The sequence below is a fragment of the Battus philenor genome, unplaced genomic scaffold (assembly GCF_028537555.1).
Source record: "Battus philenor isolate CCGP_79_NKW_IND1 unplaced genomic scaffold, ilBatPhil1.0.hap1 SCAF_23, whole genome shotgun sequence".
Taxonomy (NCBI): Eukaryota; Metazoa; Arthropoda; class Insecta; order Lepidoptera; family Papilionidae; genus Battus; species Battus philenor.
In genome coordinates, this window is record NW_027181686.1 from 7,463,822 (window position 1) to 7,535,910 (window position 72,089).

Consider the following 72,089-nt stretch of genomic DNA (forward strand, 5'->3'; position numbering starts at 1 on the left):
TATATACATTAGAATATGAATAAATTAAGAAAACTAATGGTGTATACAAGTTATTTTTTAACAGGAATAAAATAAAGCTTATTATATCTTTCTCTAGGCTTCATAAAATTATTACTCTTTCAGGGGCAACTGTGTTACTATACATTAATATGATGTATCTAAATTATACTGTAATAAATTTAAATTTACATAACAAAAACTTCAAAAATCCTCATACAGTGTGAAGGGTTTTAAAATGATAATAGGGTAGGATGATAAGCTCTCATTTCTGTATTATAAATATTATCAAAGTGACACGAAAAAATCCTGCCTTTCTTTATGCACTTTCTTTTCTCACGTTTGGAAAAGAATGCGTAAAAGGAAGTTCAATCTGATTCTGGTTTCTATCAAATTGCGCAATTCTGGCCTTTTTATCATGATACACGAATAGTTAATTTAATTGATCCTATTTGGATAGCAAAATAAATAAATTAATAATGATATATTGAGGTTGATGCAAAAGCTATAGTGAATAAATCAGCATATAACCTGGTGAAGAATTTAGATCTATTAAGAATGAACATCAGTTAACTTCGAACGAGCCTATTCTACGATGGTGAACGCCAATGTATAAAAATGAATAGTGGAAGACCCCCAAACCTGTTATGCAGCTCATTGGATAAGGACTAGGCATCGTTATGATGAATTCGTGGAGTGTTTAGAAATTACGTCTCACCCAAATAAAACATACAAATATAGTTTTTTTTTATTTAGTGTGAGTGACAAATTATATTGTTATCTTCCGGTAACTTATCGCCAATCGTATCTCAAATGTATAATTTGTACTATAAATTACGTAAACACAACTACATGAATTAGTACTGGAAGTTGTTTAATATATGTTTTATGTTTAAGTGTCACCGCGTTCATTAACATAATACATTTGATTTACGTCTAGAGAAGTAACAAAGCAAAAGCTACAACTGGGTCGACCGTAAATTTAACCGAGTCTGATTCTCTTAATCCAAGTTCAGCGGTGCTTAACTACTGGTAAGTCTAATCTAAGGCTGGGCAGACTACGTGACGAAGTCAAACTTGCCGACTACTTGTAACTGTTACGTAATTAATCACAAACCTACCTAGCCTGTCGTTTGAAAAAGTCAATATTAGCAACAGAATAAATATAACGGAATGCAAACAGTGGCCTCTATTATGGTGTCCCTGGTAAAACATTTCCTTATAAATATAAAATAAAGAATCCGTACAAGTGTCGGAATTATCTTTTGTAATTTACTCCTTGAAATTTAAGTATGACAAAAGTATACTTAAATTTCATTGAGATTATTATATGGTTATCGTCATGTTAGCTATAGAATATCAATAGCTGAACATCGGCCTTCTCCATAGATTTAAAACGACCTTTACAACGGATTCTGTCCACCCTGAGGGCGGAATTACTTCGTTACCCTTATATATACATGTATACGCTAATAATTAATTGTATATTTATACGTATTGATATGTCGTATAGAGCAGTGGTAACCCAGCTATTGAGGAATCATGTTGATCATAGGTCACGGGTTCGATTTCTGGGATATAGTCCTATTTAATTCACGAGTTGTGCTTTAAATATATAAAATTGCCACTACCCATAACGAAATTTCCAGAGGAAAGCAGCAGCGTCTTCTACGTACCATAATACTACACAGCGACCGCCAAACCGCCTGCGAAGGTTGGCGATTATGGTAAATTCCACTATAGATAACTTTGGGGCAGGCCTCGCAGCGGGCGTCCATGGGCTTTACCAATGACGGCAGTAATGAATAAAAATGACAAGTCTGCTTAGATTGGCACTAGGAGAACGAGTATATATATTTTAGTTTGTCGTTCGTTAGATTATTTCAGTTGGAGTTTCTATCTAATGTTATTTGGTATTAAACTTTAACGCAAAATTGTTTTGCTTTGCCGGTGTGCTTAACCCTTAATTAGGCGCATGGGGTCAGGGCCACTTGAAATTCAAAAAATTATGGCTTACATTCTTCAGAGCGTACTAACGCTCTTTCTAGCTTCCTCGATCCCCCCGGAGTACGCAAATTAGTCACATCCAGAACATTAACGCATGTGCATGCATCGCTGTCCTTTAGAGAGCTGACCCCATGCGCCCAGTTACGTTCCATTTTTTGGCGAAGGCAAGTTTTTACTTTTGTGTTTTTTTGTGTTTATATTAGTATATTGTTTACTATTTATCTTTGTATTTGTGTATTTTGATCCGGTATGATTTCTTTATGTATTTTTGAGTTTTTTCTATGCTTTTTCTTTTTTTTTAATTGAAATGCCTAACGACAAACAAGTATTGCAATGGCTGGATGAAGTGCTTGATGAAGAGCAAGATGTCGCTGGTTCGGATTCAGAAGACGAAACTTTAAACGATGCTGTCATTGATAGTGCTCATAATTCAGAAAGCGAAATTGAGAAGTCTGAACATATCCAAGACATCGGAATTATTTTTTATCTCGACATACTCAGAGCAATGGCCCGAAAGTGAAAAGTAAGTGTAACGTACCACCATCGAACGCAGTAAGCACCCGAGCAAAAAATATTATTTTACATTTACCTGGAGCATAAACATATCTGGCATTTGTCATACACAAAGCGAATATTGAGAAAACTTTGACATATTCAAGACGGATTTTCTTGAAGAAAATAGCTGCGGCACTTGTGAAAGATCACCAAAAACGTTGCATACAACTACGTGCTGTACCAGCGACAACAAAAAAACGGCTCCATGAAGTTTATAATGTGAACAAGGCGGTTTATCAATCGACAAAGCGCGGGCGCTGTTCATCATGTCCTAGAGAGGACGACAAAAAAGTGCCAACAAAATGTTTCAAGTGTTGTAAATTTATTTGTCAGCAACACTCAAGCATTTACTGCGTCGGATGCAGAACAGAAGATTCCGCTGATGAGGCTGAATAAACTTTATTTCTTGAGTTGATCTCGGCTATGCCAAAAAAAAACTAAAAATCTGAATAATATGACATAAACTGTATTAATTTTCAATTCATTGTTGAAAAAGAAAATTTTAATAGCATTATAATCTGTTCTTACATAATTCCTCTGGAAATGTTTGGAAGAAGTCTGTGTCCGACAGCGGATGTCCCACGACTGAAATGGTCATATTATTATTCTGTATTATCACCGTGTAGATACTATTAATTTAAATAGAACTAATAAAGTTATATAATTATTTGTTATCTTTTTTTTTTTTTGAGCATCGGTACAAATAACCGAGTTCGTCGTAAACTAATAATGGATAACATTTTAACGTAATCTGTTGTGTTTTAATTTTATTTTAAATCAATAATTTTTCTCTATAATTTCATGTCGTTGCATCTTTTCAATAATTAAGCCAATATCACAAAATCTGTTGATATTTTTGAAAATTAATTTATATTGATCAAAAATTATATTTAAATATAAGATTGCGCGTCGATAAAAATTGAATAAAGAACGTAATGTTTATGGTTACGAATACATAGACATCTGTCATAATTAATAATATGTTCGTAACAATAAAAAAAATGTAACAAATTTTAATTTACGTTCTGAAATGCGCAAAAATTATGAATAAGATACGTCAAAAAAGGAGAAGATAAGAGATTCACGTCCTACTCAAAGCTGAATTCTATTGTCAACAACACAATGTCCGTCAGTCAGTCCATTTGTCAGTGGTTTCTAATTCGTAAATGGAATATAAAGACCGTTGAAAATCTAATCTTTATTTTTTCCAGTGAACAATTTTAATATCTGGCCATAACTTATTTTTCCAAACTCGCCTATTAAAGTCTGAATTTAATATTAGAAACAACATATAACATAATATTTTTTAATCTGTTTAAAAGTCTACTGGTAAGGATATACTTTTCTTACACAAAAAGGTTTTAAGCGACTTAGGCCTAAGTTTTGTGGGTAAATGTTGAGTTAATTGTCTATACAGATTTACCGTACATTCAGTTTCTAATTAACATGTAAGATACATTTTCTTCACTAAGACTGTTATTTCCTTCGCCAGTAACAAGATTTAAAAAGCTTCAGTACATTATGACTAGTTTTTTAGTATTTCAATTCTTTAATTGCAATAGAAATGACAGACGTATATGTTAAAAATACAGAAAATAATACATAATAAACAATTTTGGAAATATATCTCACTGGCGTTGCATATATTTTTTTAAGTAAGAATGATTTTAACTCCAAAATCGTAAAACGTCGGTTGTTAATAATTTTGGTTCAAATAAACTATTGTTATTTACTACTAAAATTATTGTTAAACGAAATAGTATTACTTACAACATGTTAACAAGACAATTACCTGTAACAAAAAGAAGAATTAATTAAAATTTGCAACATCGATATGATTGCAACATCATCATTATCCTTTTAGCAGTATGTCCACTGCCGGAGATAGGCCTCTCTTATTGACTTCGGAAAAGAATAGTTGGAAGCGGCCTCCATCCAGCGTCCTTTGATGACTTTAACTAGATCGTCTGTCCCCATTGTAAGTGAACGCCCCACGTTGTACTTGACACTGCGCCGCCCAAGCAGCCATACCATATATAATATATACAATACATACCAGAAAAGAACCCGATCATTAAAAAAGCGCAGGCCACGTTAAACATTACCGAACCAAGATGCAATGATCCCGAAAGGGATCAAAAGACACCTCCCAAAAAAACCAGGTAGGGCACCTTAACAAGTCACCCACAAAGAGAGACGACACGCCCACGCAAGAGGACCCTCTGAAAAGAAGCCATCAAAAATGCGGCGGGAACGACGGGGCAACGCACCGTAGCCTTCTACGTAGCACAACGACGCGTCAGGAGGCGTAGTAAGTTGTTGTTGTTGGCTCGAGCCTTGAGTTAGATGAAGTTGTAACAGCCTTACAAGGCTAGCAAAAAATTTATAAATTCTTAATACAGATTTTACGGTGCATGCTATCCACTTCAGGAATCTGTAAGAACCCCTCAGCCATCGAATAACGTGCTATGCGCCCTAGCCATTGCCAATTTATCTTGCCAATCCGATAAAAAAGTAATATAATTATCATTTAACTTCTTTTCAAATCATAAATGTTATATTTAAAATTTTTAGATTCTTGTTATCCGCCCAAATAGAAAACGTGCGGATATTACTATTGTATGGGACCGGTATTCAACTTTACGTTTCCCCTACCAATTTCCGCAAAGCTTTCTGCTTCCCTGCTTTCGCCGTTAATAACTCTCATAGATTTCGTTCGAACTTACAAATATTATCTATGCTATATTTTAATACTTCATTACAAAAAAACACCGGAAAACTTTGCTTACAATAATACTTTGAAACGTATTTGTGAAACCTTTAACAAATGTTTTTCAAAACTTGTCCCATTTTTGCTATCTACTACCAGATACAAAAACGAAGTATTTATTATTGATATTTTTACTTATAATTTTACTTGCCTCGGCAAATTTAACTATACCCAAATTCCTGTGAAACCTAATGAAACACTATTAATGGAATATAAGAAGATTCTCATAAACTGTATTGTAAATGTAGTCACCGATATCATATTAATAATACCGATAGAGCTGGCATCACACAATTTTATAGAACACAAATATTATAGAAGCTATTTCTCCAATATTTACATGTTTGTTACATGATATTTGCTCCTTTTGATTGTCAATCTACGGTATGAATAAATATAGATGCTTTTACCCTTTAATTGGAAGTCTCTATGCTAGTTATTTAGTTTCAAATTTAAATAAAAGCCCCTTGAAGTTTAAACGTTGCCTGCCCAATACATAAGTTATATTGAAAATGTTCAACTATGGACGCGAGACTTTGTTACGAAGCGCTTAAAATTGTTTCTCTCATACCAGAATACGTCGACTATCTTTAAGTTATAAATGACATTTTTATGCTTTCATGCTGACAGTGTATGCAACTCGATAGAAGATATTTCAATGACACACTCTCAAACAAATAAGATCCGCGTTTCTTTTCTATGGTACAATGCTTTTATTAAAACAATATGTCAAATTTTAATTTTTTTCTTTAAAATTTAAAACCTAAATCTGACACCAGACACCTTATAGCATTACTGTATATTTTTACATTATAAATTTAGCGTTGATAACAAATAAAAAATATACACCTACAAGCATTAATATTCAAGTTGAATATTTTTGTAGACTCTCGAAGTGCCTTTGAAGGTAAGATGCTTAAACTCTTTTGCAGATTTATTCGTAAAGTAAATAGTGTATTTTTTATCTATAATAACACATTATTAAAAGTGTAAAGTCTTCTGAAACCTTACATAATCTTTTGAGTAATTAATTTAATACGATTATCAATAATGTATAGCTTTTTTTATTATTATTTACAGATCTCTTAAATATTTTTTGTTTATTTATAAGCGTTTACATAGTCTTACACAATTAGGCCAAGGCTGTGTACTACAATAGGCAAACATATTTGAATTTACATAATATTATATGAATCTTATGAAATGGTATGTTATGTTTTGCAGAAGGCATGCTGTTCGTCTAATCTGGTAAGTCCAACTTCGACCACTCGCCGAATCCAACTCGGACGGGCAACGTTCGGGAAACTCCGAAATATCTTTTCGTCCTAAATACGTCCTAAATAAGACGAAGGCGATTAACCAGTGTGTGTTGCCTAACTTACGGTTTCGAAGCGTGGTTGCTTACGGTGGGCCTTATAAGAAGCTTCAAGAGCTATGATATATATTGAAGTTTCGCTGCGATATCAGATTAGAAATGCGAAAATCCAAGGAAGGATCAAGGTTACCGACACCACATATCAATGTTAAGCCCTCAGTCATAATAATACAAATATAAATACATCTCATTTCTTTATAGAAACTAGATGAAACTAGTCGAATATTATTGTCGATACATCTAAAAATATATCTTTAAACTAAGCTTCTATAATGTATGTAAAACATAATTCGAACATGAACTCAATCTAACAGACATAAAAATATCTATTTTCATCTCTATGCTCATGAAATTACAACTCTTTTTAGACTAACATATATTTGGCATGTTCTTTTGGACTTTATTTTTACCGCAACGCCTTATTAAAAAGTTTTATTAACTCTATTCTCGTATAGCAATATATTGTCTACCCTAGAAAACTATTATCAGGATTACATTTAATTGTGCTCTTAGTAAAGAATCATTCAATTTATAAAACGAATGAATAAAAAACTTAATTTTGTTATTAACACATTTTATTTTAACATTTAGAAAAAAAAATTACTATGGACATGCCGAATCCAAAACCGTTTTTATGAAAAATCTCTCGAGATCGGCCTTTAAATATTCTAATATAGAAGCTACCTACGTACAGCACTGGCAATCCTATTTAATCAATACATTGAATATAAAAGTTTTAACATTTTATCCCGGTAATCTAGCCCGTCACCTTCGATCGCAAGCTTCAGTACTCTATCGCAGGGCTACCACAGCTCAATAGTTTGTTTCGAATTGTAATTTTCATTTGTTAGCTGCATTGTTCAATTGATGAACAAGATGATCACTCTGGTACATTTTAAATTAGTTTTTTTTTTGTTTGATAATGACAGGCAGGCTATAACTTAAGGCGATATAAAGTCTATAATGACAGCTAGTTCAAAATGAATATTTTAATTTTTACACCACATTCGAAGATACGTAGTTTAATACTTTAATTATTATTTATTATCTTTTTCAAAAAATAAGCATTCTACAGTAAAAATCCAACGGTGAATTCTTATATAGTCTAGATGAATGTCTTTGAATAACCTCGAGATGATTTTACGATTGCATCAGGATTTTCGTTCGTCTGTTTATGAATTTTAACGTGGATTGAATGCGGTTCATTTTTCTCGTAAATGTGAGGACAATTTCTATTGTGAAGTGATCCCTACGCTGTGCCTTGGAAAGAAAACTTTGACGACTATAGTGAAGTATTTAAACAATATCGGCTATTCCTAGCGATCCAGAGTACTTCAACTAGTACGGAGTACTTTTGTGAAACGTTTTATGTTAATATTCTTATTTAAATGTTATGATTTAAACTAATGCTCGGAGTTTAGCTGCGAAATCAAATCAGAAATGAAGAGATAGGCAGAAGAACCAATGTCGGAAGTAGCAGTGGACGGGGCACATCGCCCATGCAACCGATTGCAGTTGGGACCCAAAGGTACACAAGTGGCGACCACGAGCTAGTCAACGCGTCGAGGGAAGCAGCTTAGAAGAAAGTCGCTAGATGCGGCAAAGCGAGACCTTTCAATTTGGTGATATTTGAGAGGGGGGGGGGGGGATATGCATTGCAATAAGCGTGTATCGGATGAAAGAGAAGAAGTTTTAAACACTATTCAGGGTCACATACTATAGCAAAATTCGAGACGTTTCGCTTTTGTCTTTATGCCTCTTGGTTCATTGGTGAAAATAAGCGCTTTAGTACATCTTTAGCCGTACTGCAGTAATTAACTGAGTATGGATTCTTATTGTTGGAGCTTTATAAAATACTTTTCGAGTGTAAGGTTTTCTTTTAAATTTTTAAGCTTGTTCTTTTTCTTTTTCTTCCCCGGCAGTATTTTATAACTAACAATATAAAATATAGAAAAATTCTGTAACATCAATAAATTTATTAGTGTAGTATAGAATCTATACATTAACCGTAAAATCGTTGTTGAAAATTAGACAAAGTTTTTAATTGATGTGATACAACGAGGACGAGGTGGCAATCTTTCAGGAAGGCCTTTACCTGGAAAAGTGTGTCTATCGGCTGACAGAATAGTGATGAAACAACGCTAAGCTAGCTGAAAAATGATCTTTGGATTTTCTGTCATAAAGATATTGCAAGACTTACTTTACAATTGACTTTTTATAACAGGAAAGATATTTAGTATCAACATAGTTATGAAAATAAACAAGTCATAAGTAACCTCAATGCAACTTGAAACAACAAAAAAAAAAACATTTCACTGCAACGGTACTGCGTGCGAGAGTTCGTCGAAAGTTCTCATACAGCTCTGTTTCAGCGTGTTAGTTTCCAGCAATAAGTTACAGTTGGAATGTTTGACAAACGTGCCCAAAGTTCCGTTTAATACGTTTGTAAAGTTATTTCCTTCACATGGTATATGTATATACATATGTGTATATATACATTTATATATATATATATATATATATATATAAATATATATATACTCATACGTACTCTCACGGATCGTACACGTATTATATTATATTTAATAATCGAATTATTATAAATATATCACAATTAATTTATGAAACGAATATCAGAATCATCAAAACGATTTAATACTTTTAACCTGCATTTTGCTTCGACCATTTTATAAATTTGTTGGCTAAGAAGAATCTTCAAATATCGTAAATTAGTCGACTACTTTTCCGGACTAAATATTTGAATTTATTCTATAACAAAATAATTTGTTTCCTGTAATAAGTGGTTGTGTGTTTAAATTTGCTGCATAGATAAACATAAACAAAGAAACTTCGAGAACAAAACCAACCCAACAGCCAAGCGTCCGTAGCTAATGTAAAACAAATATTTTAAATTTTAATTCGTATAGATTGCACCACAATTTTTATTTGGCATCACTTAAAATTTTGTTATATATACTACATTTAAAGGTATATTGATTGAAATACGGTTAGCATCTTTTCGTCCAAAAAGTAGCTAGCAATTAAAGATATTGTTTGTGATACCATTTTTGCAAATGTTCACTATTTATTGGAACAATATCCAATAATTACAAAGAAATAAAAATAAATTTGCACTTTTACCATCATATTTTGTTAGTTCTTGCATACTCAGTTGACATTTTTTCCACCGGCTCTAAGCGTTTAGCTTTAGAAGTGCGAACAGCCAAGAAGTAAAACAACTTACAGGTGTCATTGTTTCCAGTCAATTATAATTTCGGTGTCAAGACAAAAGTGAATAATTTTTTTCTAGGCAGGCTTGTACCATCGCAGACCTCGTCATTGCTTAACATGAGGCGAAACAGAGGCCAAATGCTTCGCTCATAAATGACAAAAAAATATCATTTGTATATTCTATTTTCTTGCTTCCCGTTCAAAAAATTGTGCTCTGCTATTTTAACACACTTTCCACAATTTTCTTGTATACTTCGATGGTTTGTTTTAATTTTGAAACGGTTTTGATATAAGTGTGTGTGTATGTGTGTGTGTGTATGTAACAAACTATCAATTATTGCTTTTAACGTAGACTATCCACAGCAGTTTTGAAATTTTTTGATTGTACCTTGTTTCTCGAACCGGTAACGATTCATTCTCTTATTATGAATATAGTCAAATGTCATTTTCACCACTCGTAAGACTGCATGTCTGTCTCATTTTCATTAGAGTTAATACATTATTTGCTTGCCCGCTCATTAAATGCTAAAATTTACTTGGATATCGCTTGAAACGATTGTTTATATTGCACGAATCTGTTAATCCGATTTATCTAATCCATAGATTTAAATAAAATTGTTGTGGCCGCGGCGTAGTCATGTCTGGTAAAAAGTTTCTTTTTCAATAACGTTTGGTGCTGAATGGGATTATTACTAAATATGGCTTTGTTTTGTCACATCAGTGTCATTTACGAGTCATTTTAGCATTTTCTTGATAAGAATATTAATTTTGCTCGGTATTTTCAAGAAATGAGTGCGTTTTTTGTCACCATTAATATTTATGCATTTCATTGTTACGGTTAAGCTATTCATTTTTCGTAACCTTGTGTTTACGTAACTATTTAATATCCTAAGTACACCAACAAATGGCTTACAATACTTGCCATCTGTTTTACTTAACTTAGAAGACAATAACAACCTAAATATATATGTTTAGTTTATTTTCCTGATACAGCAGTGTAGTAATAATATGAAGGTACTTTTTAGTCATCACTTTTTTTTTGTAAAAAAGTCTAACTTTTAAGTTCAAAAGTTCAATTGCTTGTGTTAGCCATATCAAAAATTACTTATAAAATTGTTTTATTTGAAAGAAGCAAAATATTTCTTGTGAAAAAAATTATATTCCTTGAATATAACCAACAATTTTAGCTTAATTTTGACTTGTAATAGAGGCAGCGTTACACAACTTCTGCTCGCGTGTTACAAAGAACGTGTACTAATTAGTTGAATATGGAGGTTAGCCTCATTAATTTTTGAATAAAATTGTTCTTTGATATTCGACGCTATTTTCTTGATGGTAATATGCGGTAATTTTCTCATCAATCAAAAATCATTTAAATTTTATTTTAAATCTGTATGGAAGGCTTATATTCAGCAGTGACCATCACAGAGCTAAAATGATGATGATGTGAAAAGCACAATTTGCTATATTTACTATTTAAAAATATTATTATGTAAATATATTCATTCGCGTTCGCAAAACTCATTATCTGGAATAGTGAAATTTTACGACTGATCGTCAGACTGATCGTGATGGCTGTTATTTCCTGGTTATTTTTTTAAACGTACAATATAAATAAGTTGATTAACATAAACTTTAAATTTGAAATAACAGCACGGTAATGTCCATGGCCGGTAAATAAAGACCGTGTTAAGACCAATACATAGATAATCCCATTAAATAACCCTTTAGATGTACTGTAATAGTATTTCAAGCTTCAGAAACCCTAATGTCTAATAAGTTCATATTGGACTCACTACGACGTCGTTTTATTTTAATAGAAGCATTCTTTATGCCATGTATATTTTTCTATTGTAGTAGTAAAACCATAAAAGTTTTGCAGTTCAAAAATAAATACAAGGTTTTCTTTACGACACTTTATTTCGACACTTGATTGTAACAAATTCGCGGTAAGATTTGCAGTCGTAAGTCATCGGTTCGATTTCCGGGATATAAACCTATTTAATTTACTATTTGTGCATTGATTATACAGGATTGCCAAGGCTTACAAACAAGTTTCCAGAGGGTAAGCAGAAGCAATCTCTGCGTATTATAATACCACACGACGGTCGCTATCCCGCCTGCCAAGCGTGATGATTAAGGTATATTCCATCACAGATAATTTTGGTTGAGGCATATGCTTTACAGTAGGCTTAAAAACTAAGAGGCTAAAACAACGACGATCTCCTTTTTAATCACCTATAATTTGTATCGAATTATATTCCAACACAACCTAGTTGTTGGTACAGACACAATTTTATCCGGTAAACTCCATTCCTGTGCTCCTTTTCCTGGACAATTTTTATGAGTAATTTTGTATTGTCATTTAACGATCTATTTTTGTAATAAACTTTGTGCGTGCGTCCGTTTCCATTGTTCAGATTAGCTTGAGGTTTAATAGCACGATAAAAATTCCCTTTCAGTATGCCTTCAGAGCCGTAAGTGAACAATACAATCAAGTTAAGCTACACAAAGGAATAAAACTAAAGTCAAGGAGAGCCTACTTGACCCGATTTCACACGAGAACGATAATTAATAGGAAATTATTGATTTTACTTCGGACAATTCTAGACATTATTTTTCATCAAAGGAGAATGCCATTTAAGAAACTTAAAATTATGCTTTTCGTATAACGACATACCTGTGCATTATACCACGTAAGGTAAAAGTTTGAATACGCTTATGACTTTAAAGACTACAAATCTAAAACGTCTAAATTGAGAGACTTCATAAACTAAATAAATATGCGATAAACTTTGTACATAAGTATTTGCGTATGCGTGCGTGTATATTGTCTAATAATTTCTATTCACCTAAAGATATGCTAATCTTTTTTAGCATAAAGAAACATTGATTGTTATATAGCTCATTTATCAATTGTATTTCAATCATTCTGAGTGTGATCACATAGAATTTTTAATTTTTCTCTACGGCAATGCGAATAGCCAATAACTTCTAGTAGTACAAAGTCTATAGATATAGAAAGAAAACAATAATTAATTTTAATACGAAAAGTCCGGATTTTTAAAACGCTTTTGTTTACTAAGTCATTACTTTTTTGTACTTTTTTTCTAGACCCATTATTATATACATATATAGTACACATATACATTACATAGTATGTACCATACATTAATTGACAAGAAATAAGTTATATTATTACCTCTGTAAAGCTTTTCCACCTTTAATCGATGACCCTGTATAATCATTTCCGAGCTTTTATTTCTTATTCCATACGAAGTCGTTAATAAGCTCTAAAAATAACATAAAATGAAAACGGCACAATCATTTATTTGTTACAATATCGAGCGCTAAAATTTATGGTCTATACGCTGTCTTTATCAAGAGCTCGCCATAAATCTTCATCAGACGTTCTTGGTTCACTTATTAAACGCGCTTAAATAAAAACTTTTTAAGTGCATCTTTCGACGCGGTGATATAAAAGTTAGTAAACACTTTTCCCTTAATACGCTTTTACTTCACTTATTACTTGTTCTCTTCGGTAATTGTAATTTTTTTCTTTCGTTCTCATCTCTCGTCACTTCTGATTTAAACGTAAGGAATCCCGAGCATTGCTCTCTCCATGGGTCGTTGAGCAACTGACAGCGTGCCAATTAGGCGCAAAGCGAGTTATCACGTTTCTATGCAGTTTCTTTAAACTGCTACAAATTATTACGACTTTCTATAGATCAACAACAGAGTAGTGATTATACCGATACAATCATAATCTCTGTGCCATAAACACGGTGCAGAAGAGGGTTAAAATTGTTAGAAGTGACAATTTTTAATGTGATTTTTCTTTATCCTATCCCAAAAAAGGGTTTAATCATGAAACTCGTTATTTAGATTAATTATGATATAATAGAGAAGAACCTATATACATCTCTAATCATAAACAATTTGATCAAGAGCTATCTTAAGATATACAATGTAAAAATGATAAAGGTATAATACCCAGTTTTGTTTTATACGATGAAAGATATTGTCGACGTGTCAAATCCAATGCCGGGTACTAATAATCTTATCCTAGTATAATTCAAACTTTTTTTAATGTGTATTAAATACATTTCAACAAAAAAGAAACCAGAATTCTTCAAATCGTGACAACCACATTTTTTACTAAACGTTTAATTCAAAACACAAACTTTTGGCGTAACCGTGCAGATGACAAGATGATATGAAACAGAAACTGTTTCAATTTTAGATGAAATTTACCAAAACTCGACATTCTTTTACATTCCGTTATTTTTCCCGTTATTTTCATAGACGCCCCCTGCAAGGCATAAGTCACCCCCAAAGATCGCCAATATGACTAGCGCTCCTAGCATTCAACGACTCTCCGCCACCTCAACTGGTTAACAGTTTAAAATTTTAATTTGTTATTACAGACAAAAAATCCATCAACGACATCAATTCAATTCGTTTTTAAAATTATCAGGTGAAACACTGAACTATAATAAATATCACAATTGAAATAAACATAGATGTAAAAGAAATTGTAATTGCAAGCGGTCCTTTACTTTGATATAAAATCTTCAAAGAGGCTTATATTCGTCCTACACACGATTAGGCATTATACAAGCATTACTTGTGTGTACGTCTAACGGAACTACTTGAAATATTATATAAGCTACACAGGGCGTGCGCCATAATCCACAATATGGGCTCACTGGAATGAATGTCGCGTATCTTTACGTATTTTTATCTTATAATTTTTCGGTTTTTCCAAGATGTATTATTTTTAGGTGTTTTCCATGTTTATGGTCCGTATAAAATGAATTACTATTATTAACATTTCAACCGTAAGATGTCCACTGCTGGAATGACTCACTCATAGATTAATTATAGGCTGACTTGATTGCTGACTGCCTTGCCAGGGTATTTCCTACGTTACGCTGCCGGTCCGTAGTATTCTCCCCAGAATCTTTAGGTCCCAGCGGTCATCTATTCTGCGTGCTATTTGACCTGCTCGCTGCCTCTTGAACTTGCTAATCCGCTAGGCTATATCGGTCACTTTTGTTGGTCTACAGACCTCCTTATTCTTGATACGGTATTATGAAATTATTTGTTATCGGTAATTTTATTAATGATTTGTAGTTTCTCAAATCATCGTTTTCGTCGTCGTTTCATCCCATAGACACCTATTACAAGACAAGACTTCCCTAGAGATATCTATGGGGGAGATATACCATAATCGCCACACCAGGCAGACGACTTGGCGATCGAAGATCGGAGTATTAGTGGCAAGACATATGATTTATATGTATTGTAATGATAGTATTGTAATGATAAAAATGTTGCACTAAGTGTGATTTATGTGACATTGTATCCAGGGAATTGAACCCGTGATTTACAATCGCATGTCTCAGTCCTCTATCTCTTGACCATCACTGTTTTCCCTAGTACTCTTATAAAATTATTTTTTTTTACAGAATATTTTGTAGTTTATTTTTATTTATATGTTTTCAACGTTGCGAGTGCTTCATTAATTTAGTTGCAATACGAAATACGACTATAATCATTGTCGAAGAATATACATCTTAGAGGATCGATGTCTGGAAACAAAATACTTGGCAATATATTTAAGTATAATTTAAATATCAATATTCTTTGTGAACTTCATAGGAAACTAATTATATTTTTATACTAATACATATATGCAACACTTTTTAATACTGCTTCATAAGTATTCCCTAGTCTAAAATGTGGTTACACGAAATATATATATTTTTTTACACTCATTTATTCTTTAAATGTAGACTAACAAATGTATTTACGTGCGAGTATATAAAAATTCTTTTTATGTTAATTTAAATTGTAAACAACTGTCCTGTTTTATTTTACTCTTTCATATTTATTTATTTTTTGGTTTTAATACTGTTAGGAAAGTTTTTGTACACGTTTTTGAAAAGCGATGATTAAGTCCAACCTTTCTGTACAAAATAATGTTAAATAAATAAATATTCTATTAATTTATCAAGCTTAATATTTTAGAATGCTTATTTTCTATATAGATCAAGGCTTCGTAGAAAACCGGGCAGCTAAATATAAACCAATTCAGATGTTACATTAAATTCTCTACAAAGGTGCAAATACCAAAGGCTGTTTGATCTCCCGAAGCGACTGCGGAAGGTTCAGATTTTCCGGGTCTTGCGCAGGGATCTTAACTTTAATTGACTTTTTGCGTAAGTTGACTTACATAGATTGTTATCATAAGGTTAATCTTGTTTAAGATTACATTAAAATCTCCATTTATTTGTTCTTTTTTATAAAACCCAATTCTTATGATTACTTTATTTCCATTATGGTTTTGTTTAATTAAAAAATGTATTACGAGTATATTCACGCAGTAACAGGAAAAACATTTTTGCAGATGACAAGACCGTGCAAAGTAACCAAAGAATGTCATGCATTCCTTTTAAAGTTTTAATCAAAACTTGCCAAGACTATTCAGATAAAAAGGTGAACTGTGTAAATTGCGGTTCATATAAACGTTAGAGTTTTTTCAATAGAAATATTGCGGCGCTCTTTGCCGGCTTTTATCCTTTGCTGTCATTTTCCTATCCGACAAAGTAAGATTGAACATACTCTCTACGATAAAATAATTAAAACGAAGTTGAAGTGTGGTATAGTGCAGTTTTCGATTTACTAACATAGATTCAATTTTCTTTATATTAATCAGAATAACGAAGTATAAATAAGACTCAAGGTTGAATGTGTCATTATCGTAACTTGTTACACTTTGTGCTTCTTCTCAGTCACGCACTCTTATCAGAGTGGTTGTGGTGATGTCGTAGTCGGTTTTGGTGCCCCTGCTGCTCTCGCTTTGCGTCGCCAAGTAGCTTTGTGTTTGGCGGAATAAGAGTATTCAAATTAAGTTTTTAGTGGCAATTTCAATGGAATGTGCCTTTTTACCTTCCACTTTACCTTGCATGGTGCAAGGTGCAAACGTTCTATTGAATCCTCATTACCGACCATTGCCTCTCTTTTAAGTTTTTTGAGGGTCGAAGCTTTATTATTTATATTTTCTTATTCCCCTAATTTGGGTGGTCAGGGACATTGCAGGATACACATTTGTTCTTGGACAATTGGCAATTTCATTGCAGAACTAGGAGGTTACACAACCTAGCTCATATGCTATATCTAACCTTTGAAAGTAAAACCATTTAATTGTTTTAAGCACTTAGCACTTACCAAAGTATTATATATATTTTACAGCTTACTTTATATTAATTACTTGTTTTACTTTATGACTTTCTTAGCTAAGTATTTAAAGAATTTTGAATGTCTATGTATAGTCTCTTTAATGCTAATTAACTTGTGTATATTTAAATTATTTATCTCTGTGTTTAATTTTGTTTTTACATAATTTTTGTTAAACTGCACAGGGGACAGTATGTTTATTATACTTTGGCTCACCTCCGGGGCACAGGACTGCTCATACATTCCATGAACACTTGAGTACTATGTCGAACTACTAATTTTTCCACTACGGGTTAGGCAGCATCGCGTTCGGAAAGAATATATAAGTGGTCGCAGCGATTCAGTACGAATTTGTCGTTTAACAAGAGAAACTGAACACTTATCAGTGCTGTTTTGATTTTAACGTTATTTTCAGTGACCTTTCAAGGATCGAATGGTTGTACTTTAATTAAATCAATTAATCATACAACTCGCTTGAAACATTTATAACCACATAAAATACAGCCTTTTTAATAAAAAAAAATTGAAGATGACCTAATAGTTTCAAATAAAAAGATCCAGTTGGTGCCGTTGACTTTATACAATATCGCGTGGACTGAAACCTGCCAAGAAAGTTTTTGAATTGATGTGTATTTGCGCAATTTCAACGTAGAATACTTGATTATACCCTACGCTAGCAAAATGGAGTTTTTGACAATCAAAACTTATCAAATATCTATTGTATCTGGTATAGTATTATCAGTTACGTAATTAAAATTCGTTATGTTGCAATTGTTCATTTTTAAAAATTTTATATTTTGTTATGTGGAAGTAATAGCTTAGTAGTTAGGAATTCGCGTGCACAGGTTAATCCTCGGGGACTACAACTTTGTGTGAAACGTATAGAATTATCATTGCTTAGAAAGGAAAGGAAATCAGCATGAAAGCCAACATATTTAAGAACCAGAGTACAGAATATTTGTGACGCCCACAACTGGCAAATTCCATTATAATCCACCACATTTTATGAGATGTCATTTCTCAGCATTGCAATAATTACGGTGATTCCTCGAGGGTGCTTGTTTCAGTATCGTCAGAAGAAGGTCCTGGTACGTTCCTCGATAGTTTGGACTCGCGTAGCAGGTTGATCCCGCGTCATACATTGCAAATGTATTGGCGTTTACTTCCACCGAATTTTCTCCCTACCTAACCAAATTTCGAATGGTCACTTCAAAGCTGCTCTACAAGTCCGATCTAGAAATGAGCTAACGTTCACTCTTAATTGGCCTCAGTCGTTTATCGGGTTATTGAAAAATTTCGCTGTATAAATTCATTTCATTCATTCATCAAATTTTTCGCTGTATAATATACCTTGACTACCTCCGCCGCATACGATTACACTATGAATTTATTCATATTTATTTCGTCGACTGGGTTATACACGTGGACTACTGCCATGTATTTATACATATTTTGTTTTCCATGCAACAAAAATTTCTAGTATTGCCTGTTTCAGTGTCGTCGATAGAATAGAGTTGTTGTCGTATTGTGTGAGCAGAAATGAGAAGCCAATAATTGAAAGCCAATAATTTGAATATTTTATTTGCAATCAGAATAAGAAATATAAAGAACGGAGGATGGTAAAGAAATCTATTTATCTGAAAATATCTTGGAAGGAATCTCGATTAAAAATAAATGAAAATACTAAACCTTGTGCCCTCGTTATTATAATTGTGCCTGTGGTCTGCTTCAGTCACCGGTAAAAGTTCAAAAGAAGTTAGCAAACAAATACTTCGGATTATAAACAACAAAAGGCTTAGAGTTACATCAATGCTTCCGTCAAAAGAAGTGAAATAATAGACAAAGGTTGTTCAACTTATTTTGTTGCTGCATAAATTGAAGTCCTACGTTTTGTTCACCTTTTTATTCCTATGCTTGGCATTTCTATCTTTCTTTGTTCACAATTCCGTTTTGAATTATTTATTCGAATCCACCAAGTTATTGAGTGGTAATTATTATTAACTGCAAAAAAATCGCAAATTCGTAAACTTGTTTTATAAATGTTGATTGATTGACATGTAAACTGTGGTGAAACAGTAGCAAGTTTCTTTCTATAAAATAATTTTAATGAGATTCATCTTAAAGCATTAAGACAAGGCTAACAAACAAAAAACAAAAATAACTGGTAGTAAATATCAGAAATATGGGCACCACTACTTTTATACATTACTTCACAACGTTTCATAGTTTCACCGTGCGGGGTTCAGTTCTCAGAGCTGACTGGCATAGTAAATGAAAGGAGGCCTTCTTGCAATGTGGTGGTAAATACATTACATTACATACATTTACAATTCATCAAATATACCACTAATATGAATATGAATTAATAAACATGACAGTATAACGCTAGTTGCTTAGAGAATTCCATACTAAGGTTAATTGCGCCCAGTTACTAAATGAAACGTTTTTCTAAATTATCTAAGATTTTAGTTTTTTTAGTAAAACAGATATTTTGATGATCGGAGCCAATGATCCCTAGGAAGCCCTCTATAATCGACTATCTGCTGGTCAAATCAAATCAAGGAGTAAGAATAGTATGGAAAGAGATTTTCTTCAATTCGTTTAAGGCATTTCAAGACAGACACGAACTTCGTATAAGAAGAAATACCTGAGTAGAAAGTATTAACTTTGAAATTGTTGGAAATCATTTACGTTGTTAACTTATATGTTGTCTTGCACAATAACGTTATTGATAACAATTTAGCCTCCAACAGGCATGACTTGCACAATGAGAATAGATACTTCCTGATGTGTTAATACATCTTAATATAAAGCAACAAATTCTTTTTTTTTTTTTCAATTTCTGAGCCTCTACATCTTTTTCTTTCCACTTTTCCTCTCGTCTAACTTTATTTAATTTATATTCATTAGACCTCAGAAGTTTACCCAAAACTTTCCCTGTAAGTTAGCAAAACAGAAACTTTTAAGTACCTCGTTAGGTTTTAACTGACAGACGACTTTTTGGTCAAAGTTTTTACATGAGACTGTAAATGCAATTTATATGTAGTGCTTACATATATAACTAATTAACTATTAAAAGTTATAAGCAATTTATGATTTTAAATATTTATCAAAGATAAATATTTTTATTGGTATGGTATTTGTGATGCGGTGGATGTAATTATGTGAGCAGCCGTAGCCCCGCTGTAGAAAGGTGAAATTTGCAATCATGACCTAGGATAGCGGGTTCGATTTCCGGTATACAGTTTTATATATAATTATATTTTGTACACGAATTACACAACTGCCACCGTTAAATCACTCAACACGTGTTTCACCCCTCCACGGGACATCTTCAGAAGTTATATTACACCGATTAGTGCCAAACACAGAGTCATGTGTTTGGCTACCACTTGACTTCTACTCTATAATTCGCATTGTTTGCCTCGTGCGCATTTATCAGCGGGCTGGCGGACGGTGCACTTTGTTGCACGACTACCACTGCATGTGCGGAAGTAGCTAAATATTGGTCCTTTTCTTACTTAGGATGGACTTCCGCAAAATAACGCCTGATTCCATTAAATAGTGACAATTACGGTGTATCCCTCCATAGATATCTTTGGATCTTTGGAATGTCTATGTCTTATGGTGGGCGTCTATGGGCTACGAAAACGAACAGCGGCAATGCACCACATAGACGGCTATATCCGAGATTTCTCCTCGAGACCGAGTCAGGAATAAGGAGATTCGAACACGAACAGAAGCAACCGATATGGCCGACAGGATTGGTAAGTTGAAGTAGCAATATGCAGACCACATAGCGCAAAATAGGTGTTCGCCGAGAGATGACTACGAACTGGCAATCGCAGAGGAGGTCGTCTCGAAATAAACTTGAAAGTCAACCTTGTTAATATATATAATCAGAAAACTCTGGGAAATTCGTGGGGAAGACGTATTTTCAGCTATAGACATTTTACACCTGAAATGCTTATGATGATGATTAGTATTTCTTTAAATCACACATAGATAAGAAACTTTGAAGTCCCTTCATGCGTCTCATTATCTTGGAAAGCAACTACCAGTTAAAATAAATTAAATTGCATCAGTTGCATTTACACCGAGGTTACACAAAAGTTTACGTTAAAATAAGTGTTTATTAAGTAAAATAGTAATTAAGTGTTAGGGCTGAATTAAAATATGTTAATCAAAAACATACAATTGATCAATTTCGCAGAACATCTAATAACTTGCAGAAATCTAAGTAATACGGATAAGACCTTGGAGAGATTCAATTACTTTGGTATGAAATAAGCTAATTTAAATTCGATCGTTCAAAGCTATATTTGGTAAATATGTCTTGCTTTATGGAAATCCATTAGTTGGGTTTATAATAACTTATCAAAGCTTCGCTAGGCAATCAAAACTATTTTGTTTATATGTACTTATGTATGTAGGTATGTCTCGAAGATAGTATTTATTTTAAAGGTTTTTATTAAAATAGTTATGATATGCTTTGCTTTTAAGTCAAATATGTCTAATGTTTTAATTATGTACATTTACCTCCGATAATTCCAAAACAACAAAAAACTTGTACTTTTTTGCTTTAATTGTGACTCAAATCATTCGATATTTTTTAATTACAATATTAAAAGATTAATTTTATATCGGTGCTAAAATGGTCTTTATATATACAAGAATAACACTGCAATTTTCAGATCTAATTTTTGATTCACTTCGGTTGAGAAATTAAATCGTTATGATAAAAACCAATCATAAATGTTTATTTTCAGCAGCGTCTTTGCTTTAACAAAATATTTTCTAACCGAGAATTGTTCAATGGAAGTTTTTTTCTCCATAAAAAGTAAACTACCGTTCACTCAAGTTATTTCAAAAGCTAATGTTTTCACTAATAACTTAAAAGATTAATTATAGTTTGAAACTTTCAAGACCATTAATCTTATGAGAGGGAGCAGAGGACGTGGGGATTTTAGATTTATTAACAGATAATCGTGTTTGTCGATTTGTAGATAGATAAATATTTTTTCCTAAGGTAATAAAATTTCATTGTTTACATCTCAACATATATTCGACGTTTTTATGCGTAAAACACACTTTATAGACTTATTCGTCATAATTATTAGTATCATTTGTATTCCATAGCTGAACATAGTTCTCCTCCACAGATTTACAACAGGACCAGCTGGGAACGACCTGCATCCAGCGTCTTCTGACGACATTAATCAAATAACTACGTTAGCTAATTGAAGTTATTAGACCAGGCTAATTTTGTTAAAACTTAGATACGGTAATACTTTCTTAATAATTATCACTTTCGTCAAACTTTGCACAGCTGATAACTTACCATCAATATGTTAATAACAATAATTAAATAGTCAACGAAATTACAATCTCCCAACCACACGCCGTCACAGCCTACAGCGCGCTCCGCAGTATGGAAGTGGACGCGGTGTTGGCCCAGTTCTTCTTGGGGCACGGGGGGTTCTCTGAGTACCTTCATAGGTTTAAGCTCAAGAAGGATCTCTCGTGCTTCTATGAGCGGGGCGTGGACCAGACCGTGATCCACCTGATCGCCGACTATCCCGCATTCGCAGGGCTTCGACTCGACATCGAATGCCGGCTGGGGAAAAGGATTGAAGAGGCGACTATTGCCTCCATCATGACAGACATGGAAGTAAGAGAATCCTTCCACAGATACTGCAGGAAGGTAATTAAAGAGCCAAGTAAGCAAAACAGTCTAAGAATAAAATGTAAATTAGAATTAAAATATAGTAGGGAATAAACTAGATGTAACTGTGGAATGAAAGAGTAGCAAGATAGATATTATGAGGAATGGAAAAGAGAAAGTAAATAATATAAGAGAGTGAAAGAATTAATGACAAAAATAAAATCCCTGTTCCCATATACCCAACCAAAAAGTTACTTTCAACGTCGCAATATATTTCGAATCATGGTAGTCCAGGGGTAATGGACTGAGACTTCGGGTTCGATTCTCGCGATACATATTTAATTCGCACTTTGTGCATCAACTATGTAGAACTGACACTGCTCATAAACAAGTTGCCATAGTATGGGCAGCGCCAAATTCTGCGTACCATAATATCACACTGCGATCGAAAACCTGGTGATGGTATATTCCGCCATAGATATCTTCTGCGAAGGCCTTGCAGTAGGTGTCTGGGCTGAAAAAACTATTATAATTCATGCCTTTTACTGTTCCTGTTTTTACTCGCCTTCTTCTACTTTATTATAGATAAAATTAAAACTTTAGTAGGACAATTATCTAATGACAAGATATTTAAACAGAAAAGTTCATAATTTGTTATGATTGAACTCGGAAATCAGTACTATCTCATCAAAATGCATTTGCTGAAATGTACATTTGTGCGACGACAAACAATTCGTTACAGCAAAACCGTTGCCGTTGAGAATTCAGGCAATGCACAACGTTGAAAGGGGTCGATAAGATGAATTGATGTACACTAAGAGATTTCTACTTTATACCGATTTTATATTTTGAATAAACATAGTTAATAAACGTTAAAAGAAGCATTGTTTTATTGTTGGGCTAACAGATGTCAAGTATTAGTTGCTTTAAAGGCTTAAAAGAAACACCGTACATCGCACTCGATCGCCATTCCGACTCGACCCGCATACCACGCACATTACCTAACTTTAATTACCACGACAGTCTAATTTAATGTCTACTGTCTATTTAATTGTCAACAGTCTTGTTGATTTATTAATTTAATTAACTGTAGTGACTGCAAAATTAAATATTTACAAATTTATAACATACATACTTCGATTACCACGTAAATAAACTTTAGATAGTGAATGAGGTTACTTAGAACGCGAACAGAGGTTTCCCCTAAATATCATCGTCAGTACTGAAGAACTGTAGTATTGTAAGTGGTTAAAAGTATTCATGAGGCTTGAATAAATCTTCCTGCGAAATTTCATATCGACATGTCAGCCTCAATGAATAAACCAAAACCCGATGAATATTACAAGAACTGGGTCAATCCATTGCTCCCTTAGCCCGCAAACGAAAAAGTCGGTTACTGCAACCGACTCGCGAATAATGTAGAAGAACAATAGGCTTGTCATCGATTTCCTGCAACGCTCGATTGTCCTCACTTTAATATTTTAGATGTTTGCTACATCTTTTAAAGCTAGATTTCTCTGTACTGCTGCATCTCTTTTACACCGTTCATTTCTCTCCAATCTAGACCACCTAGGCGGATGGATTGCATCGCGGTACAAAAATCTCCGCAAAAATAATGTATTCCAAAAATAGCAACTTGAGAATATTTAATTGTAGTGCGAAAAATAGTTTCCAAAGATTTTGAATGACGAACGACTGCGTTACGTCATATTCGATTGGTGTTTGAGAAGCCGAAATACGCTATAAATCAAATATTAAAAAATCTTCGTCATTGTGTCCTCATTTACCGTCATTGCCTGGGTTCAAACAGCTTCTAATCAATCCTATGAGAAAACTTAGAGAGAGAACCATCTTCCAATAGTGAAAGCCTTACTGGCTAAAATGGTGATAACGATAACAGTTACATAACAAGACTTGTTTGTCTTGTCTGACTTGATAGTGAAAATTTGCATAAATAAAGTCTGTTATTGATGTATATGGCAGTAAAACTTTAAATACAGTACATACCACGCATTAACCAATAATCTAACGATAAATATACAGTGGTTCATTCGATAATGTTTCATACACATAAATAATTCTGACAAACTTACGCAAAAGCTTTTCATATATACTAGCCATGACACTAAATATAATTAATGGAGCGCTCATGGCAGAGTTACAAGCGATGGATCAAAAAGTAAATCGAAGCGGAATTTAAACGTATTTACATTTATTTATACCAAAATATTACAGGACAGTTAAATCAAATACAGTAGGACACGTCTGTGAAGGAACTGTCTACGCCTTTTAAACACCAAATCCGCATCAATGTCTATCACCTTGTGGTATGTGATAATACATCTTAATTCAGTTATTCTATTATCAAGGTTACAACCATGAAGTTAAGAGCACAGTATCGTTTACACACTACTGTTCGTTGGCAAATAGACATCAACAAAAATTCTTCTCTCTGTTTTTTCTATGTTTTAAGCGTGTGAATATCGAGAGTAGTGGTCGTGGAGTTGTTGTAAAGCCTTTATATAGTTTTCAAAACATTACGTGCGCAGGAAAAAGTATTTTTTTAATATTTAATTTGGGGTCTAACTTGGTATGTCTATTAAGACGACTTATCGATTTATTGGAAATTATCAAAACATTAGTCAAGGTTTAAATTCTATGGCATCCGCAAAATTTTTCTTCGCAATGCTATGGTGATACCTTGGAACAACTTTACAGTCTATGCATTAAATAGAGCAAATAAAAGACAATCAATCAATACAATCAATCAATCAATTTACTTCTATAATAATACGAATTGATTCCCATGATAACAAGTAGAGACTAAATAAAACATAAATCAATTCTAAATTTTCTTTTCCCTATGCCTTTTAAAACTGTATTGACTAATGCTAATTGGCCTTTTTATTTACTCCATATTTTTGCCAACGCAGTATTTGGGGTCTGTGGTGAAAATTTGCATGATTTTTATAACTTTAACGTGTAAAAAAGCAGATCAAAATATTGAGCAGTGGTAGCCCAGCCGTAGAGAACTAAGGGTTGCGATCGTAGGTCGCAAGTGGGAATCGATCCCAGGATACAATTTTATGTAATTCACTCTTGGTACATTATAAAGCATTGCCACTGCTCACAAACAAGCTTCTAGAGACTGGGCAGTAGGGTCTTATGCGTATCATAATACTACGCTGCGATTAACAACCCGCCTGCCAAGCGTGGCAATTATGGTACATGGTATTCCCCCATAAATATCTTAAGGGGAAGCCTACACGTTGCAGAGGGCGTATATGGGCTGAAAAGACGATGATATAAAATATAGTAGGGCTTAATATTTTTTTGAAGTTTTGAGATATAAATCGAATAGCATATATTTGAAATTAAATTTGTAGAGAATATCTATTCGTATTTCGAACAATAAACAATGATAGAATTTTGGCAAACCGTTCACAGTGACGTGATCGATGTTAATTTGACTTAGCTTTACTAGGCACCGGTTGAGAGATTACAACTGCCGATTCGCTTGCCAAACTTGCATATTCAGATTACCTTATATGTAGTAAATTTACATGCGAATATACTTATGCAGTTATATTTGATTTTCTCACGGTAAAGATAATTTTAAAATATTATGTTGACTTCTATACGAATGTATTTTTAATATAATATAATTACATATTTTATAAGTATGTAGGTATGAGATCCGATAATCCATTTTACTTTTTGTTAGTCATGCGGCAAGTTTAAATTGACATTTGAAAGCTGTATCGATTCATCGTTCACAAAAAAATGTTGATTTATTTCTCATCTAATCTCTAAAAGTGATATCTCTGAAATATATAACGTCAATATTTTTTTTAAATGGAACGCGACCGGCCTGTAACTTTTGACAGTACAAATTCTTTCGGGACAGCCAGAAAAATTTATAAATTTGTAGCTAACGCTATTTCAAATTATAAAGTATTTTAAGTAAATTTCATTCTAATGACAAATTAATGACGTCACACTGAAGGGGAAATGTTTATGTACTTCAATTTACTCAAAGATAGTCGCTATAATATATAGCATCTATAAATAGCTTTATAGTACTCGAGTTATGTAAAGCTATGACACAGCTATTAGATGTAGCGCAAGTTAAAGTTAAAATAATAAATATAATGTATTATGGTTAGCAGATTATAGCAGTTGAGACTATTGGCGTTATTTAAAGGGGTATTCTTTAATATCCCATTATGTTTAAATGTACATAATGGTTTAGTTAAACTTAGGTAATAAAATTATTACAAATCGTGGTAGGTATACTTTGATGAAACGTCGTTAGTAAAAAGCATAACAACATACAATACGATCTAACCTTAGCTAGTGTGGTACTTGACTACATGGGCCGAAGAAGCCTTTTAGAAATGCAACTCACAAGGTGTAAATTATTTGATAATCGCCTCGAGTTTCTTAATTTTTATTTTTATTTTGAAAAAAATAATAGGCTCTTCGTACTTGCAATGTAGTAATAATATCATGTCCGGTATAATATGGATTTATGAAAGTAATATTCTTTAATCAAATATCCTATTAGCTTCAAGATTGTTTCTTTGGTTTGATTGATATTTGTAATTGTATTCTGATAAACCTATTAATAAAAGAACCAAAGTGATTACTTTAATACATATAAACTCAGTGGTTGGAGATAAAAGATATTTTTTTTATAGATAGAACACGAAAATGGTTTTGAATAATAGCATGACATATCTACAGAGAAAAACCTCAACTAATTGAAAAAAAATAAAAAAGGGAAAAAATTATTCAAGTGATATCACAAAAATATACCATTAAACTGAAAAAAAAAAAGTTCACCGCGTTAGAAATTGAAAATTTTTAATAGAAAATATTTGAATTGAAATTTTAGCTTTGTTACTAATTAACAAACAAGGAAATAACTTTGTATAAATCATCAAATACCATTTGCAAACAACGCTGTTGAAGTACTAAAATTAAGACGGAACATTAAAAATTACTGCTTTAATTAATTTAATTCCATTTGAGAGCTCTGGAAAAAAACAGTGCCTCGAAAATCGACGACTAAATAACAAGAATCTGGGTCAGCCTGTGACTTCTTTAAGCCGCGAAAAATAAAACTCGCGTTACTACAATCGGCGCACGAATGATGTCAAAGGACGACACGCGAGAAATCGATACGCCATTGTTTCGTGGCTTTACTGTAATATTATTTAAAATTACGCAGCGGGCACAATATCTTTTTCAAATACTTCTTTATGTGTTTTTGTTTCGATATAATATCACTAGAAAACGATTAAATTTCTTATTTACACTAGTGTTAACAATTGACGAAATATTGTTATGAAAATTCAAAAGTTTAATTATTGATCGAAGAATTATATAGCTTCAGCGATTTTTATAAATGGCGAAGAAAATATTGGTAACAAATTAGAATATTCTTCGGCCAAAAGCTGTACATATCGTCTTAAGTCAGTATGTTGGGCTTATATATTTATTTAGAATGATTAAAAATAGTAAAAAATACATAAGTTTACATGAATACTATCGTTACATTTTCACTAAACTCCTGTTATAAATGGAAAATGTTTAAATTAAACTAATGTGACAAAAATCTAATTAAATAATAATCTTTAAATTTTAATGAGAAGAATGTGCAGGGAATGTTGTAAAAAAATCCAAGTCTTTTAATTGATAGACGTGTGTATGTATTATATAACTACGCGAGTACGTTGGATACATTCTGACATGGTTGATTCGTTATTTTCTGTTTATATATAGAGGAGCCGGATGATGGCTCACACAAGATCAACTATTTTAAATTACCTTGACTATTATTAACCTCGAGAAATAAAAACACATAACAAATATTTGTACAATTGAAATTACTCCTAATTTAGAATAATTTTAATTTAAAATGAATTAATTTATCGCCTAATCCATAAGGTGGCCATAAAGGATTTATGAAAGAAGCCTATCTAGCAGTGGACGTCTTAAGACTGAAATGAAGATAATAATGAGTTAGTCATTATGAAGAAATGAAAATAAAATAAAATGTGAAATAACAATATTTTGATAAACGCTCCGCATTAGATCTGCATTGTGGATTATGTAACTATATCCGAAACTGGAAACATCATAAGGCATATAAAAAGAAAATCTAGAGGAAAATGATGAAGCTATTCTTATTTGTCACGTAAAAATCCATCTATTCGGACACAAGCCATATCTGAAATAAAGGATACGTACGGTAACCTAAGCCGCAAGCACGACTGATCGCTTGATGCCGTTTCTTTCCACTTTTCTCCTAGTACAAACCATTTTCCGCATGATATTTTCCTTTCATGGTCTGTGGAATAGTGATAATGTTACATTTGAAAACAACTCGTCGACGAAGCCCGTGATCATAAGTTACTATCACAAGTTTTAATATATTGTCTATATTTGCAAATAAACATTTTACGGTGAAAAATTCTTAAGGAAGCCTTACCCTTCTCAATTTCAACGACGCAAATGAAAAAATGGGCGACAACTTCTAAATGGAAACGATGAAGACTCTAATTGAATAATTTCGTAAGCGTTCCAAACTGCCTAAGGGTGGAAGCTTGCGACAAAATCCTTTGAAAACATTGGAGAGTTTAAAAATGTATACCATTTTTAGTCGTTATAAGGTATGTCTTATTAATTTCTCTAGGTACTGTATCATTAAAAGTGGAAACTAACAATATTAATCAAGCTTACAGTAGTTCAACGATCCATAAAGAGGGCTATGCTCAGTATTTCTATATGAGATTAAATCAGAAATAAGAAAATCAGAGAAATATAGACCAACGAAAGTAACATAACCCAGGACATTAGCAAATTGAACGCAGAACAGACGTCCGCTAGAGCCTTAAAGTTAGAGAACAAGAGAGCGTGAAGGTAGAGACTACGGATCGATAAGCGCAGCGTAAGGTATCCATCTAGAAGTTGGACAGATGATCTTGTCAAAGTCATTGGCAAACGCTAGAAGTAGGCCGTTTGCAGCTGGTTCTATAGAAACACTGTAGGGGAGGTCATAGGCCGGCAGTGGATGTCTAGGTAAAATGATAATTATGATCATAACAGCGCTTATTAGAAATTTCCAAAAGCATTAAACATTACACATTATCATAATTTTTTTGTTACAGGAAATCCGATAATAAAAAAGTGAACTACGTTAAAATGCGCTTTGCATCGATTTCTACACATCCGATATTTCTACACCAACGGATCTCGAAAATTAAAAATAACAATATATTTTGCTATAGATGCCGTAAGGGTTGAGTAAAACTTATTATACGTATATTTTCAATTATATCGCAAGTACTTCACGTTAGTAAATACGTATGTAGCAATATCCATGTTAAAAAAAATGTATGTGGTACATGAAGAATTTTTATATACTACTATTATTCTGTTAACGAAGGCGGTTTTCATGACGAGCATCTCTAATTTAAGCAGATTTAATATACACAGTACGCCGTGCCCTCGCAATGCGCGGCTTCTGGCTTTCCGCTTGTTCCAGTTGATGACTGCAACTTTTCGCCTATTCAGCTGACCCGAATTTTTTGTTCCATAAGCAATTCCAAGTTTATGACGTAATAAAGAACTTCCATATTTATAACGACAATGTTTTGCTGCCCATTTGTGCCGACAAACGGAGAATGGTGAGTCGAAATTTTGCTATAGCGGATATATTTGAAAATGTATTCGTTTTGTTCATATTAATTTAATCTTTGAATTTCGCAAAATTCTGTGTCTTTACAAAAGAAAAAATATATTTAGAATGGTGCCATTTAAGTTATAAGCGCCAAATATACACTAATAGTTTTAAGCCGGTTTTCAGAAAACAATTAATGAGATAAAATTTATACTTTACGAATCGGGTACAAGGTACTTCGTAAACAAATAAAAGCCCTACGAAAGATGAAGTCACAGGGGGCAGGCAATAGAGCGCGTAAACCAAATGACTGCCAGAGCCTTTCGATTCTTGAATGGAGACCACAGGCAAAAAGCGCAGCGACCACGCACGAGATAAACAGAGGACCTTTAAAGGTCATCGAAAGATAATAAATATTTCCAAACGATTTTATTCCAATCTCCGGGTTCGGCAGCGATTTTCAACTGCTGAAATGGTAGTGATAATGACATTTAATTATGTAAAACGGACACCGCCATTTTTGAGAAAAAAAAAACACATACTTTTGTATAAAATCTTAGTATTGATTCAAAGTATCCCTCGGTATAAATCAAAACTGATTTGTTATACAATACTATTGTAAATGAAATCTTCGCAGATCTTATCACATCTCGCTGTGAATAACTGAGCGTGAAAGCGCAGCGAGCTATTTAAAACATGATGACAGGATAGAATTCATTTTATTTGCAAGTCGTATTCAATAAAAAAGGGATTAAGCGACAATTTTAAAAATATACAGGGTGGTTAATCGTTGGTGTAACGGCCTTGAAGAGGTGAATGTATAACAGTACAATGTTTGCAGAGACAGGTAGTAAAAAATAAACAACAATAATGTAGGAACATGAATTAAAAATGCTTATTCTTGCTATATTATAATTACCTTATTAAATAATTATTTCTGATACCATTGATTTTTTTAATGTACATTTAGTGTACGGTAACGTAATTGACAGTTAATGAGCTATAAACGAGAGCAGTAGCTCAGCGGTACGACTACATACGGTAGGCTTGCGTTCGCAGATCGCAGCTTCGATGCCCGCGATACAAACTATGTAATTCCCACTTTTTATATTTATTGTATGGGATTGCCATGGCTCATAAACAATATTCTAGAAAATGAGCAGCAGAGCGTCTCCTGAGTACCATAACACCACATTGCATCGCCAAATCGCCAGCCAAGTATATATTATAGTATATCCCCCATAGATATCTTTAGAGTAGGACTGTTGCTTGCAGTGGGCGCCTCAGGCTGTATATTGTTAATTTTGAAGTATACATTCACCTTTGACTTTTATGTAACCATTTCAACCCTTTTTTATAACCATATCTTAAAAGTAAAGAAAGCCTTTAAGTATTTATTCTATTAATAACATTTGTTTAAACAATAAAATATTGGTTAGTAATCAAATAAATTATAAAATTAATTTTATTAAGGACGACCATTATCAATTTTATTTAAAAACTTAATTATAGTGCCTTACTAAATAGTAGAGCATTATTTATTTTATTTAAATCCTGTCAATGACTACACCCGACTGTTTTATTTTTGGCACAGACTTTTAGAAAAGAACATTGTACCTTACAGAAATCCTCACAAAGTAATATAGCGGATATATAGTTTGTGATTTCGTAATTATATATATGCAGCTTTTGTATTGAACTGTCGAATATCTTTTTATTTTTTCATATTTTTCTTCCACGTTTGACGTGTCCATTACATATTCTTTTCGATTATAATTTATTTAAAAGTTTTTAATGCAAACCGTATAAGCTGTACGGCTACAGTATAATTGAATATGTTAACGAAACGAAACTGATAGGTGTGGGAATTCTCCGACAGTTCCACTCCGGTATCAGCATAAAGAATTTTATCGCGGTAACTGAGTTTTCACAAAGATATTGCATTACTTCTAGATGAGGTGATGCGAAGTTGATTGAGAAGGGAAATTTCCATATTCCTGGTATGTTGCTTTGAATTTCGAACGAATAATTTGCTGATTGTACTGAACTGAAGACATTTAAATTCATTTATATGCTTATGTTATTAGCGCTCTTTATAGACAAGACAGATGACTTTATAAGATTCAGTACATTAACAGTAGCTATTTAACTATCATCATTCATAACTATCATGCTGCAGTAGATCTCTACTAGACATAGGAATCCAACAGATAGAACATAAAAAAGGATTTCAAAAATATGGTAGTGGGCATCCACTACCATATTTTATTCGGTTACTTTCGTTTGCTACGAATCCCCTTATTTTTGATTTAATCTAGGAAACCCTTAGATTGATCTCATTGGTTGAACAGTAGCTTGCCAATAGGGTTCTAAGAGAGATCAAGTTTGAATGTCGTACGTCATAACAGGTAAATAATTATTAATAAAATTAAAATATAATGAATTATTAAAGCGTTTTTTTTTATTATTCCACGACAATAATAACTTCTCATGAATGAAATTAATTAGCTAATGACTTGAAAACTTTGCCCCGAGATTAATAATATTGTATTCTCTATTAAGTATACCCCATGTAGATTAAAAAGGAAATTATGTAACTATTTATAAGTTCATAAAAACGTAATTAAACTCAATTATTGAAAATCAGTACCGCGCTATAAAAGCGTAACTTTGGCCCTATTTTTTTGTTTAATGGCACTTTCATTCACTTACGCATTCCCTGTAATAATACTAACTTTAATTTTAATTAAAAAAACATAATGGCTATTGTGTTTGTCATTTACGGGTACACGTGTGTGTGTGTGTTTTTGGCTGCGAAGAAGGAACGTCGGGTCGCATGCGCAGCTGAAAATTTGGATGATGATGAACCTCCCATAAGTTATACTAAGCCCTCTTTTAATCCCCACGACATAGTACTTTCGAAGAATCTGGAATTGATTACGAACGATGACGAGTTATATTCTCACGCTGATAGTCACAGTGGACGGAATCTTCAGCTCTACCCTCAGTCGAGGTATATGTCCAGTGCAGTTGCAATTTTATCAGGTGCAAAACATTGCCATTGTATTCGCGCTAGTTTTGACAAAGAGCATCAAAAGAGAACCATGCACATTTTCAGACGATAAAAGTTCAACATAACCCTTTGAAAACCCTAGTAATATATAATAGAAAGTTACCCGTCAAGTGAGAATGAAAACCAATATACAGGGTGATAGGTTAAAGGTGTTTTTTGCTTTAGAGTACAAAAAATGGCACCCCAAAAATCAAATGACACGGAAATAATAAATAAGATTATCATGATAAAAAAATAATTAGAAAAGACGTTTTCAGATTTCTATCACTACCTAATAAAAATAATTATTGTTTACTAATTAATAGACTTTGCACTGCAAAAAGTTAACCGTCCGTGATTTCCTTTAGAAAAAAAATTAATGTAACATATTTACTAAGTGATCACTTTATATAAAATGATTGAAAGAAAGTGTAAAAGCTTTAAAGTTTTAATCTTTCAGGTTTACAATACATTGATCTCTTAAAAACTTTTACATCTTTTACTAATCATCCTCTATAAGAGATTAAGCACTGGTGCTTAATTTAGATATATACACGGTACCTACTCAAATGTTACCCCATTGTAATTAGTAACAGTATACGTATTCATTTCAATTTGTGTTTAAACATGTACCTTTGTATTTAATAATGAAATTAATCGATTTTCTCCTCAATACTTTGTCTACATTGAGAAGCAGAAATGTGATATTTTACTATCTTGAGCAAAATTATAATAGCTGATTGGAGTTCAGTTACATTTTTTAAGTGCACAAAAATTGTAATTGAGTAATGTTAATAATTGAATAAATGGATCTAAATAAATTGAAGTTACAAACTTCAATTTATTTATAACTGTTAATTCTATTAATATGCGGAATAATACAATTTTAATTCAAAATTTAATTTGTAAATATAATATAAAAGTTTTTTGTAAACCATAAATTATATTATCATTTCAGCCGTAAGACGTCCACTGTTGGACATGGATATATAGATTTCCAATAAAACTGTCTAAAGGTGGCCTGCACCCAGCGTTTTCTAACCAATAAACTTAATAATGTCGTCTGTTCATCTTGTAGTTGGTGATCATCATTTATATATATCTATATACTTGTATCAAAGTTATTAAAAAAGTAAAAAACAACTTTTAATGTAAATAAAATTAAATGTGTATTTATTAACCAGAGAAAATTTAAAGTTTTAAGTCTGAATATAAAAAAAACTTATTTTTATAATTAACATTCGTCACTACAACGAAATTGGAGAGTATTTTAGTAAACAGAAAAATGTGTTTGAAATTAACATCTCTTTGAATTTGCACGCTTTGGCTAGGCTAACAATTACGCAAAGAGGTCTTGACCCTTTTAAAAAGTGTTTGCAGGGCGGTACAACAGGTATAAAGTTTTCGCTTTATGTCTACATAAAAAATGTATGGTTGAAACAACCTTTATTGTATTTCAAATACACTCTTACACATGAGCACATATAGAAGAGATGTCTGTTGTTGAGTCATTCATATGGCTCTTTGTTATATTCAGTTGTTGAAGATTTCCTTTATAGAAGTGGCGGTTTTTCATTGCCAATCAGTAATGTTATAGCCTGATTATTCTCAAATGCTAAAATATCCTAGATAATAAAATGACTAGTCCAATAATCACTATATTCTTGTGACTGTTATGAGTCTATTAAAAAATCCAAGTAACACTACGCTCTTGAATGAGCTCGCTTCAGCCAATAGACACCCACTGCAAGGCATAGACCTTCCTAAAAATATTAATAGGGATATAACATAATCGCCACGCTTGGTAGGCGAGTTGGTGACCGCAGTGTGGTATTATGATACGCAGAGGACGCTACTTCCTATCCTGGGGAAACTTATGAAGAAGCTTACTTACTTTAGATCCTCAATTGATTTTTTTTTGTTTTTTCTTACATAAATACCTTCTCCATCGTATATGTTATAGAAGCATCATGTTAAATAAATAAAAGTATCAGAGTTAAATGCTAAATCTTTCAATCACCGTATGAAACACAGAAGTCTCACACAGACCTATTAATCTCGATTTTTAAATGTACCATAGCATTACAATTTTCACGTACTCTTTTGAAGGATTTTCTGGTAATAAATTACTCTGTTTTTACAACAACTCCTCTGTTATCTATGGATAAATATAAATAAAATACAAGTATAAACTTATTTTAATTTTTTATTATTTATTATTCAATATCATTCCTTCATTACTGAACTGAAAGTCGTGTCCGTCCTGAAAGACCTTGACAAAATCCATGATGAATTATTTCCTTGCCATTCTATCCTATGCTTTCCTAGAGGCAGTAGTAACAGATAGTCCAGTAGTTGACATGGCTTGAACAGACTAGAGACATGTGATCGTTCGCGTGTTTTATCATCTCGTCGTTTCAGCCCATAGATGCCCACTGCAAGGCATAGGCCTCCCCTTAGGATATCTATGGGGGAATTACCATAATCGCCACGCTTGGCGCGCAGAGACCACTGCTTCCTATCTTCTGGAATCTTGTTACATGCCTAAGTATCACACACTGCTCTCGTTTGTTTACATTTAACTACAGTGAAACCTGCATAAACCAACTTTGTGCTACTCGTATTGATACTGCGTTACATACTTAAACGTTATATTTTAATGCACAGTGTAAATTATATGAAATTGTATCCTTGGAGTCGAACCAGCGACTTATGATAGCAAGTCCGTTAGAACTGCGTCCTGTTTTATCGTTTACTTTCCCTATAATCACTAGTTTGTCGAAGATGTCTTGCTCCTGTCATTTTATTTCGTATAACAAAATTATAATAAAAAATTCAATGGTTCTATACCATTAAAAAAATCAAAACTATAACGTATTACAATAGAATGGTGAAAGGATGCAATGAAAATTAATTTATATAATTAGATAGGCCTAATTATCATCGTAGCCGATTTCACGTGTACCTCAGTGGTTGGTTTCCGATTATCAAACGACCTCATTTTCCACATCAATACACCGCCTCTAAAACAGTGTGAACATGAAACACCAATTATCTTTTTAATTGCATTTTCGTACCATGATTTTTATTCCGCCATAATAAAATTTGGATCAGAAATAGTTATTGGTTGAAATAGAAATTGTAAGGTAACGTTCCTTAATCATAATTAAAGTATCTCAGAGATCAGGGTGGTTACAAGTACATTAGTTATTAATAAATTTATTTACTTCTTAAATAAACAATTACATGATTTGACAATGAGCGCATCTGTGTATAAGAGTGAATCTGTGTGGGTAATTATTTTTGAGTATGTGTACGAAAGCGTGACAAGAAGAAGGGGGATTGATAAATTGTGAGCGTAAAATATAGTACATGGTAGTATATTACATTTAGGAGGAGTGTGACACTATTCCTTTAGTTTATTCATATTTTTCACTCAATTACCAAGACATACAGCCTTAGTATGTAAGCCTGCCCACTGCTGGATGTAAGCCTCCAATACAGACTTCCAATAAGACCTATGGGAAGTATCTAAGTGAAGATATAGAGGACGTTCTATACTTATCCGTGCATATCTTTGCATATTTATCAATGCAATTAAAAATCTTATTTATAATACAGAATAAAAAATTTGGTACAAAGAAAAAACCATAAAAGGTACAGACAAGATTACCTTCGGTAAAATAAAACAGTCTGGATTGCAGGTAACCGTTTCGTGATTAATTTCAGCTCAGCTATAAAACCCGTCGACGTCATCAAGGTGACTGGTAGTATCCCCTTGTAATTGGAAATACACGCAAGTAATTTAATTCCCTTATCGCGCGAGACGATGCTATCGCTCCCGAGAGGCTTATCCTTTATTGCTACCAATTTTGGGAACCGAGTTGCATCGCTTTTCTTATATACGTACATTGGTTAAATTTGATTTTTCGCTTTACAAGAATTACATCTTATATGTACATTTGTTGGTACAAACAATACAACCGTTCCATTCTGCATATAGTCACCATCTTGAAGTTGCAAATGATGTAATAGCCAAAGTACAATAGTTTCAATCAAGAAGTACTTGATGTTTTAGACCTTACAACAAACAACTATATTCTCAAACTCGATATTAAGATTTCAATAGATACTTATTTATACCGTACGTTTGACTGCGCCATGAAATATATTAATTTTAAAATTTAAAATTGAACTTCAATGAAAAGCCAATCATAGACAATCCACAAAAAAGGCTCTGAAACCATATTTTCAATGTATAACGATTAACAGATACTTTTGGAAAAGAAAATAGGAAAAAACGAATACAGTCAAGGAATTGCAAATTTCATTATATATTTTATTAAAAAATATTATTGGAAATACATTACACGCCTACTTTTTAAAATTCCCTTAAAATCTAGCCAAAGTGTCAGCAGGCTAGAAGTTAGGGAACGATAGTCAAGAAGTGGATACCGTGTATGGGTGAAAGAGACCTTGGATTCCTTCCTTTGAAATGGTTCAACAACTTCAGAACAAAATTTCTGGATTTTTGATTTGAGTGAACATGAATAGCAGAAGAACACTTTCAGTGAAACCATTTTATTTCATGCTTCAATGCATATGCGATGAGGATAATGACTATCATGTTTTATTTACATGTGTATAACCTGTACTTATCTGAAATCTGTCTATTAAACTGTCGCGACACTGAGAGATTGACAGATCGTTATTCAAATTTTAATTCGTTAGTGTTTCATTTTATTTAAATATAAACAATAAGACGACGTTAACAGACCGACGAATGATCGACGTTTATATCGTATATACGATATATAAGACATTTTATACGATTTAAATATATATAGAATTTCCACTAAGAAAAACTTGAAGAAAGATCTGATGGTCGTGTCAGAAAGTGTAAAAAGAAGAGGAGTCATTTCCTCGCCGGCCTTCGGCATAAGAAGCATTCATTGCATTGCAAACGTTAAAATTCAAATCTAACAAAGCTGCATAACAAGTCCGCTACTCTTAAGTGTACTATGAATAAACAGTTGCAACGTGTGAAATACAGATAATATATCAAATAATATACATAAGGATTGGTTATAAGCACTAAGACTTTAATTAGGCGGAAGGCAAATTTGTCAGCAAAAAGCCTCAACGCTTTTACGTCTATTTCCAAACACACTGTGTAAAGTGGTCACTATGAAATATGTTACATTAATTTCATTTTATATTGAAATAAACCAAGCTTGTAAATTTTGCAAGTACAAAGTCTACATAAACAGATAGTAAACAATAATTAGTTTTGATATGTTGTAATCCGAAATTAGACAACGCTATTTCTTACTTTAATACCATTACTCTATCTTTTGATTATTTATAACAAATTACCTATAGATTCACCCCATCAAAGCTTTGACTAATCTAATTTGTAACAAATCGCACTGAAAAGCAATGTTTTCATTTCTTGGCTTTTATATTAAATATATTGACAGCTACAAACATTTTTCTCTATAAATAGACAGCCCGAATTTTATTTATACCTGAGTATTAAAAGAGAGCATTGAATATTTTCACTTACAATTTAATAAAGAGATATTCCCACGTCATTTGGAGTGTCTATATAAGTGAGCTAAATCAGCGACGACAAATAATATCAGTGAAATATCATATGATCCTTGTATTATTAAATTTTAAGCTCTGTATATAGAAATTAGTTGCGTATAGAGAACATTTTTGGTACATCGGAAAATCATTTTCTTATTGTCATAAAAACTGATTTATAATTTTCTGCCACTGACATCATTTGCCATCTCCGATTTAGGACACTATGTACAGACTGCGAGGGACGTAAATCAAAAACACTGGATTATGTTCTGCACTTAGTTCCTGGATTTGAGAAACCTTGGACAACAACATAAAAGGGAGAGAAATAATAGGGATATGTAATATAACTTATTGACTTGAACTTATTAACAAGACTGTCTCTCCACCTTGTAAGAGGACGTCCTACGCTATGATTGCAGGTCCGTGGTCTTTACTCCTGAACTTTAAGACATCAGCTGCCATCAGTTTTGGGGACGATACAGCCTTCCTACTGCCACTTCAATCTTCTGATCCGTTTGGCTATGTCGTTTTATTTCGTTCGTCTATGGATCACCTCAATTTGAATTCGATACCGTAGTGAAACAAATCGCTATCTCCGTAGCTCGATGAGTGACTATAAGACCAATGAGGCTCACAGTGAGAGACCACGTGTCAGTGTGGTAAGTCATCACGGGTAAGACATATTGGTCGAAGACTTTCGTCTTAAGGCATTGAAGATATTAGACGGGAAGATATATGTTTGTTACTTTATTGTCAAATAGTATAAAAAATTTAAGCGATGTTATTAAATAAAAACCTTCTTGCCTAGTTTTAGTGCGCATATTAAATTTTTTTTCCAACAGTAAAACAAAGAACTATATATTTTACATCTCAAAATATTTATCTTAAATTGCATTAAATATAATAGTTGAATTTTATGAAAAAAATTAAATACGAAACATGTGAAACATGTTTCCAAAATGTTCGTAATACTTTATAATAACCAATTTCATTTCTCCCACAGTTCGGAAAATGGCGCCTTAAATTTTCTTTTATCACGCAATGATTAGCATCTGATAGGAGTTTCACGTTTGTTATTTTTAATTTTAATCCATTATAGTTACAACCGAATTATAAATAAATATAAGTGATCAGCAATTCTTAATGTTTTTTATAAAAAAAAAAATTACTCCGTGTTGGTTTTATTATTAAAACCAAACTGTGTTGTAAACTTTTAGAAAGTTAAACGCAAGACTAGATAGATTCGTTGTTTAGGTAGTATATGGGTATATCCTAGATCTTTGTTTAGTAATTTTAAGGCAGCAAAGTATCAAGCAGTACTAGAATTTAAGTTTCATCATTAAATCTGAAAATTAGTGGTAGTTTTAAAAGGTTAGTTGGACCAACAAAATAGTCAAGTTCGTGGTGGGTGACTGGATAAGGGTTACGAAATACTGGTCCTCGTGGTGAGCATAGAAGGATGTCTATGTCTTGCACTAGACGTCTATCAGCTGTCGTAATGATGATGATAAAAGGCTACTACTGGTCTATAGTCCAGACTTGTACCTATTTTTATTTGGATGTTGAAAACTTTTTTGTTAGTATTTTATTAAAAATTGTTATAATTGTTGACTGCGTTAACTACAAAAAATAAAACAGGAAATAGTAAGTCCTTTAACACTCACTTTAACTTATTTCGATATTAATACCCCTCTTCAATAGTTGGTGAAATCAAGCCTTGTCTATTTTCCCTTCCGCCTGTTACGTACATTCGCCGTTTAACCGAGTTTGTGTCACGAGCGATTTAACTAAAGCGACAAAAACTCCATTATCGGCAAGTCCTTGTTAGCTACACTTCCCTTCACCTAAATCTATTTTGTTCTCTTTGCTCTCTAAAAGGTACGAATAGATTATTTACCAACCTTAAACGTCTTTTAAAACCTACTTTAATATTAGCTGCTCTTTGATTTTAATGGTGCAAAAATTAATATCGTTTTCACCAGCCTAATAATGTTTCCTTTGTTGCGTTTTACTTATTAATAATATATACTCTTCTGAACAGCACTGTACTGTTTTATTCTATGTGCTACTATACCGTGCTGTATATTTAGATTTATACAATACTATACTGTACCTTATTGTACTGTACTATACCATACTGTACTGTATTGTATAAAAGTAACCCACATGATCTACCATGCAGGAAACGAAGTATGGATTAATCAATGTTAGATATCCTAATAACTTTTGGTCTAAAGGCATCCTGTTTTCTGTTCAAAGATATAAAGCTTCACCATCAATAACCGCGGAGATGTTACATAATTGATCATTCATAATTAACAACTATTTATTAGAAAAATAACGTACAATATTTAAAATACAGTATTTTTTATTAAGTGTTAAAAATCCATTTAAATTAGTAACGTGACTGCAATAAGGTTCTCTTACCTGTATAGAGCTTTATTTTATATATAGTATATTTATAAATTGGCGGGATGAGTACCGATGTCATGGGCACTGTAACTACAAATTCATTCGCTACTTGTATTGATATAGTATTAACATTTTTCATCGTTTTAGCTCGCAGACGCCAACTGCAAGTTTTAGGGCCTCTCCCTAAGATATCTATGGGGGATACACAATAATCGCCACGCTGGTATGTATGAGATGCTGCAGCCCGTCTTCTGGACACTTGTGAGAAGTGGAAATTTCATTTAATTAATGCACAAAGTGTCAATTATATAAGGTTGTACCACAAATCTTAACCGCGACTTACAATCGCAAATCTCGGTTTTGTACCGCTGGGATACTCCTACTCATAATATTTATAATATTAGGTTTATACTATTAGATAATAGATAAATGACGTTGTAAATAATGCAATATTATTTTATAAAAGGAAATAAAACAAAAAAAAAGTGGTACAGCGCTTGATTACAACGTGAAACAAAAAAAGCTCATCCATTGACGCACCTTTGTTCTCCCATGATAAAGAAACCCGGCCGTTCGTTCAACTTAGTTTATATCAACATTCCGTAATGTTTTACTTATGAAACATTAATTTTGTACGCAGCACACACAATACATTTTCATCGTTCCCTTTTAACAATTAAATTTATATTTACTCCACATCGCTGTTTATAACAGATGATTTTTTCGGGGAAGGAAAATATAAATTGTATTAACGCACTCGGCGGTGACAAAAGCCTCTTTGAGAGAAGGTTTGGGCCGTACTCCACACGGGCCTTATTTACCAATGACTTTTAAATCTACCCTATTTGTACAAGAATATTCCATAAATATTAGATCGCGGAAAAAGTCTTTTCGCAAATGTTACATGTAAACTTTTATTGAAATCTCTTTGGTAAAATCATTCAGGTACAAATAGTGCATATTTATATCAGATTAAATTTTGGGAACATTAAAAATAGTTTATTCTAAAAATTGAAACAAGTTAGTAACTTGTGGCTCGTGTTCCTTTTTATTATTTTTAAGTAAATCTATTAAAGACATTCTAGAAATTTTTAATTTTTACATCAAAAAATAAAACTCCAACGCACGAAAAAATATGAAGTTTAAGCACGTAACGCAGTATCAGTAAGTGTAACAAAAGGTTGGTTTAAGAAGGTTTTACTATAGTTAAATCTTGACAAACGAGAGCAGTAAAGGCACTGAGATTTGGGATAAGAGGTCGCGGATTCGAATCTCGGGACACAATCCTGTATTATTCACACTTAGTGCATTAATTATTTAGAATTGCCTCTGCTCACAAACAAGTTTAAGAGTATGGGTAGAAGCGCCCACAACGTACCATAATACCACAATGCGATCACCGACCCGCCTACCAAGTGTGGCGACTGTGGTACATCCCACCACATCTTCTTATAGAATTCTCGTTGTTCTATTTTAAATTTAAGGATGTCATTACAAGGGAGCTCAGTTTAAGTTACCTTTAAATATTTTCACGTAAATAAATTATCACTTTAAATGATCCAAAGTTAAAAATAATATAAATAACCTTACGTAATCTATATGTTTCCTAGGAATTATTTTGTATTCAACATTTTTTTACAATCTTTTAGCATTCATTATGCCGTCATTTCATCTTTATTACTTTATCGCAATGTTCCTGTCCTAAAAATAATAAAAACGAATATATAATAAAAACGAATGAATGTTATTATGAACGACTGTATTGTCAGCTCTTCGAAATATAAGAAACATTAAAAAATTCACGGCAAAGGAAGCTCGGCATTCATTTTCCTTGACGTAAAAAAATCTTGCTTATTTTAAATACTCATTCATTCACGCATGTTTGTCTTAAAAAAAGCATTTGTACCAGTCGCATTTCATGCTGCCTCCGTGTCAACATTCCGCAAAATTTTTTTAAAAATGGAACAACAATTTTGCCTCAGAACAAAATGAAGCTTAAAATAGATACAAAACGTTTCTTTTATTTTCTGTTCTAGAAACATAAAACATTAATGTTATTTAAAATATAGTTGAATTCATTTTTAATTGAAAATCATAAATCTTATTTCGCTGTAATTTAATATTGAGTATCGCATCAGTCTCTTGCGGCTGTTAATTTAAACGTAATAAATTAATTTAATTTTTAGTTATCAATTTTATGATTTTACAAAATTAAAATTTTTAAACTTAAATATATTTATACGTGCCAAATTAGTACAGATTAACTATTAACTTATCCTTCACTTATATTCACTTTTGTTCTAAAAACATATCTGAATATTAACAAAAACACTCACAAGAATTTTAATAATGGAACTGCCGCAGACAACCTGCTTCATAAAAATTGAAACGCCATTCTCTCCGAAAACCGGGAATCACGCACACCACTAGGTCGAACCGACAACAATCATTATTATCATCAACATTTAAGACATTTTTTTTTATTTTAAAGCCCTCACTATTGAGGGCCTTTCGTACCCCTATCTTTGGGAAGACCAGGGTTGTTTTACTTCATTTAATAATTTCTTTTTCATATTTCTTTCTTATGCGCTCTTCTTGTGTTTTTTCGCTCATCTTTCGTACTCCATCTTTCTTTACACATTTCTTCTACCTTTATCTTTCTTATCACGACATCATTCATTCCTCACCTTACTTTTCAGTTTCACATTTCTTTATTTCATTTTCATTTAAGACATCGGATACCCATTACTTGACGAAGGTCTCCCCAAAGATTTCCTAAGAACCTTTTAAGGCAATTTGCATCCAGTGTCTTGTCCCGAGGCGAGGGAGTCCTCGAGTAACAAAACTGCGTCTTTAGAACTAGCAATCTATCAATCCTATGAAACAACTAATGGGACATCCTGGGCCAAGGCTTCTGTTCTGTTCTTCTGAGTTCAGCTTCCTGAAAACCTAGTAACACATTCTCAAGAAAAAAAGGACAACTGAATTAATCTGACTTTTAAATCTGAATGTTTAAGCTTATGCCTTTAAAGCCAATGTTAGCTTTTACGAAATACCCATAAAGATTCGCCTCCATCACCGGGCCTGTTCCCCTACGTAATTGGAAGCGCACGTTTGCAATTTAATTTCCTTATCGTTCCAAACTCTAATCGTACACTAAACCGTTATCTTTACTGCCACCCTTTTTAAAGATTTTACTTAGAGTATGTAGGGATTTAACAAGAATAAACTTTTTCAAAGGCATTGTCTGATAAAGATACGATACTTGTAAAATATATGTATAATACATATATGGCACTTTATTAGTAGTGGTGGTCCACCGGTAGTGGACTGAACTTGCGATCTTACGTCGCGGGTTTGATTCCCGGAGCACGATGTTGTGTAATTGAAAATAGGCTATATACTACGACGATAATTAGTGTTAATTTCTTTTAATGGCATTTATATTTTATTTTGTTCTAATAATTAAAATAATAGTAACTAGAGAAGGTACTCAGGAAAATATTATTACTGAGAACTAAACCATAATCGCCACTCTTGGCAGGCGGGTTGGCGATCGCAATGTGGTACGCAGAAAAGGCTGTTGCCCATCCCCCGGAAGCTTGATTGTGAACAGAAGCAATGCTTTATAATTAATGCATAAAGCGTGAATTATTTAAGATTGTATCCCGGGAACTGAACACGCGACATACGATCCCAAATCTCGATCCGCTATTACATATGTTTTACTGCTGTGTAGAAGTTTATAATGACCAGTGCTCTTTTCAACTTAAATATTAACAGAATTAACTTTTACATCATGTGGATAGAAATCTGGGTATAGTTTTTCTTAGCAATTAATTATTACAGACCTAGCACTGGTAAAACAAAATACTGTAATAACTAGAAGATTTCCGTTTCATTGAATCGAATGATCCTAGTTTGTTCTATGTACTAATTAAAAAGTTTAAACGCGACGCTGTTTCATTTAAAGCACATTTGTAGGCTATAATCAAATTTAAATCTGTAGCAATTTAATCAAAAGCTTTGGTAGACGACAAAAAGTCCATTATCGGCAACCCTCTTTTACCTTGTTAAAAGCTCCACTTCCTTTGCCTTCTGAATAAATCCATTTTGGTTCTTTTAAGTAACGGTATAAAATTAAAAAGTTAAACAATCCAGTGGTATAACTTTTATCGCTTTTAATAAAGTTATTTGGTACTACAACATTTAGGCAAACGAAAACTGAACAGTTTGATTTTGCAAACCTGCCTACACTCGTATCCAAGTCACCGAAAGATACTTCTCCGTGTATCCACTTACAGAATATAACATTTTACATTTGATTAATACGTTATAATATCAATCATTTAAATGATTCAACATATCAAGTTACAAACATTTCAATTTAAAAAAAAAACTTTAATACCGTAATAAGTTTTATTTTTTATTTATTTTTTTAATTTTAGATTTAAAACTAAGAAAAGGAAAGTCCAAAACATCGTTTGTTACTTTATTATATATGCTTACACAAAGAGACATGTAGGCAATGTCAAGTCATTCGATTTTAAACTCCTTACTAATAGGTAGCAGTAAAAAACAAAACTTAAAGAAAAGACTGTCGAACAGATCATTCGCAGTCCAGCTTATATTTATTAATTTGTTTTACTCTCTCCTATGAATCAATGTTAGCGATCAATGATGTGCATGTGAAGAGACGATATATAGAATTGCCTAATTAAAAAAAAAAACGAATATAAAATATAACTTCTCTGTAATGACTTATGGATGTTGGCTTAAAATAAAGTTAGAATGATTTCACGTGTCTAGATCTTAGAAGAGCCTGCAACAAATTCAGCCGGTTTTGTTTAACGATCGCTTTTGCAAACATCTTTGATACATTACTAAAAGTAAATCACAACGAAATATCAAAAATACACAGATATACAGATCGCTTTATTTATTTTGATACACTTCTTCATGTGCTGTTAGTATTTATGCTCATTTTCACAGGAAAAGCTTAATATAAATACATGTTTCGTTATGATACAAGGACAGGTTTCATTATGGCTGGGGAAATAGTTTTTTTGCATTCCATATAAAAATTCGAGAAAAAGTTCAAAGGTGCGGTCTTATCTTGTTTGTAATGACCTGATGCGCATCACGTAACGAAGAAAAATCCTTATTCATTATAAAAATATATGTTTGAAAGAAATCGCGTTTTGCAAATTAGAGAATAAACGTTTTAAAATGCTTGCAAATATCAGAAAAGAACATGGAATAAAATGTTAATTAAGCTAAAATTAAAAAGCCGGATAAATAAGTTAGACCTAAGATTTCTATAAAATGTAATTAAAAGTGAAGAATCTGAAAAAAATATGTCTCAAATTAAAAGACTCTGCCACTAGTCAGCAGAAGTTTCAGATGGCGACTAAGAAAAAAATCGCATTTGTAATAAGACCGCCCCTTGAACTTTACTTTACATGTGATATATTTTTATCTCATATTGATGTACAAAGAAGAGTAAATACACTGTCCAAAATTTCTATTCATCGTTTCAACCTATAGATGCCCTCTGCCAAGTATAGGCCTCCCCTGACGATATGGCTTGGCAGGTGGATTGGCGATCGCAGTGTGGAATTGTGGTACGCAGGGGATGCCGCTGTCCATCTACTGGAAACTTGTGAGCAGCAGTAGAATATTAAATGTTGGTATAATCAAAGCACAAGTTGTGAATTATATAGGATTGCTTCTCGGGAATCGACCCCATGACCTGCGATCGCAAATCTCAGTCCTCTTCCACTGGTCCAACATTTTAATTAAAAAGGCTTCGTTTCTTATCGTAAATGTAGGCGTTAGCTTGAAAGTTGAAAAAATCACAAAGAACATTAAATCGGTACGAATTTCTATAGCATGAGAAAATTAAGCCGATCCACTACATTAAAGAAGTAAAATATGAAGACGGACATGACCTAAAATGTATTAGATACTTTTTACGGAGCCTTCGGAGCGGAAGGTCCGCAATTCGCTCAATTTGTTACTGGATTTCCCATTTCGCTGTCACCGAATATTAGTTCCTTTTATCTTTAGTGTCGTCCTTTTCGATCACATCCTTTCTGTGGACTAAATATTATCTAAATCTTCTTAAAATATTTTTTTTGTTCACATGCAAGTATTTTAAACGTGTACAGTTATTACTAAGCATTTTACAAAGACTCTAAGATTCTCTCATAAAATTCAATTTAGGATACGAATAAAAGCCATTGCTTTTAGAGACTCAACTTCGTAAATGTCACTATAGGGAACTTTTTAATTTTAGTAAATTCAAAAATTTTTATGATAAAATCTAATCATCATCTTCATCATTTAGACGCTAGACATCAACTTCTGAGAATAGGCCTACTCAAAAGATTTCCAGTAGGGCAAGTTAGAAATTTAAGGCCCCAACGAATACCAGTCCTTCGGACATATATCTTACCCACTGCCAGTTATATTTGCCAATTCGCTGGGCTAGATTGGTTACTTTTGTTAATCTACAGATCTCTTCATTCTTGATTCGTCATAAAGTAAAGTCAGTTTTTTGTAACTTGATAAAAGATATGAAATTTTTCAATAGCCTCACATTTCTTATTCGCTTTATACAATTGAAAGCATAAAGCCAAAAAAACGTAATAAATTGATAGGTAGACCCCTTGTAAAAGCTTTGATGCTAAGGGACTCGTACCTTTTATCGACAACTTTTATATTTGCTTACAGAACGAAACGGCCCATTGATAGCGTTTATAACCTTGCTCCATAGAAAGATCAACTGTAAATATTTAATTATTCCAAAGTGTTTTTATTGGTAAGGGAAAGCGAATTGAAACAGAAATCACTATAAAATAACTAATTTTTATGGATTTTATCTCGATTTATTTTTATTTTTATGTATCTGGCTTTTCGAGTTCTGCAAAAAAAAAAACAGGCATGCAAAGTCTCGGTACTATCTTTAAAAATTTGGTAAGATTAATAATAATACAACAAAATTGTTTTTAGCAATAAAAATTAACATTTTGGTTAAGGAAGGGTCTAATATTTATTAAATTCCAAAAAATTCCTCTACGACCACGCGACATCTAATATTAATTTATTATATATATAAATATAAATTATTGTTGCCCTTCATCACATTGTTACTTTACCGATTTTGTTCATATTTTTTTTAAAGCATCACAACACACTTGAAAAAAAATTGATACTTCGAAGAAGATTCTTTAAAAAAATGATTTATTGCGGAACTTAAAAAAAACGATAATTTGTACTGTCATTCATCTACTGAATCGGTCACTACATATCGACGTAAGATATCAATCAAAATTATGTTTTTTTGTTTCAGTTTTAACCTATTTATTGACCACTTTATTAAATATATATTGTTGTAAGTAACTAATGCAATGACATTAATTTACTTTTTACATAGAACTGTCAACTGCCACTAGATGAACAATTATATCGTAAACTTTCTTTAATAACCATTGAACTAATAAATAATAAGAAACTGAAAAAGAATAATGATAGTGTCTCAAGCGTGTCTTGGTTACGTGTTTTTGCTCCTGCGGACGGCTATTCTCAAGCGACACAGTTTTCACGAGAACTTAGTAGATCTCTGTCTTTGGTAAAGAAAATACAAGATTCTGTGCTTTTCTTCGGTTGCTTTTCTTTTTATAATTTACTAAATTAATAAAAATGTATAAAAAGTTATATAATTTACATAATGTATTATATTTTTATTTTATTTCAAAATAACAGACGAAAGAACATTTAGTGCATTAGTCAATTCATCAAACATTAATTTAATCTGTATTTTTATGGCTAACTACCAAAATAAAAATCATCAATGTTTTTCACCAGAGATATATCATAAATTTAATAGTCTTTATCCATAAAGCGGTAATCATCATCGACCGTTCGTTTTTGTTAAGATTCTTAATCAAAGTTTCTAGATAAATGACTAAATAAATGTGATTCACCTTAGTATATATTATACATATCTCTAAGATATTAAATTATTACATTAAATTTGGATCGAAAAGATGAATTTACAGTGGGAAGGCCAAATAAATAATTTGGATAATATATAAAAATAAAATACTAGGACCTTAAGGTTCTGGAATAGAGATATCAAACCGGCAAGTACAGCAACCTTAACAGGGTCGTCGAAAAACGCGGAGAGATGATTTCGAACCAGTCTTATTAGAAATATGTATGGTGGCTGAACTGGAAATGCCTGCATCAGCAACTTCGGACCATAACAAAGCATGCATGATGAGTTATGTCAGTTTCTTTCATTCCCCCGTGTGGAGTTGCCAGACCTTCCATCGGGCGCGTCCCCCGGGTGGCGGATGGGGGAGCGCCACCCAGATGTAGGTGGTATTGGGCATGTTCCGGCGTGGACCAAAACTGGCAGGGTGAGGGGCGTACCATCGGTTCTTTCCAGAACCGAGAAACGGCCAAGGACTGCACAGTCCGAGAGACGAGCCGCTCAGGCTTGAGGTAGCATCCCGTACCCATCTTTAAGAGATGGGACAGAAGATGTGACCAGTGCGGTGATGTGCCAGGTGCACTCGGCTTCTGCCGACACCGGACAACCCGTAATCCCAGTAGGGACCGGGGGCTCCGTACCTGTACGGAGCTGCGAGGAAGAAAACCTCTTCAAAAATAACCCTAATCCCAAGGTTGGACCGTGCCGACGGGATGAATGGCTGGAAGGGAGTTCAGTCACAAGCGCGAAGGGACCTCACCCTTAAAAGGAAAAAAAATAAAATAAAATAATGGACGCAGTTAAAAAAACAAATTTTCCCCAGGGTGGTACCAGCGATGCTGGAGAATCCACCCCTGGGCCTTGCCCAGGCAGCCCCGCCGTATCTGGGGGGGGCAAAAACTTGCGTCGCGGCAACGCTTCAGCGTCTGCCGCTGGGCCCTTAACATCCGGGGCCCAAATTTTTAAAGAGCCGGAGGTGCCGGGCCGTCTATCAGGCCCGGTACGTGATAAGCGCGGGCGATCTATGCGCTCCGCCGGTTTGGCGATTAGTACGGTCGGAGAAAGCGACGGCGGATCAGACGCCTCTCGCGCATCGGTCAGCCCTGGCGCGTTCTCAAGGGCCGGTAAGAGAAAGGCCAAGCCTCCGAGCCCTGGCGCTGTGGCCGCAAAATATGCGGCTTATTCTGCCCAGGAGACCGAGGGCACGGAGACGGTCGGCGGAACCGACAGTGACGAGGAGGGACTCTTCGACCCCTCTGTGCAGCCATTGCGCACTAGGTCGAAGAAAGGGCTCCCGAGTCAGGAGCAGTTGGCTCGCGAATTGCGAGCATGTGCTGATCCCCGGCAATATGCAGAGACCAACCTCCTGGCTATCGAGAAGGTGACGGACCGGTCCAGCAACCTCAAGGGCACGTACGTGCGTAGCCTGAGGCTCGCTGCGCGGAACGTCAAGGCAGCATTGGAGGAGATGTCGCGCAGGACGGCGGGCGACTCCACCGTCGAGAAGTTAGAGCAAGAAAACGCAGAATTGCGTTCTCAGCTTTCTAGCCTTTCCGCGAAAGTGGAAAGCCTCACGATGGAGCTTCGTCGCGTCCGTAGTGCTACAACGGAGCAGGCCAAGGCAGCTGCCCCCGCGCCTCCGCGGGCCCGGCCAGCACCAGTGCCAAGGACGTCCGCGTCTACCGAAGAGGGGCTCATGCATCGCATTGGAGCCCTCATCGAATCGAAACTGGCTGCCTTCGAGGCCAAACTGTTCCCCGACAGGGCAATAAGGCCGCCGTTGGCCGCCAGTAGGACTGGACCGCGTCCGACTCAGTCGACCGTCCCTTCCGAGCCGCTCGCACCGCCGCAGCCTCCACAAGCACCGCCGGCATCGCAGCCGCCGCGACCGCGGCGGTCTGGGCGCCCCAGGAGGAAGACTGCGCCTCCTCCTGTGCCGGAACTGCCTCCAGTGACAGCACCGCCTCCGGCAGCGTCGGCGATCACGACCCGGAACACCTGGGCTGAGGTTGCCCGAAAACCCAGGTTGGCGCCACGGCCCGTGCCTCGTCCGAGTGCTAAACCGCCTGCCGCACCCAGGAGCCGCGGGACCAAGAAGGCGAAGCGAGCTCCCACTACGGCGGCCGTGACGGTTACGCTGCCGGAAGGCTCCACCTCCACCTATGCAGAGGTAGTAAAGGCGGCGAAGGCAAAAATACGGCTGGCGGACCTCGGCATCGAGGCTCTGCGCCAAAAACGTGCCTTGACTGGAGCGCTCCTCTTGGAGATCAGTGGAGAAGACTGTGGCCGAAAGGCAGACGACCTCGCGGCGAGGATGCGTGAGGTCCTTCGCGATGTGGCGGTCAAGATCGGCCGCCCCGTCAAGACGAGCGAAATCCGCTTGAGGGACCTCGACGACGCCGTCAGTCCGGGCGAGGTCGCGGAAGCAGTGGCAGAGGCGGGCGGCTGTTCGGTGGACGACGTCAAGGTCGGGGACGTCCACCGAACAAACACGAGCATGGGCACCTGCTGGTTGCGGTGCCCGGTCAAGGTGGCCCATGCTCTGGTGACTGCGGGGCGCGTGCGTGTGGGTTGGGGTTCGGTGAGGGTGGCACCCCTGGAACCCAGACCCATGCACTGCTTCCGGTGCCTGGAGAAGGGACACGTCGGCGCCAGGTGTCCCAACTCTGTAAACCGGAGCACGCGGTGTTTCGCATGTGGCGAGTCTGGGCACAAGGCAAGAGAGTGCGTGTCATCCGCACTCAAATGCCCTCTGTGCTCAGACCTTGGGTTGCCCTCCAACCACCGGCTGGGTAAGAGGTGCGGCCCAACGCCGGGTAAAGGCAGGAGAAGTAAAAAGACTCCGCCTGCGACCACCAGCACGGCGGCCGCAGCGGCACCGACCGCAGCGCCGGGCGTAAGCTCGGACATGGAGGTCGCTTAGACCTCTATTCCCGCCCTTCAGAGTCCTCCAAGGTAACCTGAACCATTGCCGGAATGCTCAGGACTTGCTGATGCAGACCGTCGACGAGTTTCGGGTTGCCTTGTCAGTAGTAGCGGAGCCCTATAACGTGCCTGACCATCCTCGTTGGTTCGGCGACGACTCAGGGTCCGTAGCTTTCTACTTGAGGGGCGGAGAGGGTACCCCACCCTGCACCTTATTATCTAAGGGACAGGGCTATGTCGCCGTTAAATGGGGTCCCTTGGCCATGATAGGCTGCTACGTGTCTCCCAGCAGGTCTCGCGCCGACTACGAGGAGTACCTGGATAGGGTGGCAAACTGCGCTGCGGCCTGCCTCCCCTGTCCGTTGATCGTCCTTGGAGACTTTAACGCCCACAACAGGGCGTGGGGGAATACTAGGGACGATCCGAAGGGAGACACCGTCGTGGAGTGGGCGGCCGGACTGGATCTCCGACTTGTCAACAGGGGATCCGTCAGCACATGCGTGCGCTGGCAGGGGAAGTCGGTCGTGGACTTAACATGGGCGACTCCCGCTGCAATGCGTATGCTTTCGGGCTGGCGGGTTGCAGAGGAGGTGGTCACTCTTTCTGACCATCGCCACATCGTTTTCGATGTTGCGATCCGCAGGCCCGTCGCTGACTCTGGCGGCCGTGACGGCAGCACTACGCGACGCTGGTGTTTGAAGCGGCTAGACAAAGACCGGCTAGAGGCCGCCGCCTGCGTCGCCGATTGGCCGAACGCCGAAGAGGTTCTGTCCGAACCGGAGAGGGGAGCGAACTGGTTTCGGGAGATATTGACGCAAATTTGCGACGCGTCGATGCCCCGGGCCGGTCGTCCCAAGCGCAGGGGGGTGCACTGGTGGTCGGCGGAAATTGCGGAACTCCGCAAGGTCTGCTTGCTGAGCCGCCGCCGGTACACCCGAGCCCGAAGGAGGCGAAGGCGAGCTCCGGAGGAGGAGATGGCCAGACTGTACAGGGAGTACCGGGCGGCTACAAAGGCGATGCAGAAGGCGGTAACTGGCGCCAAGGCTCGGTGTTGGGTCGAGCTCCTGCAGGGACTCGACAGGGATCCGTGGGGGCGTCCATACCGAATAGTGCTGGGAAAACTCCGGCCATGGATGCCCCCGACGACGGAGACCTTAGAACCGGTCTTTCTGAGGAGGGTAGTAGATACTCTTTTTCCGGAAGATCGGTCAAGTCCCTCCGCGCACCCCCCGGCACAGCCGTGGGAGTGGACGGATGAGACGAGGGTAACGGCGCAGGAGCTGGATCGAGCCGTGAGCCGTCTCAGAGCGCGAAACACCGCGCCGGGGCCCGACGGAATACCGGGTCGGGTCTGGGTACTTAGTCTGGCATCTTTGGGGGGTAAGCTGGCGGAGCTTTTCACGAGCTGTCTCCGCCGAGCCACGTTCCCCACGCCTTGGAAGGAGGCACGATTGGTCCTCTTGAGGAAAGAAGGCAGGGCCGTAGAATCTCCCTCTGCGTACCGTCCCATATGCCTGCTGGACGAGTGCGGCAAGCTGTTCGAAAGGATACTTGCCGCCCGTATCGGCGAGCATCTGTCTCGCGTCGGCCCCGATCTTGCCGACAGCCAGTTTGGCTTCCGTCGGGGGCGTTCGACCGTCGACGCGATCATGCGCGTTCGGTCCTTGTCGGAGCAGGCCGTGTCGCGGGGTGGTGTAGCGTTGGCGATAAGCCTCGACATCGTCAACGCTTTCAACTCACTGCCCTGGGATGCGATAAGGGAGGGACTGATCCAGCATGAGGTCCCTCCCTGCCTGCGAGGCGTCATCGGCGATTACTTGCGAGACAGGTACATCGTGTACATGGACCAAAACGGAAGGAGTAACCGGAGGGAGATCAAGCGCGGGGTGCCGCAGGGGTCGGTCCTAGGACCACTCTTGTGGAACCTCGCTTACGATGCGGTTCTGCAAGTCAGTCTCCCCGCCGGCGTGAGCGTCGTTCGTTACGCCGACGACACGCTGGTAGTCGCCAGCGGAGACAACTTCGAGAGGACCAGGGAGCTCGCCGAGCTTGGGACGGAAGTCGTCGTCGCTAAAATACGCGGGCTGGGGTTGGAAATAGCGCCAAACAAGACCGAGGCGCTATGGTTCCACCGGTTGCCTCGAACGAGGGAACCTCCCGACTCGCGCGTTCGCGTCGGTGGGCACGATGTCACGGTGGGGCGGTACATGAAGTACCTCGGCCTCACTTTGGACAGTCGCTGGGGCTTCGAAGAGCACTTCGATCGCCTCGTCCCCCGGATTGAGAGGATAGCGGGTGCCATGCATAGACTGCTGCCTAATCTCGGGGGACCCACGGAGGAAGTCCGCCGCCTCTATGCAGGGGTCGTACGGTCCGTAGCCTTGTACGGGGCGCCCGTGTGGGCAAAAAGGCTGGCGATTCGACGCTGTAGATCTAAGATCTACAGCGTCCAGCGGAGGATGGCCATACGGATCGTACGCGGATATCGCACGATATCGTTCGAGGCGGCGACAGTCCTGGCGCGCTTTCCGCCCCTGGACATTCTAGCGGAGTCGGATGCGAGGGTCTACGACCAAGTCCGCACCCTCCGCCGAGACGGCGGTGGCGAGCCGAACCGTGTGCTCGAGGCGGTCAGACGGCAGGAACGGCGCAGGGCGCTCGCGACGTGGCGCGCTAAGCTCTCGGAAGAGCGCTATGCGCGCAGACGCGTCGTTGGAGCGATCCTGCCCGTCTTCGAGGCCTGGATGCAGCGACGAGACGGAAGGCTCACCTACAGGCTTACGCAGATGATCACCGGGCACGGTTGCTTTGGTGATTACCTGTGTAGGATTGGTCGCGAAGCGACGGCGAACTGCTTCCACTGCGGAGGAGCCGCCCAGGATTCCGCCTCGCACACGTTTGCAGTCTGCCCGGCGTGGCAGTCGGAGCGGCGGATTCTGGCGGACGAGATCGGACAGGACCTTTCCTTGCCAGCAATCGTGTCGGCGATGCTGAGTGGGTCATCGGCGTGGAGGGCCGTGGCCTCTTTTTGTGAGACCGTCATGGTCCAGAAGGAGGCAGCCGAACGGGATCGACAGAGGACAGATCCCGCTCGGAGACGACGCCGTCAGCGCAGAGACGTGCCTCGCGACGGCCCTCCGAGGAATGGTGCTCCCCTACCATGAACGGGGCCTTCGGAGTCGCGGGAGTTTAGGGTGGGGGCCCTAAACTCCCATTAGCTTCGGCGACTCTGAGGCGGGCGATGGTTCGACGTGGTCCCGAATCATCGTGATAGTACCACGAGGGTTTCGGGGGTAGCGTATCCACGCATACCCCGGGACGGGCTATCGAAAAATAGCAAGGCGCAAGGGAAGACCGCGTGGCGATCCCTGACCGGGAGATACCACGGTCCCCCGTTTAGCGCAGAGGGCGACCACCGGGGGGGGTTTTAGTGGGTAGGAATCCCACATACCCCTGTCCTTCCCCCAGAGGCAGGGCATCTTGAATACCAGAAGATTTCCCCCACCGAAACAAAAAAAAAAGTTTCTTTCATTCCATTATGGATCTCCAGCCGATTCAATCTCGTAGAGCAATTCTGAGCATAGAATAGCATTTCATTTTAAAATAATCTCATGGTATTGATCACTATTTTTATCAAAATACATATGTAATGACCGTCATAAATATATAGAAACGTGTACTAACTTTGAAGCCTAATAAAATTAAAAATAAAAGTATTTAAGTTGAACCGCCCAAAAAATCAAGCAGTGACATACTATTAAAGTATTTTGGAGGCATTCCATCTCTAAAAAGCACAAAAGCGATTCGTGATTGGAATTCACAGCAATTTCCCGACAGTACGTGTGCGGCAGGAGATTTACCTACGACTATATGAAAGTCAGTTTATTTAAACGGTGCATGCGTGTGGAGGAATCCGATCTAACTGCGAATAGGATTAAAACTGAATGAAATAAAAATAGGCATCGTTTTTAATTGGTTTATTTTAGTTATTTTTATATAAAGTGTTTGAAAGTTCATTCTAGGTATTTTTGTCCTCCACAAAGAACCAATTATCATTTATGATCATCATTTTTTGAGACGTAAGACGTGCACTACTGTACATATGCCTCTCGAATAAATTTCCTATAGGACGGGTTGGAAGCGGTCTGCATCCAGCGTGTTTGGCCGTCGACTTTCGTCTTAAGACATTGATGGAACGCTACCAAATTGACTTTGTTTAGAAGAAAAAGAGAAGAAGAAAGAAGATTTATTGTTGGCTTATATTTATGTCTTAAAATTATTACAGATAAGATATTATATAAATAGAAATATCAATGGGAACCCTTCCTCAGCTACGTACTGCAGTACAGATCAATCTATAATACAGCGCTGATTTTCAGTAAAGGACATAGTAAATTTATTTTAATTTTTATGACCGATGGTTACTGCTCGCAATAGTAGTTAAGAGTGGATTTGGAAAAAAATTAAACATAAAAATAAAAATCGTGAATAGTCATTACGCAATAACATAGAATAAACAACGGGAATATAAATGCAAACATACAATTTTAAAAAATTCATTCATGACAGAGACAATAATAGGAATTTGATTATATTTACGATCATTTACTTTTTCATTTACTGTTACGTGTTTATAATATATGTTTAAGTATTTTTTAAATATGTAGTATATTTTAATAAATTGAAAAAATAATATTAGGAAACTGCATAATTAAGTCACTCAACTAATAGCGAGAAATATCATTCCATCCTGTAATTAGTAACGCAGTATCAATCTAAGAAAACTAAAAACTACGCAGAATATATTTACTTATTTTTTCACAGTATTTGTATCAGTTTATTTATTTATCAACACTTTTTTGTGCACTATAGACAATAAATAGAGGAATAAAAAAGAAAAAAATCATTTGGTAATAGAGGCGGTCTTATCGCTCGAGACGATCTCTACCAGACAACCTTTGGATGGAGATGAGAGACATGAAGAAGAGGGCAGTTTCACTATTATTCACTGAGGATAATTTACGCAAGGAGAAGAACGACAAAGAGCTGAATATGAGAGATAATAGAATTAAATAGAACTCTCCTATAATGGCATCCTTCAACTTAAAGCTATGTAGATTGCAAACGTGCCTTGATCTAAGAGCCCACAACAAACTCAGACGGGTTTTTTGTGGTCACTTTCTCAGTATCTTTAATACAGCAGTAGGTCAATGTCAAAGACACGCATAGTTGTTACAAGACGTTACTTTGTACTGTTGTATCCGTTTCTGATGACTACAATAAGATATGTACGATTGGATATCTCTGATGTGTTCAAATTTGAGAGTCAAAATTAGTGAAACTATTCAGTTTTTAAAATGTATTATTTCAAGTTCAAAGACAATGTGCATTTCAATTCGGCATTCTACAATATTACAACACCTTAAACCATGTAAACGGACTACGCTGAGCATCGTTTTTATTTATATGAAATAGTAAAAAAATTTAGTACTATATTTATATAAGTTATCTCTGTAACAGCTAATCCATTTAAAATTCTTATAGCCATGGCGTAATTGAAAACTATTTATTTAGCAACATTCCATCACGTCTAATGCTTTACCCTCGTCGTTGCATTCACTTTCAAACTTTAAAATTTTCTGCATAATATTGTTGAATGCATGTTCTAGTAATCAAAGTTTTAACTTCACGGAAAACAGCATACAAGCAATCATCAAAATAGGTCAAACAAGTCGGCGTTCACCCTAGCTACTCTCTTTTCATAGAGACTCCGAAACGATGCCATCAAGTCTTAGCGAGCCTGTGGCAGTGTCACTGAACGTATGGCAACGTCATTGCGCATATGGCAATGTCATTGCGAGTCTGGCAACGCCCATGAGCTTCGCTGATGCAATCTCCCTGTTTATGCCACACGAGCGGGCTTAATGAATCGAGCTTATGTCGCAGTGCCAAATAATGTTTAAAAGTTCTCTTTATATTTTGTTTCAAATGCATTTCCTTTTAATTTAGTGGCAAAATTAATGCTAATGTAATGTAATGACAGTTTACTGTCATTACATTACATTAGCATTAATTTTCAAAAAACGTCGTTTTCCTTGCTTTAGCAAGGAAAACGACGTTTTTTGTGGAAATGATTAGAATGTACATATAAATAAAATAAAAAAGACTTTATTGTTGTTTACGTAAAAAGCCTACTTATTATATCTTAATAATGACAATAATCAAGGTAATCGGATACGAATACAGGTATGCACATATGTCTACAGGTCATCACCGATGAGCCTCCGTGAGACTGCAGGCGACATCAAGGATCTGAATTTCTCAAAGAGTTGGGTAGGCTTGAGTAAAACTAACACCGACGCAAAATTAGCGCAATGCCGCTTGGTTGCGGAAATCAACCCGTAAAGACAAGACAACTTAATCACAGATCAAGTAAACGATAATGTTGTAAGAATGTCTATCATTTATCTATAAAATTATTTCCAAAAAATTAAACATCTCAAAATAATAAAACTTAATCATTCGAATAAAAAAAATTAGTTATCTGAAACAGTCATTAGAAAATCTACTAATGCATATAACATGATTATGATTAGATATTTATAATTAACCAATTATAATTACTTTTTTACTAGAACAAAATAATTATAATAGATAAAAGAGAACAAACATTGAAGCAAATTTTTAAACTTGTCTCATTTAAAAATAAAAAGTTATCAACTCAATTTAATTTACTTTTTAGGCAAAACATAAGAATCAGTGAAGGATTACAAGCTTTAAAGTATAAAATAAAGAATACAAAAATTCTAATAAAAGAAATGATTTTTCGTCCGGTTCTCTGATACAGAAATAAAAGGCTACCGTGCTCATCAATTTAAGCTCAATTTTCCACCTAACCTATTTCACGCGTGGCGCCGAGGTGTAGTTCACATTATTAAGCAAGCTCATTTTCCACTTCAGTACACTGGCTCTGATACAATCTCCTATAAAGAACCGATACGATCAAGTAGATAGGCCGAGCTCCTGAAACTGCCATAAACGGATAAAACTGCAAGTAAATCGTAATCTGTCACCTATACTTTCAGGACACTATAAAAGGAAAAGGTTAGATTGAAAGAAAATTAGAATTTTCAATAATGCTTCGTATTTTTCTTCACATTACTTTAAACTTTTATTTCGTTGATCGAAAAATAATACTTGAACCCAGTTTTATTTTCATTAAATAAATAAATAAATATAATTATTGTAAAAAAAATATTAGTTGATTATTAGCAGCGAAACTTATAACTAGTCGAAAGTTTGTTTTTTCACTTTTTGATATACATATCTTCACTCGATTTATTTCTTTATTGTGTTATTCAGTATTACACATAAACTTTCACATGATTATTTACCGTGCTCGCATGTGTATATCATGATAAAAATTACAGACAAACCCAATTAGATAACAACTATAATAAGCTTATAAATATCTCCAACACAATGTAATGAGATTAGTTAGAACTATGTGGTGCATAACATGAACTGCCAGGAGACACAATAGATCTTTTCTAGATAAACTCCCTAAAAAGACCAGGATGTCCATCATCTGTAACAAGTGGATTCTGTGCTACCTCGGGCACATAGTTAGGAAAAAAAAGCAGAGGGAAAGATACCGATACGCGATCATCAAACCGATGCTGTTGGTGACAAGCCTCAAGATAAGTCACTCAGGGGCAACTCGCTGTATCCTCGACCAAGGCTTTCCGGGAAGGTTGTCCCCTCAGCAATAAAGATAAACGACCACGAAGAAGAATCATCAAATGTGTTCTTGCGGTCACTTTTATAATGTTCGTAATACAGTAGTAGAGTAATATATTCTCTTATACAGCAATAAGATTTTTATAGAAGTTGTACTTTGATATATTTTATTATTATAAACATATTTAAATCAACTTTTTATGACTTTAACAAGACATGCAATAATATGATGATTAGAGCCTATGATCTATATCTTTCATACATTTGAAATTTATTAAATGATTAGATAGAAATCTTAAAATCTTTTCTTAAACTCATTCTTGCTTCGATTTCTTTCTATAATTAAGTTAGAACTTATTAAAGTTTCAATTTAATTGCCAAATTAGACAAGATGCTTGACATTTGATTGACGTCCGTAATAAATTCATTATAAATTGTATCCGTTCAAGGTTGAATTAATTTCAAATTAATAATGAAAGAAAGGCAATTTACGTTCGGAGAAAGGGGCATTGGTGATTGAGTAGAAGTTACAGGCCAGTTAAATTGACTTATTGATTAATTGTTTAATCAATACACTTTATGGAAAGGTTACACAATGAATCTAATTCAAGGTTACATTCTGACAATCTATTATTTAATTTATTAATTTATATTCAATAGCAATATTATAATAAAACAAAAATTATTGTAAATTTGATACAACCGTATATTATATACGTCATAAAATATACCACCTATTTAATAATGTATAAATTCGACTTTTAAATCAAGAACAAAGTTTTTCAGATAACTATATTAAACCTTCATAATTTAACTATAGAAAATATATTAACAATAGATAAGAAGTGATAAAAAACCAATCTAGCGGTAGAGGACTGAGACTTGCGATCACAGGTCGCGGTGTCGATTCCCGGGATACAATATTATGGATATAGATTATATGGAATTACCACTGCTCACAAATTAATTTCCAGAGGATGAGCAGCAGCGTTCTCTGCGTAACATAATACCACACTTCGATTGCCATACCGTCTGCCAAACATGGTGATTGTAATATATCACTTATATATATCTTTGGAGGCGTCTATGGGCTCAAACGAAGATGATAAAAAATTCCCAAAATAAAAACGTGTGGTTATAGGTAGAACATATTTAATATAAACAACTAATACATATTTTATATAAAACTTGTTCGATTTTTATCTAATATAGCAAATGAGTAACGTCTGGCTATCCAGACGGTACTTATTAAAATATTATAAGGGGTAGTTTTCTTAGTAAATCTTATAAGAAGATTTATCAAGGGTAGAAAATATAATTACAGCCGGACTATTAAGTGGTTATTTTTTATTTATTAAAATTTCTTCATAAAGCCACAAAGTTCACTGCGAATTAGTATCAGATTTATACCTTTTCTTGAAGAACTGATGGAGAGTACCTGTAAAAAAGTCAATGTTTGTTAATTTATCATTTTGCACATAAAATCTATGTTACGTTGAACAACTTACTATAATAATAAAATATTTGTATTCAATCTTATTTTGTTCCGCACAGTAAATGATACTAACAAATAATTCAAGTAATCCACCCGAAGGCTTTGTTGAATTCGTTGTTTATTATTATATAAATACACATGATAAGCTAACTAGAAATGATTTGTGGAAAAACATTTATCACGTTTAATGTCGACATTCTTTTTGATATTTTATATTTATATAATTCAAACTACACAAAGAACTTCAACTTATGTACTTTCAAAGTAACGGGTGTCACAACATAATATGAATCAAGCTTTTCTGTGTCTCGAGGATCACGAACATCACAGTTGAAGACAGCGAAGCGAGAAGAATAGATAATTACAAAAATTTATGTAAAAAAATTGTAGACAAAACCTATTCTCATATCTACGTTCAAAATAAAATAAAATCAAAGTGGCGATGTAAAATATACGTATATTGTAAGATACTCCTGAGGCAATTTAACTATGATTTCTCCATTCCTAAGGATTTCATTGTACTATTTTTAAAAATTAATAAATGACAAGAAAAAAAATTCTGAATCAATGACAGCAAAATTATAATTTCTTTAGATCTGGCGTTGACTGTGCAAAATTAAAAAAAAAACTTTTCGTATTAAATTTGGAGGAGTTAATGTTACGACTAACTATATGTTATACAGAAAAGCCTTCAATTTTGTAGGCATAGCCGCCACGTATTTTTAATCTCTTGTTAATTTACTCGCGTACATTTTGAATGTAAGAAACTTAAGCGCTCGCAAGGTAATTTTAAAAGGACTAGAAACTGTTCAATATTTTTTTCCTTCGTTAGTATCAACAAGAGTGACAATGCAGAGTGCGGTCAGTGCTCGGGATTTCCTGAAGAAATCTAATTAGGAGCAACAAAAGAAAATAGCCTAATTGATTAGCAAGTTGAAGTGATAGTGAATAGGTCATATAGCGTGCAGAGAAAATAGCCGCTGGTGCTTTAAGGACGTCCATCTTTAGGACATTCTTAAACCACAATATCCGATGCAGACATATTTCTAGCAGTAGACATCGTGATTAAATGATGATAATGGCTATAAATAGAAGAGGTAGGTTTTTGTTATTGACTTTAAAATATTTATTGTGGTAAGTCGTAAAAATCAAGACTTCAATTTACGTCGATGGCATCATATGAAATTTAATTTTGGAATATAATTATTATAAAGTCATGCCAGTTACGCACATATAATGTAGAGAGTACCGCGACTGTTTGTAGTAAATGAGAGTCGTTTTTAATTAATGCTTGCAATGGGGACACAGCTAGTACTAATATAATAGATATAATAGAACGGTCAAGCAATAAACTCGTTCTGGATTTCAAAATGAGCATTTCATAATCTTTCCAGGTAGTTATATAATTTATAATTATTTTCGTTTTCTATCTCTTAAGTTTTGAAAGAGATTTCCTGTAAGGATAACAATGCCGGTATTTTATGTTGATTCTAAAGTCCTTCTAGCATTCTATTCAAATAAAGAATATTTTGATTTTGATTTTATTTTCTGAAATTGAAACCTGATCTCTCAAATTTGATGACTGTAGATGAATAGATACATTCTAGGTATGATGCTCGAGAAACCTATACTTAAATAGCTCAATCGGTATGTAAAGACTGCTTGAGTCATCACCATCATCATTTAAGCTGTAGGTCGTCCACAATGGGACATAGAACTTCCCTATAGATTCCGAATAAGAATGGCTAGAAGTGCCTAGCATCCGAAGTCCTCTGACGACCGTTGTTTATCCGCCTTGTGGGTGTCCACCCACTACTTATATTTACGAGTACTACGCTGCTTTGGCCGGTCTGTCGTTTCCGCGGTCATAATTTTAGTCTGTTGTGCTACCGATATATCTCTCTACACTGCTTGTTAATACATCTAATTAAACCAAATAAAGTTTGATAGCTTAAAGGAATTTAAGAAATGGAATAAACATGATTTATTCCATTTCTAAAATATCCATTTCTAAATAAACGTGTTTTATTTCGCCAACATAACGACGAGAAATATATATTTCTGAATTTTAATACTAAAAGTCAAATAATCTTTAAAGTATTAACACTTCAAAATTATCATGTCACCCAATAGACGTTCGCTGCAAGGCATGAGCCTATCTCGACGCCGCTCGCCACTGAATTATATTATTGAGTTTTATTACTAATAAGAGAGAATAATAATTGTCGCAGATTACAATGCAGATGTCTCTTTTCAACTCAGCGCACCGATTTCCCACGGGGGCTAAGGTACTGATAAAGAGATTAACCTGCCCGCAAAGTTTAAACTATAATTACAAGAAATGTTTCAACAATAGCTTTTGGAGTTGCATTTTCAAAAAGCAATTTTCTGAGTCACCGTTGAGTTTATTGCGGCTTAAAAGTTGCACTGACAGGAGCCGAGAAGTTGTTTCGAACTAACACAAACTGTTACAGGGATATTTATGGTAAGCTAGAAGCCACCGACCTGCTCAACTAAACGTTTACTCTTATTTAATAATATTTAAACAATCTCTGGGATTATTAAATATAATATATATTTTATTTGCATCTCTACTATTGCTTTTAAACAAAAAAGATGATAATATTATTTAATTTAAGTTGCATAGATATTAGCCGCTACACAACAATAAACATTTCTCCGAAGAAAGTCTAGGCAGCGTTATCCTGGTAATAATGTGGATTGTCACTTTTCATAAATTAAATTAGCAGGAGACACAATATTTACGTGAATTATACAAAATGATTGGATATAGGAGAGGTGAATATCCTTAACGATGTGTCATTAGCTGACAAGTAGGCTATGTATTCACCAGTTTAAAGCTTTTACACTCATTTCCAATCATTAGATATAATATTGTCGTTGCTCTTTTCTATAATTAGGTGGAACTTTTATCATCATCGTCATCATTCTAGCTGCTGCTGATTAAAGGCCTTGACTATGGATTTTCAAAAGGACCGTATGAGCGCAATCTGCATTCATCATTTTCTATTCACTTGAGTGGACTCCACAACAGAGGCTAAACCTTAAAACCCCAATAGCCATAGGGTATAAACGCTGTTGTGTGTTATCTATTATGTGGCTTATCAACTGCCACTTCAACTTACCAATCCTCTGAACCATATCGTCCTAAGCAATTTTAGAAATTGTAAGGACAAAAAACTACCTACAACATCACGATCATTTCAGCCATAGGACGTTCAATGATTTACACAGGCCTCACAACTAAATTTCCAAAAATACGGTTAAAAGCTGTCTTTCTACGTTTTACGACAACATGTAAAAGATCATCTATACATGTCTGGGGTGGATGTTCACACTTTTGAACCTTAATGTCTTAGCGGCTAAAGTGGTCAACAATTGTAAACAAAATTGTGTCACTCTCTGTTTGGCACTAATCGGCATAACATAACTCCTGAAGGTGCCCCGTGGAGAGGTGAAACACGTGTTGAGTGAATTAACGGTGGCAGTTGTCTAATTCGCATTGTTTGCCGCATACGCATTTATCAACGTGCTGGCGGGCGGTGCACTTTGTTGCACGACTACCACTGCATGTGCGGAAGTGGCTAAATATTGGTCTTTTTCTTATAAAGAATTTTTGAGTTTTCTGCATTGTTTGCTATGAATTTATAAATGCGAATGTTTATATTTCTATATTTGATAAACGTTTAACGCGCGTAAATTTCACGCATGCTCGTAGACTTAAAATTTAATCCCCAAATATATGCGCACTCCACGCAAGAGCGTTTCAGCTTAACAGTTGTTTGTTTGTATGCTACTCCATCCCCTTTTAACACGAGGAACTTTAATTAAACGTGGGAAATGAGAACTCATTGAATCGGCTTAAAATTCAAATACACCAGGAAGCATATAGGAATTTGATTAAAATCATAATACTATATTCATAAATTTTATTTGTTTATTACTAAAGATAAACTTTATCAAAGAGAAGTAATTAATTAATAATAAATACTCAAATATTTACATTGTGTTTTCGAATTTCTCATACACTAAAACACACTTTGTTAAACTCTAATTGAGTGCTATAACTTAACATGATAAGTAGCTTAATAAACGACATATATAATTAAATACATACATATCAAGAATCAAACTAAGTTTTTTCTTGTTTTCCATGGTTATAATATATAACCAACTAACCCTTTAGGAGAAAAACGAAGTGTAGTTGATCACAAATCTGATACATTTACATTTATATTTTCACATATTATTTGTTTGGAAGGTGTCCCAAATTATTTTTTTCATATCATCCATACTCATAGCGATGATTTTAATTTGGAGCGCTTAATAGTCCAAAAAGAGCATAAGGAAGGACACAATGAGACCAAAAATCCCTCCCCTATGGTGGGCAGTTCAGTTTCCGTAGAAACTGTGTTATTCTTAATAATGCTATAATACAGATAGTTAACTAAGAATGAAACAGGATCCACAAGAGTTATAAAATCATTTAAATAGAATGGCAACCATCTTAATCTAAAAGCTAAAAGAAATGGGGAAAGACCACAAAATAGCAGTCTTAAGCCTTAAGTCTTTTTCTGTTCAAGTTGATGTTCCTTTAAACAAGTCTTTAAACAAATGAACAAAGAAAAGTCAAAATAAATTCAGGTTAATTGTGGCTGACACAGTTCTCGAATTAACATTAGTTCTTAAATTAAAACTATACTGCAGTTTTTAAAACAGCACATATTATTGTTGTGCCAAAAATGTTATTCAATGATTTGTAAGTAAACAAATACGTAATATAAAAAACGGTATTAGAATGGTAAAAAATTTTCAATTCGTCATTATATCCTTTTCAGGAAGAACCGTTTGAAAAATATAAGAACCTACGAATGTTGTTAGGAAAATAAACTCGTTTATGTATAATAAATAACACTCAAAAAAATCAGTACGCTTAACGTTCGTTCACAACGTTGATTACGAAATAGGTAGCTTTTGAAATGGGGCGAAAAATGTAATACATGACAGGTACATGAATTTAGTGGCGGAAAAGGATAAGTCTCAGGGGAGAACTAATACTGCCTCCACGGTGTAGGATGTACGGAATATTTCTAGTTAAAATATTTCAAAAGTGTTTCCATGTTCTTCCCGTAAGGAAAAGAGATAATACACACTGAAGGTTTTAGACGTTTCAAGTCCAAGATAACTTCTTCTTGACATTTTAGCGAAAGAAAACAAACTAAAGCATTTTCCTTATACAAATAAAAAGAAATTGAAAGTTTTCTTATTCCATATTCTTACTTCACATTTGTTCGTATGCTTACGAAAATAGAAGATAAAATATGATCAAAAGAAAACTTTTAAGCGACTTTTTGGTTAACCTGTATTCTCATTTCATAGTTTTAGCACATAGACGCCCATTGCTAGGCATTGGCCTCCCTCAAAGATATCTATAGGGTGGTAAACCATAATCACCACGCTTGGCAGGCGAGTTAGCGATCGCAGTGTGGTATTATAGTACACAGAGGACACCATTACCCATCCTATGGAAGCTTGTTTGTGAGCAGTGGGAGTCTTAAATAATTAATGCACAAAGTGTGAACAATATAAAATATGTCCCGGGAATCGAACCCGCGACAATCTTCACAGTCCTCTGCAGCGGGGCTTACACTGCTTCAGTCACTACTCTATCAGACGCACTTTTTCCTATCGCATTATTATCGTAAACCAATGTCGCAGCATACTCATAACTTTTGATGTTTATTATAATATGCATAAAAATAGTCTTTCTCGCTAGGCTATGTTCGCTTACCATGTGATATCAACTTACCAGATGTCACATTGAAAACGAAAATCTAGGCCAGTTTGAAGCGACACAAATGCTGAATATTAAAAAATAAAATCTTTTTTCCGCGTCTAGATATTATGGTAACGTGCCAAATTTAAGATCCCTGTGGACACAGAGTTTTTTTTGTTACTCATTTATGCACGAAAACTAAAAGAGCATTTTGCCTATTTAAAAATGTCATAACAATATTCTTCTTGTCTAAACAAATTTTTGTCGAAATCAGAGGTGAAAAATTCAGTATCCACAAATAATGTTTTTTTTATAAATGAATCGTTAACTGTATCATTGAGACATTTGTTTGTTAATTGAGACTACACATATGTTGTAATAAATAAAAAAAAAACGTTTTTACTAAGAAAAAAAAAATTTAAGGTCTTTTCAATATGTAAGTAAAGGAAAAGCTTATGCTAAAACTCTGCTTAGAATCTATTTATAGCCATAAGACCTGGAATTGTGGAGTTGCAAACAACTGCAAACAAGTGACGTCTCGCAACCGATGGAGACTGCTTTTTGATGAAATTATAAGGATCCATGATCCACAAAACTGAGGCGAACTAGAGAGAATAATGCTATCAATCTATCTCTTATATTTACTACTAAAAAATTAGCAAGAATCACTGTGTTTTTTGATTGAATGATGATTGATGATTTTGTGACGAGTTAAATTAATGCAATACAAATGTTAATCGCCTTACACCGGTTAAAAGCCTTAACAACCACTTACGTGTTATTTTTTATATCCACTTAATAAAACCCTTTATAGACACTATATGAGATGGGGTCAGCATGTTTACCGTCACCTTAGTTATTTTCCAACTATTTGGTATTAAAAAGTCAAAAGGAGACTAGTGTTACGTAACTGTGGGTGTAGAATATCTGTCCGTCAGACAAACAACTTGTCTGTCTTATCACTGTATCATGTATCAAGAAATTTAACCATCAAAACATTATACGAGGAAATAAAATTAAATGTTATTATAGTACTATTAATATATTGTTTAATTTATAATTTTGTAAAAATAAATAATTTCTCATTAAAATATATCTTTGGTAATCTCATTTTAAAAATAAGGAACATTATTGGAATTGTAAAAGTATTTCGTGACCCGATTACAGCCTGAAAGGGTTTTTTTTAATCCCTTAAGGGCTGACATGCTGTCTCAATGTCGGGGATGAATTAAACTACTTATATAACGTGACTCGGAGAAATAGTGATTTGGACATTTTGTGTTTCATGACGTGTTTGAACTATCTTACTGGCAATAATTTTTAATTCCGTTTCGTTGTGAGGAACATTGTTTTCTCATATAAACTAGTTTTTTATATCCATTTCTAAAACTTTTTTAGCTTTTAAGGATGTGCTCTGGTAGACAAAGGCTTTTCTTATAAATCTCCGGTAAGATATGTTGAAGGCAGCCTGCATTCAGCGTCGTCCGACGATCTTAAGAAGAACGTATGTCATTTTGTGGATGAACGTCCTGCACTGCACGTGCCGCTCCGTGATCTCCACCCCAGAATCTTAACACCTCAGCAGCCTTCTGTTCTGACCGCTTTTTTGGTTCACCCACTACCACTTCAACTATAGCTATGTCTTTATAACCATCAATGCAGCCGGAGACCGTCTACTATAGCACATATACCTGTGAAATTTGTAACACTAACGTCATCCAACGTTGGTATAAATATAATAATTTAAAAAAAAACTTTAATTTTTATCATTGATAAACATATAATAACAGCTGATGAGACGGATGTTAAGAATCCCGTGGACGACGTACCAAACCAACGTTCCGATCTCGAAGAGCTCAACATAAAAGAGAGGTAGTCTTAGACTGTGTAAATACGAATCCTCATGTTCTTTGGACTTGTCACTCTAATAAAGATTCGACTTGGTGGTGAAAGACAAAGTGGAAGGCAAGTGATCTCATGGATGATCTCCAACAAGATGGACAGATCTCATCAAAACTGCCGCTGAAATATAAGAAAATGAATGCCCTCACTCCGCTAAACATCGCGTGAGTGAACAAACGTGGCGACACATAATGAGAACTGTAGGGATACCAGAACCAACCGAGACATGATCACAGCCACGCTGAAAATAGTGCACGATAGAGACGAAGAAGAAGATTATCTAAGAAAATTATATATATATTTTAAATTATCTAAGAAGCTTATCTAAGCGTAGGGAAAGATCTCTATAATAATGCTTTCAATTTTCTTATTAAATATACCTCTTTTCGAAAGTTTTTTTATACATTGTCATCAACTAAAAGGAACTGGTAGTAGATTTCTTACAAAATAGTCGAGCTACATAAGATGTCAAAATTAGGGGTCTAATAAAACTTAAGCTAGTCCATAATTGCGACTTTGCTCGAAACTTTGTTTATAAAAACCCAGTACTTATTTTCCGGCGAAACCACAACCGTTTCAGCACTGTAAAATAAACAACACTTGGACCTAAACAGAACACGATATTTCACGAGCTTGTAAATACACAATTATTATAAAGATCTTCTAATTTGATTCCCTGTTCCGATAAAATTCACAAATAATTTAAGCGTAGAAAGGTTTTAATATAATCGAGATATGCGACCAAACATCTCGTCCTAAATTAGACCAGATGAATAAACAGTAACAAATTCACGGTTTAAAGGATTATTTATAGCAAATAAGCCCTTTACAACGCAATCTGCCCAGTCGGCAAAATTTCTCCTATTTATTCACTTTTTATACGTTTTAAAAACGAAAAACAAGGGCAAATAAAACAACAGTTAAGCCGGAACGTGTTTGTATGTGGTAAGGGCTTAAATTTACGAGTTGATGATTTACTTGTGTGACATATTTTTGTGTCGTGGAAGATTTCGCTTCGTTGGAAGCGTAAGTGAATATTACGTAAAAAGTATATTAAATATGGGAGTAAAAGAAAGTTTACGTTAAATGTGTCATGTAAGTATGTGATATTAAAAATGATAAGATATATAAGATATCGGGACAACGTAAAATTACGTAAATAAGAAAGACTTAATAATGTTACTTTATGGCGCAAAAACACGGAAATTGAAAAATTAGGAACTCCATTTTTAGCTATCGAAATATAAATAACAATTTTAGTACAGATGGCTAGTAAATAAAAATTTATTAATTGCAATAAACCAAAAATATTTTAAAATCCTTTTTCGAAAAAATTTAAATATTATAATCTATACGGATGCGAGCAGTGCAAGATCGGTCATCGTAGCGACCTTTAAGAAAGACCTATGCCTCGTAAAAGGTGTCCATCGGCTGACAACAAGAAGGTACTAGCCGCTTACTTAAGGAACTTAATGATCGTCATTTCAAAGCCTCTTGCGAGTGTAATTTTTAAAATTTGTGTCATCTGACATTCGCTTGGCAAAAATCTAAGCACATATATTGTGATGAATAAAGTTAAAAAAATATGCTACGAATTATTATTCAAAAATTGAAGGAAGTTTCTCCCTTACCTATTAGAATAGGAATAGTAATTTGAAGTTTTTATAAAATGCATAAGTATATTAATTATATTTATATTCATTCAACAAAAAATAAGCTTATTTTTTTTCATCTTAGAAAGCAAGAACGGAACAGGGATGTAGCCAACTGTCTCCAATTCAAGAACAAATTACCTACATCAACGAAAAGATCTACTGGAAACAGTTTCTTTGTCGCCAGTATATCTCTTTCGATTTCGTTCACCGCCCCAAACAACAAAGAGACTGCTTTATCAAGGTGTTTTGTAAAAGCGCAGCCTTTCTTTGTAGCCGTGCAATTAGATAGAGTATATAGATAGTTTTTCATCTATGCAATTTTTTGTCAATGTGATTGTATAGTGAAGTCATCTTTATCTACACAGGCTGATTAGCTTATAGGTGCAAAAGCTTTTTTGTCAAATAATGTAAAGTAAACTCTATCCGAAAATCAATCGTATATGAAATAAATAAATAGTGAAATAAGAATATAGTAGAAAGCATATTCAAAATTCGGATTACTATTTATTAAAGTTAGTTTTTGTTTGCTACTCGTTCCTTTTGACTTTATACTGCCAGAAGTTATTACATGTCGCTTTTCAAAAAAAATATGTATCGTATTACAGTGTGATTACTATATACAGTATGGTGGTAAATATATGTAAAAGATTTAAAGCTTTTTGCTGACAATTAGCCCTAGCTTTTTCACCTTTATTACCTGCATATGACGTAAGCATGTTTAACAACATCGATAAGGTTACATCTGTATAACATTCTACCAAATTTATCATAATATATGTAATATTTTATTTTATTGTTGCAAATATAAATTACAAATCCTAAAGTATAGATAGATAACATACACATCAATCGATTGTGATATTTAATAAAAGAATGGGCTGGGCTCGTAAAATTTCCTCATGTTCATTCTATTTTATGCTTATTTGTTTTCGTCTGTACAGACATTGATGTACAACAATCAATTTTGTGTACAGATTCTTACATATATTTC

General features: G+C 35.1%; 1 protein-coding gene across 1 annotated transcript; it reads left to right on the top strand.

The window, feature by feature from the left end:
• Window positions 1-20,928: 20,928 nt before the first annotated feature.
• On the top strand, window positions 20,929-52,507 carry LOC137924384 (uncharacterized). The gene is made up of 4 exons (XM_068767779.1): window positions 20,929-20,944; window positions 22,550-22,881; window positions 50,162-50,320; window positions 50,408-52,507. The coding sequence occupies exons 1-4, from the start codon at window positions 20,929-20,931 to the stop codon at window positions 52,505-52,507; spliced, it is 2,607 nt and encodes an 868-aa protein (XP_068623880.1).
• Window positions 52,508-72,089: the final 19,582 nt, after the last annotated feature.

What these genes read in the sequence shown, in the direction of transcription:
- LOC137924384 (XM_068767779.1), top strand. An exon ending in TCCACAGATACTGCAGGAAG is followed by an intron (nt 22,882 to 50,161) that starts GTAATTAAAGAG and finishes GTGATGTGCCAG; the next exon opens with GTGCACTCGGCTTCTGCCGA. An exon ending in AATGGCTGGAAGGGAGTTCA is followed by an intron (nt 50,321 to 50,407) that starts GTCACAAGCGCG and finishes AATTTTCCCCAG; the next exon opens with GGTGGTACCAGCGATGCTGG.